General features: G+C 41.1%; 4 protein-coding genes across 10 annotated transcripts in view; 2 read left to right on the top strand and 2 right to left on the bottom strand.

Annotated features, from left to right (window-relative positions):
* mcoln1b (mucolipin TRP cation channel 1b) overlaps nucleotides 1-8,780 on the bottom strand; it is a 13,182-nt gene extending 4,402 nt beyond the window's left edge. Inside the window, exons 1-11 of the mRNA XM_006805061.3 lie at nucleotides 8,574-8,780; nucleotides 6,793-7,040; nucleotides 6,464-6,625; nucleotides 4,953-5,109; nucleotides 4,457-4,538; nucleotides 4,252-4,348; nucleotides 4,042-4,141; nucleotides 3,839-3,945; nucleotides 862-1,011; nucleotides 622-723; nucleotides 387-509 (exon numbers count right to left, since the gene is read on the bottom strand). Of these exons, the coding sequence (XP_006805124.1) occupies nucleotides 387-509; nucleotides 622-723; nucleotides 862-1,011; nucleotides 3,839-3,945; nucleotides 4,042-4,141; nucleotides 4,252-4,348; nucleotides 4,457-4,538; nucleotides 4,953-5,109; nucleotides 6,464-6,625; nucleotides 6,793-7,040; nucleotides 8,574-8,616 (1,371 nt within the window). The 5' untranslated portion in view covers nucleotides 8,617-8,780. The remainder of the gene's footprint in view (nucleotides 1-386; nucleotides 510-621; nucleotides 724-861; nucleotides 1,012-3,838; nucleotides 3,946-4,041; nucleotides 4,142-4,251; nucleotides 4,349-4,456; nucleotides 4,539-4,952; nucleotides 5,110-6,463; nucleotides 6,626-6,792; nucleotides 7,041-8,573) is intronic.
* A 1,888-nt stretch (nucleotides 8,781-10,668) lies between these two features.
* LOC102796611 (trafficking protein particle complex subunit 5-like) lies at nucleotides 10,669-22,545 on the bottom strand. 2 transcript variants are annotated; one of them, XM_006805056.3, is made up of 3 exons: nucleotides 22,279-22,545; nucleotides 12,778-13,050; nucleotides 10,669-12,705 (listed from the first exon to the last, which is right to left on the bottom strand). In XM_006805056.3, the coding sequence occupies exons 2-3, from the start codon at nucleotides 13,045-13,047 to the stop codon at nucleotides 12,409-12,411; spliced, it is 567 nt and encodes a 188-aa protein (XP_006805119.1). In that variant the 5' UTR covers nucleotides 13,048-13,050; nucleotides 22,279-22,545; the 3' UTR covers nucleotides 10,669-12,408. The 2 variants fall into 2 exon arrangements, with proteins under 2 accessions (XP_006805119.1, XP_006805118.1); XM_006805055.2 differs by lacking the exon at nucleotides 22,279-22,545 and adding an exon at nucleotides 13,801-13,926.
* Nucleotides 14,905-18,978, top strand: pglyrp6 (peptidoglycan recognition protein 6). Its single transcript, XM_006805057.3, has 5 exons — nucleotides 14,905-14,986; nucleotides 15,942-16,769; nucleotides 16,911-17,121; nucleotides 17,197-17,491; nucleotides 18,693-18,978. Exons 1-5 carry the CDS (start codon nucleotides 14,920-14,922, stop codon nucleotides 18,705-18,707), a joined length of 1,416 nt encoding a protein of 471 aa, XP_006805120.2. The 5' UTR covers nucleotides 14,905-14,919; the 3' UTR covers nucleotides 18,708-18,978.
* On the top strand, nucleotides 22,330-52,060 carry wizb (WIZ zinc finger b). 6 transcript variants are annotated; one of them, XM_087839572.1, is made up of 18 exons: nucleotides 22,330-22,571; nucleotides 23,105-23,288; nucleotides 23,458-23,659; nucleotides 23,916-23,991; nucleotides 29,715-29,863; nucleotides 29,963-31,576; nucleotides 31,766-32,203; nucleotides 33,724-34,134; nucleotides 36,079-36,228; nucleotides 36,820-37,356; nucleotides 37,437-37,892; nucleotides 37,984-38,487; nucleotides 40,260-40,835; nucleotides 40,937-41,148; nucleotides 49,262-49,559; nucleotides 49,904-50,069; nucleotides 50,515-50,886; nucleotides 50,973-52,060. In XM_087839572.1, exons 2-18 carry the CDS (start codon nucleotides 23,181-23,183, stop codon nucleotides 50,980-50,982), a joined length of 6,279 nt encoding a protein of 2,092 aa, XP_087695698.1. In that variant the 5' UTR covers nucleotides 22,330-22,571; nucleotides 23,105-23,180; the 3' UTR covers nucleotides 50,983-52,060. The 6 variants fall into 6 exon arrangements, with proteins under 6 accessions (XP_087695698.1, XP_006805122.2, XP_006805121.2 ...); XM_006805059.3 differs by having other exon boundaries at nucleotides 23,102-23,288; nucleotides 49,319-49,559; XM_006805058.3 differs by having other exon boundaries at nucleotides 23,102-23,288.
* The last annotated feature ends 18,877 nt before the right edge of the window (nucleotides 52,061-70,937 follow it).

Here is a 70,937-nt window from a genome sequence, read left to right as displayed (position 1 = left end):
GGTGCACCTTATGGTCTGAAAAATACGGTAATGTACGGTATTTTTGATGCACATATTAGCATATTTATTTTTTTATTGAGTCATTTAATTATTTCATTTTATTCATTTTGTTTTTCATTTCAGGAAAGCTGGCCCTCCATATATTTCCACAAGAATTGATTACATTATTTTTGCTTGCATGCAAAAAGCAATATCCTAACAAAATGCTGCCTGATTCATATTTAATAACTATCAATTTTCTCCTCCCATTAATTATACATAGCTAAAAAATGACATGCTGGGAGGCAGTTTATCATAATTAGGATGCTCTGACATGCAATTCTGCTCTGAGTGACTCACGCCTGCTCACTCCTGCTTAGAGACACAGCTGTGTGTGCGTGCATTACCTTTGCATGGTAGGGCCCCAGCACTATCCAGCCACAGAAGCAATATCCCAAATAAATGGCGGCCGCACAGCAGCAGAAGCGGATGACATTGGGAAAAGCAGCTCTTAGAGTCACAATCAGGATCTGTGGGAGAAAGAGACAAAATTAACTAACTGTAAATGCATTTTAAAATATTATATTAAAAAAACTGTGTTAAATAATATTTTCCGTATTTGTGTGTGTGTGCTTGACATACATTGTATTTCTGAAAGAAGCTGAGGTAGCGGATGACTCCCACCCACACCAGCAGAGTGGATGTTCCCAGCAAGATCCCACAAAGATCATATGATGACAGATTCTGCATCACAAGGAAGACATCATTACTTATCATAACTTGCTGAAAACTGGGAATTTTACATCTTAGTAGGTGAATAAAAAAAGAAGAAGCTTCTTTTACAGTGTGCACAAAGCTGCACACCCTCTCATATCATGTTACCTTGGACTCTATCCCAATTTTGATGAAGCTTCCGATGATGGTGAACGTGTCACTGACGATGAGCAGAATGTACCAGCCGTTGATGAACTCCATCCTGTCTCCCCAGCTCACGCTGCGGCCCAGTTTGTGTTTGAAAAACTGCACGTACTCCTGGGTAAGGAGATGGGAGATGATCAATGGGGCTTTAAATGTGATACACACAACTGGAAAACTGGGAGACCGTGAAAGGCATTTAACTACTTCTCTTTGCCTGTGTGACTGTTATCATTATGAAATTATATGTGTTGAATATATGGCATCAGGGGGCAACAGTGTTTGTATTGCAGGATGTAATTTTTGCTGTGATCTCATTAGCGCCACGGCCTCCAGGCAAGCGCTTAGAAAAATGACAATCCAGCAGAGCAAGCAGTGCAGACCAGTCTCATCTTTCACGGTGGCAAGCAAAAATCGGAACTTCTGTAATCACATTTCACGCATGATGACTAACTTGATACACTGCACCCTTGACAAATGTAATGATAAAGATTTGAAAGCTCATTTGCGGCTCGATATTTTTTTTTCTGAGGTTTTCATTTTGCACGATTTGCTGTTCAGAACAATTTATCTCATCCTGGGTCTCTTTGCAGCACTTCAGTTCATCCACTGAAACTTTTTTGCTTCTACCTTTAAGCCAACTTTCTTCTGATTGGCTGCCTTGAAAAACAGAAGATCTTAACAGCAGGTGGGCGGGGCTTATGTGCTCACAGGTAGTGCTGTGTACCTGAGATGGCCATATTAAGGACATCTGCTCTTGGCAATATTTTTTATGTGTCCTCATTTGGTTGTTAATATGACACCATAAGAAACTACAGTTCACCAAATGACACTTGAGGCTGGCTGTAAAAGGGGTTCACTTCCACAGACACTGTGAAAGATGTATTTCACCCACTGGTTTTAGACTCCGATTTGAGGCTTTAATGTAACCAATGCGATTGTATTTGGATGAGAGGGTGAAGTGCTAAGTTATCCATAAAGTGTACGAGTGCAATGCAGACTCTTAATTAGTACCTCAACAAAAGTTGCAGCTTCAAGTGGTCAGTCCACTTGGGGTCCCATTTTGAAAGACATCAGAGGAGAAGTGAAACTTTCTAGAGCCTCCTTTTGGTCTCTGTAGCATATTTTCCTCCTAAATTTGGAAATATCTCACCTTGAGTCACCCCTCTTTTTTTTGGTTTATATTTTGTGAGTAAAATAGGTGAAAACCTTTATTGAAACATGTGCAAACATACATGGAAATAGAGTAGATAAGCCAATGGTATGACCATGTATGACCAGGTATGCTACACTAGCAGTGTGTTTGGGATCTTTGTCATACTGAACAATGAAGCTGTTGCCAATCAGATGCTTTAACAATGGCGGATCAAAATATGATGATGATGTTACTTTTCTATGTTCGTAATTTCATCGGTTTTTGACGAGATATCCAACATCACTGGCTGACATGCAACCCAAACCCGGGCAGAGCCTCCACCATGCTTTACAGTTGTAGAGACTCATTGTTGTACCTCTCTCCTGACCTCCTTTGTACATACTGATGAGCATTTGAACCAAAATTTTCAAATTTGGATAAAGGACCTGATGCATCTCTCAGGTACTGTGGAAGGTCTGTGCTGGAATTTTTTCATACTTCTTAACCTCCTAGGACCTGGCGTCCACATATGCGGATATCACATTTTGGGTTGTCTAGACCAAAGTATTAAATTTTGCTCTTCAAGGGCCTGATATCCACTTACGAGTACACTATACTGCCACTGTTCTATCGAAATCTAAAGCAAATGTCCTCTTATGTGGATCTCATTTTTCTCAGAAACATAAATCAGGTAAAAAACAAAAACAAAAAAACCCAGGTAATTCTTTGTTTTTACATTCATCAGGTTCCAATCAGCCCAAAGAGCAAAGAGAAACTGAAAATACATGCCATGAAAGAGTTCAGGTTTTAGGAGGTTAAGACACGATTTTCAGATACTGTTGAGCTGCTGTAGACAGGTTTTTAGGCCTGATACTTCCCTTTTTGTCTTCCACTTGTCCAGTTTCCTCAGTTTTTTAAGTGACTGCACAGCATGCCAAGATAGGGAACGTTTTCCACTAATAGTTCTCCGGGAATCACCTTGTTGATATAAAAATATAGTTTTGTGTTCGTCACAAAACTGTGATATTTTTCATAGACTCAGCTAAAGAAGTTGGAACAAACTGGTTTTTGGTGTGCAGAGACAACACCTGCTGATCCCTTGAGTTAGGTGACTTTTTCATAGGTCAGTATTTCTTAACAAAGAAAAAAAATACTCTTAAAATGGTCAGGTACAAGGACTGAACTAAAAAATAGTGAAAAATCAGCGAATGTCCAGAGAAGAAAGAAATTCTTGAGAACTATCGCTCAAAACTACTAGTCTGTCTCCTTGAAAGCAAAATATAAATAAAAATAGACTTTTGCTGTAAGAGACAAGACTCACTACTGTAAATTGTATTAAGACTTAATATATGCATTATTAAAAAAGCTAGACAGTCTGGCAGGCAGGTGGAGCTATCTTTTGACCAGGCTTCACTTCCTTTTTTTGTGTTCATGGTGTTCGTGCATTACTGTGCGGTTACATACACAAACAGCCTGTCCTTATCTGAGCTCCACTTTTGTAGGCCATTGAACACTATTTAACAGGTATTTGTGTCTGTGCAAAGGTCCCATGCACTCTATGGATGCATCTTGGTATCCAAGCTAGCTAAGGTTGACTGATAACTTATCACTCTGTTCTCCTGTCCAAGTAAGGTTATATGTTCTCACGCCCAAAAGAGGCAAACATTGGGACGGCCAAAATGCCAAACCCATGGCTTCAAAAAGGCAATGTCAGTCGTGCTATGTGCAATATCCATTTCAAAATATCCATTTCATAGGCTAACATCACAAAAACAAAAAAATACAGAAATTATTGACCAGTTTTCTTACATGCTGCAGGAGGATGCCTCTGAGGATGGAGCGTCCACACAGCAGCAAGGACAGCACGCAGACGATGGCCACCAGCACATCAAAGAACTCCTGCGCGTAATTCTCGGCTGACAAAAGAGGACAGAAATAAAAGGGATCAAAGGCAATTAAAATAAATGAAGCGGCAGGTAAATAAATATCACCCCTAACCACCAGTCACTCACCACGTCCAGTCACATTAGGGTCTTTACACTCCTTAATGGAGGCACGGTTCTGAAGACTGATCGTAACTTTACCGCTGTGCGCCCTGTTATCCATCACAATCTGACGACAAAAGCACGAACCATGTAACAATTAGCATGTAAAAAAACAACATTTTTAGTTTTTCTATTCTGTGGGATGTTGACTGAATTTGAGATCATAGAGGAGCTCACTGTGATAGCAAAGGTGTAGCAGTCTGGGATTTCATTATTTATAATGGTCTGAATGTTGATGGCCTTCAGCTGGAAGTCAATGGTGACATTGATCAGCCTGGGGAGGAAAGAGACATGCTGAGGATTCAATGTGCAGAATTCACATTGCAAAGAAAAGTAATACCTCTTTAATACCAAAACACACAAACATAACAGAGTCGCTAACTTGTAAAACAGGAGAGTGAAATTCTTGTAGTCACTGTTTCCTGGAGCAGCGCTGTACGTCAGTGGGTCCAGTCCAATGCAATCTGGAAAAAGAAAAATCAGAAATAGCAAAAGAGGAACTAAGTCATACATGATTTTTTCCATATCACATGAATGCCACACCACGGTTTATTTTTACCACTACATTTATCATGCATTAGCCATAGCCATCTGCCAAATCAGCAGATGTGCGCAAATAACCCCTTTCCCAGGACCGGACACGGTATTTTGCTACTAAAGTGGAAAAAAAAAAAGGTCTGTGTTTTTCATTACAGGACTCAAATCTTTAAAAGTAGGGCACAGTTGCAGGGCACTGGAGCAATAACACAGTGACTCACTGACACTATTGGTTCCTTAAGGGAAATACTGGGACTTGAAGAATGTGCAGACAGACGTGCAACAAACAAGTAGACTTTAAAACATAAAGAAAAACAAAATCAAAAGAAGGATTATCCTACCTGTGACAACATGTGGGTCGATGTCAAACGTGTCATTGACGGGGTCAATGGTGCCCCTCCTAAAGTACCTCTGACAGAGGGAGAGCGCGCTTCCGTTAACGCCGACGCCCGGCACATAAGCGTACCGTCCCAGTGAGATCTGAGGTAGAGCCAAGTACTGAAGAGGGAAAGAGAAGCCGAGAGGTGGAATTAAGCTCAAGAAAACATCTGTCTTCTTTATGCGATGTTAAACTTTTCACGTTCAGAAAGTAACAATGAAGCTCTCACAAAAAAGAACGCTGTTCAGTCAGGATGGCAACACGACAGCGGCATCTCTTTCCAGAAATATGTCTCAATTACTAGAGGTGGGAATCACCAGACACCCCAAGATTTGATATAATTACGATAAAAAATTATTGCATTTTTATCACATTTATTAACTTTGTGTTATGTGCTTGGTATGGAATAAGATATGTTACGATTTATCACCAAGTTGAACTTTGTCAATATCTTTTTTTACACAATACAATTTGAGAGTACACGCACTGTCACTAAAACCTGCATTAATGTTGCCATAAGATTCAATCTGCAATTGCATGCAAAGTGTTTCTGGTAATACACCAAATAACTGTGATAAATTCTCAGAAATCGCATCTGTTGCTGTCTACATAAACAGAAATTCACATTTAACAGAAATGTATATTTAACTGCGCTCAGTAATGTTCCTGTTCTACAGGAATATAACCACAATACAACCAGCTGCCAACCAGTTGAGTCAAGCCCACTTGAGTTGTTTTCATTGACAAAGAGTCATTCAGACTGATGGCAACATGTTGGCAACATTTCTGCTTTTAGAAATTAGACAGCAGTTATTTGCAAACCTTCAATGATCTCTCTGAGAGTGACTGCAGACAGTCCAAGTAAGACTGAAACTGTTTGCAGAAAGGTTGCCTCCTGCTGGGCGACCTGTGCAATCAGTTGCAGAATGTGAAAAAAATCTATACAATCACCAGGCAGCCGCTGCTTTTTTTATGGATGCAAGGAGGTTGCTTTCCTATTTGTGGTCATGTGACTGAGCCATTAGCTTGCTCTAAATCAGGAGGTAGCTTTAACAAGCTGAGTGTGTTCAGTGTTGGATGGTTTTTCAGTTGAGCAGTCTGTGTTTCTGCGCTTATTCACACACTCAATTCTAAGCTAAGCTAGTAAACATTGTAAACAATACAACTGCTAAAGATAATAGCTCAGCTAGCTTTGCAGTAGTCCTGTTTTCCCCTCAAGCCTATGATTGACCTTTGTCTTGTTGGGTTTTTGTGTGGAGTGGAAATCTGCAGTCAGTGTTACAACAGTGTATTAGGGTCCATTGTAAGTAATAATACCATGAAAAAACACTTATTAATATCAAGCATATCTAATGTATGCATGGCTTAAAAAATCATTCCTCTGAACCTTGATCTAATGTAAACTGAAATCACATATTAATGCATATTAAACAAAATTCTGGTCATAATAATAAATGGTTATTAGCAGGCTACCTGCTCTATGGTAAAGTTGATGTGGCTGTTCATCTCCATCTGTGTGTGGACAGCGTGGGGATTCTTGTCCTTGTAGCCCTTCAGGAAAAGGTGCTTGAATGCCGCTGTGTTTTCCTCTTGAAACGTCACAACCATCTGGTTACTCAGTCCAAACATCACCAACTAATAGACAGAGCCAGAGAGCACAGGCACAAGACAAATGAGCTGAAACACTCGGGCAAATGCAGAGAAGCAGTCGCTGCACAGTTAGAATAAAACACAGGACATGATTGGGTATTTGCATTCTGAACCTACAGAGTATTCATGTTAAAGCAAAGGGCTGTATCCACCTGCACAGTCACAATGATGATTTTCAGCAGCTGCAGGCCAAGTTTGAAAGGCTTGCGCCCCTTTGCATGATACTTGTCACAAGGGCTCATGAAGAAATACTTGAGTTTCCTCCTCAGGGCCTCCTCCTCTCCTTCTTCCTCCTGCTGGAGGAGCTTGGAGCCCACCAGGGTAGGAGGGGGGGAGCTGCCACTTCCAAGAAGATCCTGGGAGCCATAGCCTGATACGGAGGAGAGCAGCTTGTCCTTCTCTGTTAATAAAATCAGTCATTTTGGAAAGAAGCTCAGCATTAAAGAGGTACTCAAGACATTATACATTGCTGGGTTACTAACAAGTGACAATATACATTAACCCCTTTCATCCTGAAAAAGCGGTTGGAGAGTGTCTTTAATTCTGTTACTCAGTAGTGTTAGCTGGTCTACCTGCCTGTATGTGGTGCAATTTCACAGCTTAGTATAATCAAGCTAACGCTGGCGGATAACTTTCATGTTTAAATGTGTAAATGCTCAAAAATGATCCAAGCATGATCCAAGATTACCACTTGTAGCTCCTGAAAAACAAACATCCAGTATCTTAATGATTAGAGTATTACATAAAATCATTAAATAAAAAAGAGTTTACAACAGATAAAAGTCCAGGTTCTGAAAAGCATGTTTATTTATACGCTGAATCCTTCTTTGGTTCTTCATAATGAATTACTGTGGCATGGAGGCGATCAGCTTTTGACACTGCTGACGTGTCACTGCAGCTCAGGTTGCTTTGATAGTTGCCTTCAGCTCGTCTGTGTTTGGGGTCAACGTTTCTCATCTCCGTCTGTGTGGCCTTCAGATCAGGTCAATTGGTTAGCTAATTAAGCACGTGTCTAAATGCCATTTGGTAGTAGTTTTGGACCCACTGGCACCCTGCTAGAAAAGGAAATTGGCATCTCCATAAAGCTTGGCAGTCAGAAGCATGAAGTGCTCCACTCCAGCAGGAACGTGACACTCGCAGCTCCGTTCTCTGCCAAGTCCTTGAATTGACTTTTCTCAAGGTTGCAGTCACCCCTGTTGCTTGTGGACATTTTATTTTCCTTCCTCAAATTTTATCAACATGCATTCTGTGAACAGCAAAATAGCTGTCTGTGGCTCATCCTGCTGGCATAGAGGGAAGCCTGTCAAGTCAGCAGTCTTCCCCTGATTGCAACTGCATGTTCTCAACTAGACTGAGAGACAGGCAGTATTTATACTGTATCTGAATGGTAATTCCCCCAAAGTCGAAATAAGATAAAAATAATTCGAATTATCCTGCTGGGTCTCTTAATCGAATTTTATAAATTGCTTGACTGTAGAAAATTTTTTATGTGATTATCATCAAAACAAATATGGCTGAACTGCCCATGCTATTCGATGACGTCATCTTGGGCTCGCTAACTGTGATGATTTTAAGGACCACCGGTTGTAGATGTCAAAGCGGAAACCTTTAAAGCGTTTATTTTCAAGACAATAAAAAAAAAATAAAATAAAATAAAACTTTAAATGTCCAAAATCGGCGGAATGATCCTTTGAGCCTCGAGTCACCTGTGAATAAAAACACGGAGCGGACGTGTTTCTTTCATTGTTCGATATCACACCTTAGCAAATTTTCACAGATGGACCCGCCTCTTTAAAAATAAATAAATAAACAAATACATGAAAAATAAAATAACGTAATATGATGCTAGCAAATAAATGCGTACCAATCCGTGGTACAAAGAGTGATACAGGTGAAGAGAGATACTAAAAGAGAGGACTGAATGTTGCCAAACCTGTGGCGCTGTCTTGGATGCAGGTGTAACTAGAAGATGCCATGGAGATGCGTTCACGTTCGCACAGGAGCAGCGGAAGGGTACATCACACTCATAAAAAGCGAGTAGAGAGCAGACGCGGGTTCATATTATTTGTTTACATCGTAAAATAAAAGACGATTGCTGTCGCAGTCTGCGGATGACACATAGGTAAACACATCGCCGCTTCCTTATGACCACGTGACTTCATCATGTGACTAATGCCTAGCCTGTAAGCTATTGCTGCTGGGAAGACTAAATTCAGGGCAAATGTTGAGTTAATGTTCCGGTTATTACTCATTTTTTGTTTTGTTTTATGTTTTATGACAGTTTTATTAATTAAGACTTAAGATAAAATAATTATTGTTTATTGAAGAGAACTTACGTTTGCGCAAGTAGTTAATAAGTTAAGTCATGGTGAAGGGAAAGAGGTTTTTCGCTTTTTGAGAAATACTGGTCTCATAAAGAGGATCTGAGGATTCAGGAGTGAAGCAAGATTAAAAGCCAGGAGATGACATTTTTGGATGCAAGCTGCCGTTAAACATGAAAGAAGAAGAAGAAGAAGGCCTCAGAGGTTGTCTAAGAGCATATTGGGAGCAACAACACCATGAAGCCCAAAGAAGACACCAGACAGGTCAGGGATAACGTTATTGAGAAATTCAAAGCAGGCTTAGGCTACAAAAAGATTTCCCAAGCCTTGATCATCCCACGGAGCACTATTCAAGAAATGATTCATTCAGAAATGAAAGGAGCATGGCACAACTGAAAACCTACCAAGACAATGCCGTCCACCTAAACTCACAGGCCGAACAAGGAGAGCGCTGATCAGAAATGCAGCCAAGGGGCTTATGGTAACTCTGGACGAGCTGCAGAGATGTACAGCTCAGGTGGGGGAATCTGTCCATAGGACAACTATTAGTCGTGCACTGCACAAAGTTGGCCTTTATGGAAGAGTGGCAAGAAGAAAGCCATTGTTAACAGAAAACCATAAGACGTCCCATTTGCAATTTGCCACAAGCCATGTGGGGGACACAGCAAACATGTAGGTGCTCTGGTCAGATGAGACCAAAATGGAACGTTTTGGCCAAAATACAAAACGCTATGTGTGGCGGAAAACTAACACTGCACATCTCTCTGAACACACCATCCCCACTGTCAAATATGGTGGTGGCAGCATCATGCTCTGGGGGTGCTTCTCTTCAGCAGGGACAGGGAAGCTGGTCAGAGTTGATGGGAAGCTGGATGGAGCCAAATACAGGGCAATCTTGGAAGAAAACCTCTTGGAGTCTGCAAAAGACTTGAGATTGGGGCAGAGGTTCACCTTCCAGCAGGACGACAACCCTAAACATAAAGCCAGGGCAACAATGGTTTAAAACAAAACATATCCATGTGTTAGAATGGCCCAGTCAAAGTCCAGATCTAAATCCAATCGAGAATCTGTGGCAAGATCTGAAAACTGCTGTTCACAAACGCTGTCCATCTAATCTGACTGAGCTGGAGCTGTTTTGCAAAGAAGAATGGGCAAAGATTTCAGTCTCTACATGTGCAAAGCTGGTAGAGACAGACCCTAAAAGACTGGCAGCTGTAATTGCAGCAAAAGGTGGTTCTACAAAGTGCTGACTCAGGCGGCTGAATAATTACGCACACCCCACTTTGCAGTTATTTATTTGTAAAAAATGTTTGGAATCATGTATGATTTTTGTTCCACTTCTCACGTGTACACCACTTTGTATTGGTCTTTCACGTGGAATCCCAATAAAATTGATTCATGTTTGTGGCTGTTATGTGACAAAATGTGGAAAAGTTCAAGGGGACCGAATACTTTTGCAAGCCACTGTATAGAGATATCACTCATGTCTGTATATGAAGCAATCAGCAGACTGTTAGCTTATTTTAGCATACAGGCTGAAACAAAAGGGGGATGCTAGCTCTATTCACACAACCACAACTTCTGATTTCTGCATTCAAAATGTCTTTGTTATATTGGGTAACACCAGAACCAAACTAGATCAAACAACCACAATTTCCTCTTCTTGTATATTGTTCACATGTTGAAATAAAGTTACCAATCAATCAATTCTTACTTATACTTCTCATATTTTTATTAAGGTACACAAATGCATGAATTGTAAACCTATACTCGTAGCTTTCCTCAGTAGCATTTAATGCCGCATGGCTTATTTGGAACACAATTTCCCATGAGTCTCTGTCCATTTCAGGTTAATTATGGCTTATGTCAGATACAACAGGGGGACAAAAGAAGGCTGTGTGGTTGTAGGAGTCATGCCTTAGCCTGCTTTCTGATGGGCTCTGGGAACACAGATGTGCTCCCAGGCTGAAACTACAGAGTTGTAAAATGGTCATTCAGCTAACTCATCATCTGCAGAGGAATGGTTTATTTTAAGAGATTCATTCGGGTTTCAGAGCCCATCATAGCACAGAAACAGCTTTAGTGAAGGTTACAAATAATCTTCTTACGGCCTCTAACAGTGGCCTCATCTCTGTGCTTGTCCTGATAGACCTCAGTGCAGCGTTTGATACTGTTGAACACAATATTTTACTAGAGATTAGAACACACTGTAGATATTAAAGGTTCTGCGCTGCAGTGGGTTGAATCATATCTATCGTGAAGATTTGAATTAGTTCATGTAAATGGGGAGCTTTCTTCACACTAACATTAACTAGTGCTGTGATTTGTTATTTAAAAAAAATGAAATAAACTCAATGTTAGTTATTGCTATATACATTACAGTCAGACCTGGAAATGACCACATTTATTTCCCTCAGTGTAACAAATATGTCCTCTGGACATAATATAAATTATAATATTCAGCGCATGTTTTAAATATGTCTGTGTTAGGATAAGCTAAGCAGCTTTTGTTTGCTTAAAAGCAGCCATGTCATCAAAAACAACCACAACCTTCCAGTTTTTATTTGTAACATGTAAACGTCTTTGTGTTACATAATGACTCGATGACAAGACACTAAATACAAAAATGTATTTTAAATAACACTAAACTACTTCCTCTTTTCCACAGATGCTGTTTAAAGAAAAACAACTCAGCTTAGCACTGCAAAATTTCTGGGCCCAAGAAATGTATAGATTTGTAAGATGTAGCCTGGTGGTTGCGTTGTTAGCACAGAATTACTAGCCCCAGATTATGAATGCATTTAAAAACAAAACAAAACAAAAGCTGAGGCTGAGCTGGAATGAAATAGAAAACAAACCATGGACTCATACATCCACTTGATCCCACTTATCCAGCTCAGGGTTGCAGGGAAAACCTTGGACCTGTCTCCTTAAAATTTTTTGTCCCTAAAAACAAGTCATGTGGTGATTCATTGTTGGTTATGATTTAATATTATCATAACCAGGGGTACTCTACTTTGTTGGCCTCCTGAAGCCAGCTTGTAGACTAAAACAATAATAATCAAATATTTTAAAAATGGTGTAAAAGGGCTGTCAAATAGAGCCCCAATGTTTTGTTTAATTTTTTTACATTCTGGTGACCATTGTGGCATGAAAGTTTATGCAGTATGTTTAAACTTTTGTCTGTTGCAAATATGTGACAAAAGAAAAACTACAAAATAAAACCACATCAGGAGGCAAAACGAGAAGGAGATGATCCACAAAACCATCTAGGTGCATATTTTCTGCTTATGAGGCTCAGTACAGCACAGTGATCCATTTATAATGTCACCCTGTCTCATCAGTTACCACAAGGAGACACTTCAGATACAAACACCAGCATGGGCCTCCGTGATTTCTCCTCATCCTGTACAGATTTACATAACAACTCCCCCCCTCCGATCTTTCTTATCTGCCATCCAAAGCCTTGTCCCTGGCTATAACTGACTCGTTAAACTTTATCATCAGCGTGGTGCCTTTGTGCCAGTGGGCAGTGACCTTTGCGGGAAAGCCACTGTGTGTGAGGATGGCCTCCACGATGCCCGCGGTGAAGGCGGCGCAGTTCAAGCTGCTGTTCTCCTTGGGCACGGAGATGTACGCATTAATAAGCGGCTCTTTCTCTATGATGTAGTACGTCTTGTCGTCATCGTTGGCCTGCTCCAGCTTGTCAGCTTCCTTTCCAAACAAGGACTTCCACACATTAACCTAAAAGCAAGATGACTGTTAAGAGTTTGAAAATAAAAAAGGTTACTCGTGCGTATGATTAAATTTGCTCACCTTGACAAAGAGGAGCATGTTCAACACTTTGGTCTCCCTCTTCCCGTTCTTCTCCCTCAGCACCAACACATCCAGCATGCTGGCTCCCACGCTCTGGCCCATGTCTGCCAGGCGTGTCTGCAGCTCCGACACGGAGTACACGCGGCTCTGACAGTACTGTACCATCTCGGAGAACAGGAGCGCAAAGGCGCTCAGACTGACTTCAGTCTTGGGTCGGGTCAGAGGGCGTTCAAGGATGTTGGATTTCCCTCGAGTGAAACGGGTGTCCATTTTCTGTTGGGGAGTAATGGCAGTCAGTGGTTTACATGTCCTGATGCAGACTTTTGTTTTGGCAAGATTATGGAGCGCACTTTCATGACAGCTAGTGGAGAACCGGCAAAGGTTCAATACGTTTGTGTTGAATCTATGTAGACCATGAGACATCGCTTGCACACGTTGCTAGCATTTATATTTGAGCGTAGTGTGCTATCGCTCTTCTGTCATTTGATTACTTTTTGGTTGCACGTCACCAGCTTCCAGTATATCCTCTTTCATAGCCTGGTGTGCTTTCCCTCAAGTAGTGAAACAAGTTTATTGTGTCAAATCTTAGAGACTAGCCTTTCATGCGAATACAACTTGCGATGTTCAGTAAAGGCAATATACATAAGTGAAACGCAGGGGTGCTAATTTAGCTTTTATATACTGATATGCTAAACATTTACAAAAAGGAGGCACTAATAACATGGGAATAAATGTGTGGCCGCAGACTCACAGACCTCTCATTATAAAATGTAATTCCAAGTATGACTTCACCACACAGACACACGTTACAAGCTTTTTGCAAACACAATGGACCTGCTGAGTTTCTACAGACACGAAAGCTGGCTGTTAGCCATCGCGCTACAACTGTTAGCCGGCACTTCCGATAAAGATTATCCTACACATACAACAGCAGGAATGAAAAGCTACGCTTTTACACAGAGAGTATAATATTCTGTAGCAGGTTTACTCGTTTTCAGAGACGTCTGTGTAACATAAACGCACCTTGTCAGAGCTAAATCAGCTGATGGTCAGTTCTTCTTCCTCCTCTCCGTCTTCTTCCTTCCTTGATAGCTCAACATTACCAACAGTTAAGTTGCATACCGCCATCTAGTGGCCGGACTCTTTAGTGCAACAACACACTGCACCCTGCTTTCCTTACTTTTTACCTATATTTTTTTTTAACAAGCCATCTTCATCTGGCATTAACGACCATAACCATTTTGACGTCTCCCTTTCCCCCCGAAAACATGACCTAATTTTTCACATCTATTATTATTATCATTATTATTCATAATAATATTACTATTAGCACAGTTAATTTTAAATAATTACCCTGGTCTTACTGACTCCACCATGTCCTTCTCGTTCCTGCTTTTAGAAGATCTTTTTTATTTACATTACTGACCTTTATTATCCACATCCCAGACTTTCTGCACTGGACTTTACACTTGGACCTCCACTTCCTGTTCTTGTAATCATGGCACAGTTGCAAAAACCAGTCTGAGACTTTCTGCAGTGCGTGCACATGTACTGTGACATGATTTCCAGCAATGATCGTGTCACCATATAAACCTCAGTGAACATGAAGATCTTTGTTGTGCATTTCTGCAGCTGCTGCTGAGAACACACGTGATTCATATTTTTTGGGGGGGACTTCCACAGTTTTGCAGCCCAGCGCTGTGTGTTTTCTCCACACTAACATGAACATGTGTATTGCCTCACAGTGGACTCCCAGTGATTTGTACTGTAGTGAACAGTCTTCTGCAGGCTGCTGTTATTTCCAGAAGCTGCGGCACGCAAAACGAGATGACTGAGATTTATTACAGAACTTGAGAAATTCTCGAAAATGTCCAAGTGGATCACTGTGAGGTACATGGAAAGACCTTGACCGCTGAGGACAAACCACTTCATGCTGCTTATATTACAGGTGCCAGTTTCCCACATTGCTCAGATGGCCACACCAACAGATTAAACTGAGGCCTATCTACTCTGTGTATTTGTGTGTGTGTGTGTGTGTACAACTGTTATATAACCACTCCCTTTACTGCATGTGATAAATAAGAGAGAGCCATTAAGGCAGACACATTTGAAGTGCGGAGCTGAAGGTGTTCACATCTCAAGATGGACAGAGTCTGCTGGAAGCTGAGCCTGGTCTTTCTGGTGCTGTTGGTCAGCACGTGTGTGGAGGGTAGGGTTGCTTCACTGTTTTCACCTGTTTTATGAGCTCGATTGTATGCATGTATTCAGATCAAGAAACTGTATTTGCTTTCATTTTCTTTCTTTCTTTCTTTCCCTTGTTGACTAATTCCTCGCTCTACTTGCGTGTCTACCGGTCCAAACTTCTTTCAGTTTAAGGACTTGATTCTAATCTTATGCAAATAGAAAACATACATTTCCAAGGAGGCAATCAGCTTTTATCATTTTGATAAGAAAATCTTTTTTCATTCTTGCCAAAATAAAGATTTCAGCTGCCCAAGAGGCTGGGGCCTCCTTTGTCATGTTTGCTGTTTTTACCGTGGTTCATTTGTTTTTTGGAGGGTGACAGGTCTGGGGCGCGTGCAGGCCAGTTTAGTTGCACCGGGATGGTTTTTCCTACCATGCTGCTGTAACACATGCAGGATGTGGTTTGACATGTTCTTGCTGAAGTAAGAAAAATCTGCCTTAAAAACCAACCAGCCAACCAATCAAAAAAAGAAAAGAAAAAAAAAAGTATTTTTGGAAATGGCTTTGTGTAAGACTTTTCTTCTGACTCTTCTTTTTCACATCTGAGACCAAGAAATGGGCAAAATTGTTCTCAGCCTGATAGGGGGAGAAATGTCAGCTGTAGCTTGGCCTAAAGTCATTTCTGATTATGCTGAAAAAAGATTTCTGTGGCTTTTTCCTCCAACTGTTGGTTTCATTTAATCATCGAGACGACTGCTGGAACAGTTGGCTGGCCACTTTACTTCCCACTTGTTGAGCATAATAAAAACACTGCAGGCAATATTTGCCTTTCTTCAGTCAAAGTCTTTTAGTGCCGCTGTTCTCCTCGCCACGTCTCCTTTGGTTAAATCAGTTTGTGTTTAAACTTACAAACAAAGGAAGGTTTGTATGGGGGAGAAATGATGGGCTTTAGTTTGAATGACAATTTTTCTTCTCTTCAGCTTCATTTTCATATCGGATGGAAGACTTCATCAGTGCAGTAAAGCAGGTAGAAGATGAGGACCCTGGGTCAGAGCCGCTAGCTGTGTTGAAGAGGCTGCGGCGGGCAGCTGAGGTCAATGACCCGTTTATTCAGTACTTCCTTTTCAGTGATCTCTCTGGAGTGCCTGAACTGGCTGCTAACCTTTCAGATTACATTAGAAAAGCTGTGCATCACAGGGTGACAGAAGACGCCAAAGAGGAAGGGGTGGTCCTAACTCCTGATGGTACCACTGTTGCCCTCAGACCGCTCCTCCTGGGCATCGAGGCCGGTTTACTCGCCAAGACTCGAGGACGCGTTCGAGGTCTCTACCAACTTGCTCTGGCCAGAGATCTGGGCCTTTCCCGCAGGCAGAGTCCAACTGTGACGCGGCGTCTGGGACCCGACGGCTGCTGGGACGACCCAAGCTCTCCTCAAGTGTTCACCCTCTCGGACAGCCCCTCCCTGCTCACCACCGCTCAAGTCAACGGAGGCATGGACGGCGTCGTGCTGGGGTTGGAGGTTTCTGACAAATCCAGACGTCCTCTCAAGCTCAGCAGTCTGCTGGCAGAGTACTACTGCCACCAGCTGGAGGGTAAAGGACTGGACACCGCCCCACGCCTCATCAGCCGACGCCGCAGGGAGAACTTCAGACAGTTGGTTGTCCCGCTGCTGCTGGCCAGACAGGTGGTGAAATCTGTACAGCTGCAGCAGAGTCTGACAGGACTGTCAAATATGGAGAGGAAGGAGAAGAAGGTGCTGATGAGAGAGGTGAAGGAGGGGATGAAGGAGTTTGTCCATATGTACATGGGTGAGCATAAAACCAAAAACACAGACCAAGTGAAAGGTTTTAGAACAGCAGTGTGATCTATGACCATTACATAAGAAAGTTAAGAAGGTCCATCAAAATACGAGCATAACGTCACATGTAACAAACTCTGATCTGTTTCAGATTGCCCACCCATCGTTCCTCGGTGTATGTGGGGTGCAAAGCCGTACATAGGAACACCCACCAACCTCTCGCTGCCTCTCTCCTTCATGTTCATCCACCACACTAGCACGCCCAGCCAGCCCTGTCTGACCTTTGAGCAGTGCTCTGCAGACATGCGCTCCATGCAGCGGTTTCATCAGGAGGACAGAGGCTGGGATGACATCGGATATAGGTACGTGGACGTTTTCACACGTGACATCTTCGCCACCAGCTCACACCGTCTAAGAGTCTCTGTCCTCTCCAAAAGCTTCGTTGCGGGCTCCGACGGGAACATCTACGAGGGCCGAGGATGGTACTGGCAAGGAGCCCACACCCTCGGCTACAACTCTGTCGGCTACGGCGTTTCCTTCATTGGAGACTACAGCAGCATTCTGCCCTCTCAGCACGCCATGGAGCTGGTGAGAGACCAGCTGGCAAGCTGCGCTATCGATGGCGGGCGACTCATACCCACCTTTACCCTGAGGGGTCACAGACAGATGGTGAACACTGCTTGCCCAGGAGATGCTCTGTACAGTGAGATCAAGACCTGGAAACATTTTGGGGTATGTAGGAATTTTGAAATGTGTGTGTGTGTGGTGTTGTTCACCACAATGTGCCAACTAATTGAAAATGTTTAGACAGATCCTTACATCACTACTAAAAAAACTTTGATGGTAATCTAGTCTTTCTTCTAGGGTTACTAAGGGGTTGTTGTATATATATCAGCTAATGAAATGTGTTATCAGGCATTAGATGGGTTGCTATGCAGCTTGTTTAACTCAGTGATTGTCCTCAGATAATGCCTTCAGTGCATTATCAGTTAAAATGCCTATTTCCCCACATGTATATTAAAACTATTCCTGATGTGATACCCCAAATTGTTGCCATTGCGGGTCATTAACGTGACTCATCACTGCGCAGCACTTTTTCTTTAATCTGAAGTTGATCAAATCTCTCTGGCCTTATTCACCTTCAGAAGTAGACGAGTTCTCCCAGAACGTTCCACAAAAATAATCCACTAGTGCTTCCTACTCCTCTGCCTTCCCATCAATGACACATCCACTGCAGAACTGTCTTTCTGTAGGTGGCATGACCCAGAGTTATGGAAAAAGTCTGAGGTGTACAAGGTGAACAGGAACGGAGAAAGTGTAGTCCCCAGAGGAGCTCCCGCACTGCACATCGCCAAATCAGGCAGAGCCCTATCTAATTTCACAAACTGCAGTCAGTAGCAGTGGCTGAATCATGTTAAATGCACTTGAGAAATCAAAGAAGGTGACCCTCACCATGCAGCAATTTCTGTCTAGATGGGAGGACACTCTCTGCAGCATGTAGGTAATAAAACTGATGCTGTGAAGCTCAGGGTAAGGATTTTAAATCGCAGCATTAAAATAATTGCGCAGGTTTTTGAATCCACAACTTTTCCTGATGTAGCTCCTAGTCAGGGAGGTGAGAAACCCCCTCCCACCTGGTTACTCAAAGAGAAGGAACCTTCAGAAGTTCTTTGTGAAGACGGTGCAATCTGAGTGAAGGTCGACTGTTTCATTTTATTCATCGAGCCTTTATGGCAGAGCATAGGGTGGCAGCATCATGCTATGTGGGTGATTTGAGGCTGTAGGAACAGGTCAGAATTGATGAAAGCATGAATGTGGTGAAATACAGAGTCTTTAAAGACCTGTTGCAGCCCTACTTTTATTTCTGCAAATGCTCCACTCTTTTTGGCCTTCTTATATGACTTACTTTCTTTTCTTTTGTTCTTTTTCTTAGGAGGTCCAGAAATAAAGAGGCTGGGATAGACCAAACCATCGCACAATAAATATTAGACTTATATTTATGGGCTGCTTTGTTGACATTTCTTTTTCACTCTGTGGCATGCGTTGCATTAAGTAAGTACCTTTTTTTGGGATTCCATCAGCGGAGCGATTAATATGACGATGAAGTACATCCAATGCAAACTGCTGGCTTTTAAAAAAATTCTTCCTGAAACAGAGACTGTTGTTAAGAAAGATTTTTCTTCAGTTAGTTTTTGATATTCTTCTAAGCGACTTCAGCAGAAGTCATGTATTACAGCTGATTTGCATAAGTGTTCTCTGGCTGCTGACATTGCTTGAAATTTCTGACCGCTTCTCCATGTGAAATTCCTTCTGTTGCAACATGTTTGAGGCTTTTCTTGCATGTACTGCCCAATCCGAATCCCCCACAAGATTTCAGTGGGATTCAGATCTTGGCTATTTCACAACCCTCCATTTCTTCTTTTTGAGCCATTCCACGGTGGATTCACCAGTGTCCTAAAGATCCCTGTTCTGCCTAAACTTCCATTTCTGGTTTAACTTTCAGACTTTTCACATAATTGAATCAATGACCAGAAGCTGCTCTCCTCTTTGCCTGTATGTTACATGAGCGCATGCAAAGCCTCTACCAACTTGCTCTGGCCAGAAATCTGAGCCTTTCCCTCAGGCTAGTTTTGGCATACAAAGCCATTCTCTCCGTCTTTGCATGCTTTCCATGCAGACAGAATTTTAGAAACATGGACTTTGACACCAACATGTGCAAGAGGAAGTCCTCTGATGACATTTTGGGGTTGTTGTGAAGACTCCTTTTTGTTTCTTTTTCCCCAGGCAAGCCAGTTTTTTTTCTTTTTTAACAGTGAAATTAGTCATTTGAAATAATGTGGTGATATCTGAATAAAATGCCTCATTAAACTCACATTAAAGTCAAATGCTTTGCTGAAGGTCTCTTCAGAGCTTGATGTGGCAACAGCAAACACTTCACCAGTAAAGAGGACGGCAGACCGGCGATGTCAACAGTTTATCTAAGAAGTCTGCAATAACAGGACCCTGGGCTGGAATACCTGAATGTGGATCTGACTAATGATGGTATTTTAAAAAATATAATACTTACTGGAATCATGGAAATACTTCAGGTTGTTTGATGTTTCTTTCTTTTGACTGTCACTTTTGTCACTGTTTCTGTTTCTAAAACGATCAAGACTTTGCTTTTTCAACTATACAGTGAAGCATTGATTTCCATGAGATGGAGTGTGTCACATGACTGTATACTTGTGGGTTTTATTTTGGCAATAATGATATACTATGTGTTATAGAAACTGTGTTAAAGAAACAAAACTTTACTTTCATAAAAAAAATCTGAATACTTTACTCAGCTTATATACTTTCATAGTACTTTACCTTAGTACTTCACTTTTCAGTTGTTTCATTATACATTCGCAGATGATACACTGACTTTACTAAATTTCAATTATTTGATACTTTAAGGTACTACATTTCTTATTATACATTACAATAACCATTATTACTAAAGGGTAAACTGACATTAATAACAACATAAATATTAGGGCTTACTTACTGGTAACAGTTGTTTTGTAGAAAATTATTGTCATATGCTATGTATAAGTAGGCAGGGGTACTGGGACCGCCATACATTACAACACTGGGGACTGCAGTTTGTGTCCTGTTTAGTCACAAAAGCAGTTGTGTTCAGATTGGAATTTGTCCATTGAATCAAAACACAATGAATTTACAGTAAGGTCAGTCTCACTGATCAGTAATATACAAAACAGATAATAACTTGTTAAATAACTTGTTAAATTAATAACTAATTTGTAATCATTAACCAAACACAGAACACAGTGTATGAAGTGTTATGTGTACAGATGTCATTGTCTCATATCATCTATGATGCAACACGCAACACAGTTTATAACTCACATATAAACCTGTAACAAAGATACTACTAATAATAGCATAACTAACGACTGGCAGACCAGAATATAATTATTCATTACAAAATGACAAAATAAGCAGTGACACCGTTCTGCACAGTAAAGTGTAATTAACTAAAAATGTATTAGCAGTTGTTATTACAGTGTTATATATCACTGAGGAGATTCCCAAACTGCTTATAAGTGTACAAGGTACTTAAAAAACACCTTCACCAAGTGATGTACATATTAATTAATCAGAAAAATGTATTTTTTGAAAGTATGCCTTTGCTTTGATGTTTAACTACAGCAGTTTTGCTTATTTTAACAAATGAAATCATGCACACAGTGCTGAAAACACTGAGCTCACGTATCGACAGCTTGATTCCAAATTGCCCTTTTCTGTTGGTCTTACTCAAATATCTTTCTAAATCACAGTTTTGCAAACTCAAATTGCATCATTTAGCACGCGCTGTTCACCTAGGAACACTGGGCTTCAAAATGCAGATTTCCAATTACTCATTCTGCATTTATGCAAAGTCAATTGGAAGAACATTTCAGTATGTGTCAGAATACAAAAGGGATCTTAAGTGACTTATCCAGGTGTTAGGCAAGAAGATGGAGCAGCAGGAACACAGACAGTGACAGGCAATTTGCTTTTTTATTTTGTGTGTGTGTGTGTGTGTGTGTGTGTGTAACATGGCCTCAAGAAGCCTATACTGACCACTTCTGACGGTAGTGTTTTAAATCCATCAGCAAGATGTCAGTTTTCATAGCTGTGTGTATTGTTTTTGTGGAAGGAAACAATTTGACGGAACGTGTTTTTGCAAGAGATGCAAAGTAACTTATCCAAGTGACCTTCGTTCATTTCGTGCAGAGAATTTGGAGAAACTGACCCACAGTTTCTGAAAAGTTACATATTGTAGCCTTATTTTGAAAATGTTCAAACAATACAAGAACAAAAAGAAACAAAAAAACATAATGATCATAATCATAATAAATAACATGTTCACAAAGGAGCAGGAAGAAGCATTAGCTTATTTAATGCCCCTTTTCCACTATTTAGTAACTCATAATCATCACTTTCCCCCTTCTGTTTGCCCCCTATCCTGTCATAAATCCTGCCTTACAATTTTTTTTACATGTATATGCAACGAGATATGGATATTTACAGATAGGTGTGACCAACAGGGGGCGCAGGTTGACCACATATAACAATCGGAAAGGCGTATATTGATTTTGTTTAGCATTTGGGGGAATTTGATACACAAAGTAACCGACAAACATTGTTCAGGTGTTACTATCACAGTGTTATTACACATTATGATACGCAAATATGTCATTCACAACAGCGTCACTATGGAGAGCCACATACGTGTTGACAAATGTACGCAGATACCGCATAACCTTTATTTATAGTATACCTATTTACACAAAATAAAACGCATTTAAAGAAATATTATTACTGTGGCGTGCTTACGCTGCTCACGCGTGCATTTCCCTCCGAGAAAAAAACAGAGTCACCGTGATTTAATCGCTGTGAATAAAGTGTCCGCCACATAAATACGCACAGAATTAGAGAAATGAGCCTGCGATCGAAGCACTCGTAAAAGTTTGACATAGTAAACTTGCCTCCGGTGGGTTACTCGAAACTCTTCTCGTCACCCTCCCCGCTGACGTTTACGTACGCAGCCGTGGCGTGCCTGCAAGCCAAATAACATGGAGTCCTCTGCCTGGCATCTCCAAGGGATCCCTGCAAAACACCCGAGCGCCGATTAAAAAGAGCAAGTTCCTCCATGGGAGCAGTCAAAGCTTCTTGCCAGCATCGTCGCGGTGCGTAAAGCTTCAGCTCCGTCCTCAAAGTATGACGAACGGTGCTTAAAGAGGCAGCCTTTCCCTGCGATCCGCAAACCAGGCCGATTTCAGTGAGTATTTGCACTAAAAAAAAAAACCTAAAAAAACTGCAGTTTATGGGCGTCTGGATTTCAAAGGCAACGTGCACGGATGTGTTGCTGTTCCAAATCACCTGACAGCGACTGGATCGATAAGAGCCACGTCCTCTGAAGCGACAGAGGCCAACCCGTGGGACACCTTGATGTGCCCGGGCATTTTCCTGTCTTTTTTTTCTAGAGGGGCAGCAGTGAGGACAAGGGCCTGAATATAAAGGCCACTTATTTATGTAACCATTCGAGCGCTCCGTTTCATTCTTTAAAACCAGACATATTGTGAAAATAGGTCAGACAGTCCGAAAGCTGCAGCTGCCAAATTTTTTTTAAAGAGAAAATACACAAGACAGCTGAACCACGACAGATTCTCCAGATTAAATGAGGTTTTATCTGCTGATACATGGTGTGTTTTATGCTGGTTTAAAAATCCTTCTCCGTGCAATTAGCTCCAGGAAAGTTTTCCATCACGGAAAAACTTCAGTGCGAGTTCATGTGTGAATGTTTTCCAGAAGGAGAGGAGGCTGCACGATGTAGGCAGGCTGTTTACTAGTGGGACTCCATACTGTTCTCTGGGGGGTGGGGGGGACCATGGAGCCAGAAGGGGAACCCCTAACCCCAGGGACCAGCTATGGGCCCGCACCCATCGACTCAGCACAAAACCCCGTCACCCCAACTTTCCTCAACAGCACCTTAGAGGTAAGGCATCAATATATATATATGTATATATATATATATATATATATATATATATATATATATATATATATATATATATATATATATAATTTTTTTTATGTGGTCATAAGTACTGCCATTTTCACCCCCATCAACAATAAATTCTTTGTTTATTGTTACTACTTTCTAGTCTTCATGTTCTCCAAATCTGAGAGATGGCCTGATATCTGCCAAATGCTTGTGGGGCCTCACTGGGGAGGAGCGCTCCAAGCAGAGTGAGGGCCCCCAGTCCAGTGCAGACCAAGGGAGGAGCGCACAGAGGAGATTCAAATCCTCAGCCTTTCCTTCCTCCTTAAGCTGGGACTCTGACTCTGAGAAGGAAACACTAGATGGTAACACACCTGTTGCATGCATGTAAAGACAACGTTAGCAGTGCATTCTGCTGGAAAGCTAAACTAGTACTGAGCCTATGTGCCTATCATTGTTGTCCCCTTATTGTTTTAAATGTTTTTCCAGTGTGCTGTAGTCAGAAGTCTTTCAGTTTGCTCTCTCTGTAATCTCAGCACTTTCTTTAACTGTGGATTTTACCTGTGAAGCTGTGAAGTGATGTTTCTGTGGTTGTTTGTTTTGTGCGCTGTCGTGCGTCAGAGGAGGAGCTACAGAACTTTTCTAACCCTCACGGTCTGGCTGCTCACAGTCCAGGATCTCCTTCTTCTGGACTAAGGTGAGGAGGAGGTGGTGTAGGACGAAGGGTGATGAAATTTGACTTTAATGAATACCCACATAGAAAAGAAATATAATATTTTAAAAAGTCCCATTAATTTCAAGAGATATATATTTAGTCATGAAAGGTGCTCCTTTAACATTTTTTATTTACAGCACAATGTTTACATGAGTCATATTTAGCTTTTAATAAATATCTTAGGAATTTACAGAGAAAAGGGGCAACTTTCATGAATAAGTAGTTATCCTTTAAAGAACTATAATATATCACTCATGAATAGTCAATATATGATTTTTTCTTTTCTATAAGGGTATGCAGTAAAGACTTAAGCAATACTGAGGTCATAAGGCAAAGTGGGCCTGGATACCAGTTACTTACGTTAACTCGTTGCTTACTCAGTGCTGAGTGGGAACATTTGAAAGAAACACTGGTTCAACATTAGCAACACTCTTTAGCTGTGGCTCAAAGCTATCGAGAGCAGCTGTTAGCTTAGCATAAAAGCACAAACGTTTAAAAGCCAAGCTCAGTTTATGGCTAACTTTAGTCTGTATAAAGATGAAGGTGCTTTTGTGTTTTATTGCATTATTTGTACTGAGTGCAATATGAGTTATTCAGATGGCTGCACCTCCCTGAGCCTCTGCAGGACATTTCTTCCGGTTAAAAGGGAGTTTTTCCTTCCAAAGTTTGTCCTTCACAAGTGTTTGCTCAGTGGCGCTTATCTGTTTGTTGGTGTTTTCTTTATTATTATTATAGGGTTTTAACTTTACAATATTAGGTGCCTTGAAGTAACTGTTGTTGCGATTTGGAGCTATATAAAAAAAACTGAACTGAATTTATTTGAATTTGAACTGATGCTATAAGCTAACTACCAGTGTTGCCAACTTAGCGACTTTGTTGCTATATTTAGTGAGTTTTCAGACCCCCTTAGCGACTTTTTTTCCTTAAAAAGCGACTAGCGACAAATCTGGTGACTTTTTCTAGTGTTATTGGAGATTTATTTATGACGACTTTTTGACGTGAAAACGCGTATCGCTCTTACACTCAACAAGCAGCGGGTGCTGCCGTGGGCACCTCGCCCGTGCTAAAGCGCTCACAGGCGGAGGATAGTCCTCCCCCAGCTGCTATCAGGGCAGAAGATGTTCACACCTATGCGTCCAAACTGCAAATGAATCGCGCATGAGCGAAGCCGCTGCTCCCGCACTGACTGTAACGCAGTCGGTTCTTATTTTACTGTTATGCTGTTTGGTGGATCACAAGGTTTAAAACTACTTATAAACACACACACACAGAAAGTAACTCCACCAGAGTGCCAATTTCGAGTCACTTTTGCCAGTCCAAGCCAAAGGATCAGGATTGGAATTGTGACATTAAAAAATAATAATTGCTAAAATAAATTTAATTTGTAATTCTAAATAAATTCTAAATGCATTTAGGGCATTTTTTACTCACTTTATGTCTCTTCCACGATGTTATTTCTCAGCTTGCAACGGACAGATGTGGGCAATCCACATTTCTTAATAAGACAAGTGCTCAAACTTGTCAACATTCTTAAATTACAGCAATATAGTTTAGAGTTTAGTACTTGACGTAGCAAGAAAATATATACTGTAAAAGTTAGCATACCTTCTCAAACAGGCACCATAAAGCATTTGAAAAACATAGGTCTCGGTTTCCACCTTTGAGAAAAAAAGAAACAATGATGGAAACTGAAGGCCTACAACAGTCTTATGTTAAAATGGGCCTTTCCTTCCATGTACCCCTTATAAGAGAAGTTAGTTACTTATATATAGTTGGGTCCATAATCTTTAAGTGCAGAGCTTTAATTCAAGTTGTTTAACAACAATTTTGAATGGACTTTCTAGAAATTACTGTTATTTTTTAAATTTTTTTTCCCATTTTCAGAGCCACAGAAGCAGTTGGACATACTTACACTTAAATAAATATTAGACACGTAACCAATTTTCTATGTAAAGATATTTCTAAATGTGCTATTGACATGAAATTCTCATCAGATGTCAGTAACAACTCATTCAGTCCACACATGCAAAGAAATCAAACCATAGATGTCCATAAATTAAGTGATGTTTAATAATGAGAAATGACATAGGGAAAAATATCGAAGAAGGGAGGTTCAAAAGGGCATGGGAAGTCATAGCAACTGAAATCTATCAGTAATCAGAAAGCAATCCTGCCACTTAGTGCAAATGAATATCAGCTGGTTCAGTCTCAAATGATGGCCTATAAAAGATGGCTCATTATCAAGGTGTCACATTAGAAACATATTATAATGAGTAAAACCACTGAGCTCTCTCAAGACCTTTGCAACCTTATTGTTGCCATATGCAAGACTCCATTGCTGAAGAAAACTCATAATGAAGTTCAGCAAACTTTAGACCCGCTTTAGACAAGCTTGTGAAAAACTGGGAGAATGTAGACTGGTTAGATGAGGTCAAAGTTGAGCTGTTTGGAGGCCAAAAGGCACTGCATACCAACAGTAAAGCTTGGAGGTGGGAACATCAGTGTGGGGCTGTTTTTTAGCATACAGCACTGGCATGCTTCATATAATTGAAGGAAAGATGAATGGAGACATGTCCAGGGACATTCTTGATAAAAAAAAATCTGCTGCCACCTACCAGGATGATGATGATGATGATGATGATGAAATGATGCAAAACACACAGCATAGGATACTCCGAGTTGCTTTCAGAGAAAGAAAATAAAGCTGCTACAAACTCAAGACTTTAGAGTCTTTATATTTGCAGATTCTCTAGATTCTCAACTAATACTAGATGTGATCCTTTGCAGTAGGTGACTAGACCACATAGACATATCCACATGTGTTTCCTTGAGATGCTTGCTAGGCCTTTACTGCAGACTCCTTTAGGTAATACTTGTTTGTGGGTGTCTGCATTCAGCTTTGTATTAAATAACTGAAAACTGTTCTCCTGCATTGAGATTAGGTAACTGGACATTTAAGAATATCATTATTCCTTTGTCTTGAGAAACTCTTGAGTTTCAATTACCCTGAGTAATTATCCATTAACACAGTAAAGTGCAGTTCCATTAGTTTTGCAGGATTTATTTAAATCTGAGTATAGGCCTGTACACTAAACATATTTATTTTTTCTAATCTATATTTCTAATCTTTTTTATTTTTCATTTTAACCTTGTTGTAAACCCACTGTGTTTCCGTTCATGAAGGCGTCTCTTGATTGTAGACTTTGACAATGATACGTCTATCTTTTTGAGTGTTCTTAACTTGGAAAGGAATTCTGCAATCATGCAATTTAGCTTTCTTCTGTGGCCAGTCAAGCCTTTTGGCGATGTGAAGTTGGCCAGTGCAATCATTCATTTTAAGCATGTTCCAAATTGTTTACTTGCCCACTCCTTTCTTCTAACTTTCTGATATGTTTATTTTGATCTTTCAGCCAAACGATGGCCCGCCTCACTTGCAACATCTCTTTGGGCTTCATTTTCAGAGTTCTAGTGAACGGATACTAAATGCAAGTTGAATACTTGGAATTGGCTCTAGATAGATCTACTTATTTTGTCAAGGAATAACAAAGGAACAGGCCTCACCTGGCCATGAATGGTCCAATTACTTTTGCACCTGACTGTAAATCCTAAACAGTCAATGCAATTTTTTTTAAACCTCTCGAGTTAAAGTTGGAAGTTTGCACTTTAGTAACTTTTTGATTGTTTGATTTAAAATCCACTGTGGTGATGTAAAGAGGCAAAATTAAACCTAATTAGACCTTACTGTATGTTATGAACTTGCATGTTCAACTTTTACATTTAGCTCACAGGAATCTATCAAAGAATCATCTTACCTGATTCTTTGAAAGATAACATATTAGTGTATTTCCTAAAGTGCTGAACACACTACTGTCTTTACTAAAACGTATTCCAGTTATAGTTATATAATGGACATAATGTGTTGACTCTCAGCTTTCATTTGTGTGCATCCACAGTCAAATTCAATGAAGAGTTTCAGCTCCTTAATGCAGGCCATCGTCTTTTTAAAGGGGACCAAAAGTAATGGGACATTTGACTCAAAGGCTATTTCACGGACAGATGTGGGCAATTCTTTCTTTATGTCATTATAAATTAAGCAGATAAAAGGCCTGGAGTTCATTTGAGGTGTGTTGGTTGCATTTTGGAAGATATTTCCATGAACAGACAACATTCGGTTAAAGGAGCTGCCCATGTAGGTGAAACACGCCATCCTTAAGCTGGGAAAACAGAAAACACCCATCCAAGAAATTGCTATAATATTAGGAGTGGCAAAATCTACAGTTTGTTACATCCTGAGAAAGAAAGAAAGCACTGGTAAACTCAGCAATGCAAAATGACCTGGACGTCCATGGACGATAACAGTGGTGGATGATCGCAGAAGCATTTCCATGGTGATGAGAAACCCCTTCACAACAGCCAACCGAGTGAACAACACTCTCCAGGAGTTAGGCGTATCGATATCCAAGTCTACCATAAAGAGAAGACTGCATGGAAGTAAATACAGAGGGTTTACTGCAAGGTGCAAGACCTCAAGAACAGAAAGGCTAGATTGGACTTTGCTAAAAAAAAAAAAAAAAACATCTAAAAAAAACCCAGCACAGTTCTGGAAAAACATTCTTTGGCAGATGAAACCAAGACCAACCTCTACAAGAATGATGTCAAGAAAAGGCGTGGAACAGCTCATGATCCAAAGGACAACGCATCATCTGTAAAGCACAGGGGAGGCAGTGTGATGGTTTGGGCGTGCATGGCTGCCAGTGGCACTGAGACACTAGTGTTTATTAATAATGTGACACAGGGCAGAAGCAGCTGAATGAACTCTGAAGTGCTCAGAGACATACGGTCTGCTCAAATCTAGCTAAATACAGTTGCGCAGGATTTCGTAATAGAGACGGACAATGACCCAAAACATACAGCCAAAGCACCCCAGGAGTTTATTAAACCAAAGAAGTGGATTATTCTTGAATGGCCAAGCAAGTGATCTTAACCCAATTGAGCATGCATTTCACTTGTTGAAGACTTTGCAGAGAAAGGCCCTCAAACAAACAAACAGCAACTGAAAGTAAAGGCCTGGCAAAAAAAAAAAGGAATTAAAAGGAAGAAACCCAGCATCTGGTGATGTCCAAGAGTTTAAGACTTCAGACTGTTATTGCCAGCAAAGGGTTTTCAACCAGGTATTAGAAATGAACATTTTATTTTCAGTTATTTAATTATAATGAAATAACTATGATAATAATAATAATATTTATTTTTGTCCAATTACTTTTGATCCCCTGAAATGAAGGGGTTGTGTTAAGAATGCTTGTAGTTCCTCACGTCTTTATGCAGTCTTTTCTTTTAACCCACTAAATTAAAGCTGAAAGTCTGCACTTCAGCTGCATCTGAGTTATTTCATTTAAAATCATTGTGGTAATATGCAGAACCAAAATTAGAAAAAACTTGTCTCTTACCAAATTTTTATGGACCTAACTGTAGTTTAAAACATTCCCAGCATTTCCATGTTTATAATTACACATCCCTTAGTTAGCTAAAACCCACAAAATTCCCTGAAAAGATGGGGGACTCGACCTCAGTGGTGGCAATGGGCCTGAGAATAAGAAATATGAGGCCACACATGATTTCTGATTTTTTCCTGAATACAGGCAGATACTTTTTTAAAATTTATTATGAATATGATGTAATAATTTTTTTTTTCTGATGACATCCAGACTTGATAGTGAAGATGACGAAGTACCTGATAAAATGCAGCACTTCCATAGTAAGACTGGCATGTCTACACCCGCTGAGGGGCACAGTGATAACAATGAGAGCACAAAGACAGAGGAGCCAAATACATCCCAGCCTGGCCAAACAGAATGTAAGTACCATACTGAATAAACTTAGTCTGCCTGCACACTCGATAGCTTTGTTTTTAAAATCTTCTCTTTCACTGAGAATTCTCCTGCTTTCTTTGCAGTAGCAGACAGCAAATTCTGGAATGTATCTGAGGGAGCTGAGCCATTCCTGTCTAAAGTAAAACCAAAGGAAGGTTGCCAAATGGAGGAGGAGGAGGTGGTGCTGGACAACGGGGAGGGAGAAAAAAAGCCCAAGGGAAAGGAAACCAAGGAGCCTGAGAGAGATGTGTACACCTTCCCCGGAGACTCAGACCAAGAGAGTCCCCCTCCTGCCCCCTGGGCTCATTGCACATTCATTCAGCGGTGCAGAAAAAAGAGGGTCTTGCTCAGGCCCTTCTCAGGACTTGGCACCTTAAAGCGTACGTTGCCTGAGACTGCCAAATTGGCAAGATCTAGTCCTCAAAAATCTGAAACAGTACAGCTAAATCGAGGTGGAGGGGTTTATGACTTTGAGGAGGTCAGCTTTGGAGAGGGAGGGGTGGAACCCATAAAGTTCAGAGACAGAGGTGGGAGAAGAGACAAAGAAGGAGAAGAAAGTGGAGTGGAGACAGATAAAGAGATTTTCACGTGTGTCGAGTGTAGCATTTATTTTAAAAAGCAGGTCCATCTGCAAGAACACATGATTGAGCACAATCAGAGTGGCGCAGGGGGTGTCAGGCGGTTTGGAAAGGGCAGCCGCTTTCGGTGCACTGAGTGTGGATGGAACCTGCCAAATCGACTTGCACTTGCTGACCACCATAGAAGGCACGAAGAGTCACGACTGAAGATCCTGGAAGAAATTGAGAAACTGAATGAAAATGGGAAAGCAAAAGAATTTCAGACACTGGACAGCAAGGTGTTGAAAAATAGAAGCATAGACCCGACAGTTATAGAAAATACCGGCCCAGGCTCAGTACTGAGCAAGGTGGTAGACCCAGACACGGTCAAATCTCCACCTCTATCGCCAGTGTCAACACTGGATACAGACCCAGGAGTCCTTGACCTAAAAACATCCCCGCCAAATTCAGTTCGAACCCCAACTCAGACCCGAGCTCTCTCTGCCTACCGTCGCCGCTTTATCTGTACCAAGTGTAACTTCAGCACAAGAACATCCCAGGCACTAGCTAATCACTCCAAGACCCACACCAGGAAAAAGCCCACTCTCCAGTCAGATTCTTCTTCCTCTGGCTCACCACTGAGTTTGGCATCTACTTCCCTGACCTGTGGTCACTGTGGCTTCCTGACCTCAAGTGAATCCATACTGATGGAACACCGGGCACTCGTTCATCCAGGAGAGATCGACGAGTCTGGACAGCGTTTAAAGGCTAGTATGGGAGCAAGAATTTTTAAACCCAACCTAGACCCTGAGTTCGTCTCTGAATCCGGATCTCAGCATGATGCAACTCAAGGCAAAAGCCAGCGAGCAGTTACTGCTTCTGATGACAGCAGAACACCAGACGGCACTACAGCTCGGCCTGTGAGACAGGTGGTCTGTAACAGGAGATTCAGCACAAGAGGCAAACCTTGGACTGATCTGGCCAAGCTTGACACCACTGGGGATGGTGAAAAGCTGCCTGAGAGTGAAGAGGAAGAGCAGGACCAAGATCAGAAGTCAGAGTTTAAGACAGAGCTGTGTCGGGAAGAGGAAAGCTCATCAGTGGAAGTCAGGCCTCAGACTAGAGCACAATCCAACATGGGTGAGACTAAATAAGAACTCAATTGTTAATTTCAGAGTTATAATTTACCCTTGATTGATAGAAATGACAGAAAATTAGCTAATTATTATTATTTTTTTATTCAGATTTCTTGATGCGCATCCACTGCCTACTGTTTGAGTTAGATTTTGTGATAATTTTAATCAAAAGTTCATTTTCTTTCCTTGATAGATGATGGCTCATCGCTGCAGAGTGCTCCATTACCGCTCCCCACCAAGAAGAGCGAAAAGGACGATGACAAGAAGGAAGCGGAAAAAGACGGGAAGGTTTTCTTTCTGAGGAGGAGCACCAGGGTCGCTGCCGCTCCTGTAGAAATTGACAGCGACGACGACGAAGACATTGACGAGGAACGTGTGCGACGTTTCCTGTCAGAGGGCGTCCTGGATGAAGACAAAGACGAGATTGATGAGGACACAGAGGCGCTGAAGAGCGTGGAGAGGAAATGCCCCTACTGCCCCGATCGATTTCATAATGGAATTGGGCTTGCCAATCACGTGAGAGGCCACCTGAACCGTGTGGGCGTCAGTTACAACGTGCGTCACTTCATATCCCCGGAGGAAGTCAACGCGATTGAGAAGAAGTTTTCTTATCAGAAGAAGAAAAAAAAAGGTCAGCACCCTGTCGCATGTGTTTCTTAGACTATGTAGATGTCTTTGCAGATTTGGAACCCCGTCTTTTTATTGTGTTTGGAGTAAAACATCTTTACAAGAAGACTCTGATATAGGCTATCATATCTCACATCATATTTTTATACAAGTTTTTACATTTTTTTCATATTTTTCTCCGTGTTTAATTTTTTGTTGATGTGATGAACACTTTGAGAAATGTATATTGAATTTCTATAATATAACGCAGTGGTTTGTAACCTACCGGTTAGTTCTTTGGCTTAAACTATGTCCACATATTTATGGCTATTTTTGTAGCTGATGTTTGCAGATGTTCATGTAGCTAATCTGATAAATTTACATGTCAGCCACTCGTAACCTTGCTTCAACTGTTCACCTCAAAACTGAGAGAAGTTAAAACTTAGAGGGCCAAGTTTTCATAACCCTAACCCAACTCTAACCCTGTATGAACATTTTTTGTGTGTTAGTTTTCTTTGTTCTGGGATTGCCAAGACTGGGAAGAACAATTCAATAATTGGGTAGTGTTAGGGTCATCATCACCAATGATGACTTAAACCTTCGAAAGTTAACCTGCATGTCTCTTCCTGTGTTTTCTTTGTTTACGGTTTTTGGTTTAGTTCAAGTTAGAATTCAAGTTTATTTATAAAGCACTTTTAAAACAACATCTGTTGACCAAAGTACTGTACAATAAAAATAGTCAAGGCAAAAGACATAAAATAGGATAAAGGTAGAAGGGAATAGAATTATAGAATGATAATAAATAAAAACAATAGTAACAGGCTCATACTGATTTAAAAATGGGTCTTTAGATGGGTTTTAAAAGTATCCAGTGTTGTGGAGGTCCTGATATGCAGAGGCAAAGTGTTCCACAATTTAGGCGCAGTCACCACAAATGCCTGGTCTCCTCTGTGTTTTAATCTGGACCTTGGGACAACTAGGAACATTTGGTCCGCAGACTTCAAAGATCTTGCAGGTGTATACCAGGTTAGTAGATCAGAATTACATTTTAATAAATGCAATCCGACTTTCACTTTTTATAGAGACTCTTTACCTTCATATTCTGCTTATTAACAAGCAGAAAGCAGACGCCAGAAAGTTTAATCTTTGAACTGCATATTCATATGCAGATATCTGTTCCTACAGATAAGTCCAACAACAACCCAACAGTTGGTGGAGGCATGAGAGATTTCACTTGAGACCACCCAGATAGGGGTGCTAAAGGAAAGTTCAGTACACTAATGAATAAAATTCATCTCTTGAGAGCCATGATTATTCAAAGTTTCATGGCAGTTATTTTTGGGGTTGGCTTGACCAAAGTGGTAACTCAGCAAATGACCAACAGACCAACACACCAGCATTGTGGTGTGTGGGGTTTTAAAAGGAAAAGTTGTTCCATCAATTTGTGGGGGTCAAAATAAAACAAACAAACAAAAGGTTGGGAACCATTGGCATGACATGCCTTACTTTACATTCAATCATTTGCATTGCTTCTTTCCCCTGTAGTTGCCAACTTTGACCCGGACACTTTCAGTGTGATGCACTGCGAGTTCTGTAGTGCTGGCTTCGATACCCGGGCTGGCCTGTCGAGCCACGCTCGGGCTCACCTCCGTGACTTCGGCATCACTAACTGGGATGTTACCATCTCCCCGATCCACATCTTGAGGGAGCTGTTCTCCAGCAGGCCTGACCTCGTAATCCCCACGGCTCCACCTCGGAGTTCTGGCTCTCCAGTGGAGGAAGACGAGGACGATGATGAAGACGAGAGAGACCTAGAGGATGAAGGGGAGGGAATTGTTAAAGTAAAGCTGGAGGAGGAGACAAGCGAAAGGACCCTGAGTGCTGCTGTTTCTGATGTGCTGCCTTCAGCATCTCCCCAATCCTGGAAGAAGCGGGACGGAGCAGAAGAGTGTAAAGGTGAGTTTCTATTATTGGTCCATCTTTAAAAATGGGAATGTGATAAACAGACCTTACTTATTGGTTGTGTGATTAATCTGCTGGCTGCTGATGGCTCTGATGGGTCGCTACCTTGTCCACGTTTGAAGTTTGAGCTTGGCTCTCTGTTGCCTCATAAAACCAAGATAGAAGGAGATAATGATAAAGCAGTTAGAAATGTGTTTTGAAGTTACTGCCTGTCCTCGGTGGGAAGTACTGGAGTCAGGTGGCTGCTGAGAAAAATCAGCCTTTGCGCGAGTGTGTGTGTGTGTGTGTGTGTGTGAGGGAGAGAGCTGGAAAGAGTGAGAGAATCCCTGATGCCCATGGTTGATGTGGCACTCGGTGCATTTATCCCAACCTCCGCCTCCACTCGATTGGTCACGCCTTAGCTTAGCGGTGCATATGGGGGCAAAATGGCTGCTTCCACCTCCCCGCAGACCCAAACAATAGCGGAAAAACTGTCTGGCTTCAGCTGCCGGGAGTCCGATGCACTGCGGTTGCGGACCGGTGAGTACCGCGCGCCGTAATTCCCGTGCACCGCGTGCCCTCGGATCGCGCGGCGGCTTCTTCGCACTGCACGTCTGGCGCCGCATCTTCTGTCACAATGTAGCCAGATTAACAGCCATTAAAAAGAAAGAAAGAGAGAAAGAAAGAAAAACTCTTTATCACGTTGGAGACCGCGTAAAGAAAATGAGTGTCGCGTGCAGGTAGCCTGTGACACGCATGTCAGAAGCTCATAAAGCGGGTCATTGTTATTGTTTCGGGTTTCCTGATTTTGCACGCGGGGATAGATTGTGTGCATTTTGGCTGTTGTGATACTATTGTTGCAGTTTGTTTTTTTCTTTTCAATACATATATATGTGAGTGTGTGTCTGTGTGCTTTTCCCCCTCTATTATACACGTATCGAATGACGTCCAGTATTTCCAATGCTGCAGGATCTCTAAAATTACCTACAGTTGCCCAATCCTCGCCATTTTACTTTGCTTTGATTTTTGATAGAGGACACGCTGTGCCTTCAAGTGCATGCTTTTGTGCATGTCTCTTTTTTTCTCCCCCTACAATAAACTGACCGCGAGAATAGTCGGGAAACGTGGTAACTTTGTTGACCCAAAGTAGCAGCAGTTAGTAACCGGTAATCTTATTGCAACTTATCCGGATCAACCAAGTATAATGGAAGTATCACTTTTACTTGGAAGTGTCGGGTTGCTCACTCTCTCTCCGCCCGAACGGGCACAAAGTTAGCGTTTGCCACTTTGCCTCCGATCTTAGAAATTAGCCCTGTGATTATTTGGCGTTGTCTTTAGCATAATAAACGGTGTTATAACGCTGCGTTCCGGGGTGTCACATCGCTGCTCTTTTACAGTCAAGAGATGAACTGACAAGCGCAGAGCCGCCCACCAGACAAAAAGCATTGTCTGTCTCCACGTCTCTTTTGATTTACCGATTTGTCGCAGAAAATGGCACTTTTGTCCCAGGAATGTCTGACTGCGGGGAACCAAGACTGTCGCGTTTGTTTCATACTGTAGTGCAGTTATTACTTTTTTTGTTTTGTTCTTTGGCTTTTTTTTTTTTTTTTTGACAGGGATTCATTACTTGAATTGTTTTTATGCATATTTCCCCCACAGAATGCATTACAACGCGCTGCTGTAACAAGGAGGGAGAAAATAACAGGGCATTGAGCTCACAGGACTGAGCTGATTTTTCAGCTCACAGCCTGATTCTTTTCTTCTTTTATCCACATATACATGCATTTAATGCGTGCATCTGCGTTTGATGCAGTTTATTTATTTATTTCCCCCAATGTATAATTAGCTTTGAGATGCATCCCTCAGACTGCTATTTAATGTGATTTGTCATGACATTCATCACTTAGCCTAATTACTGTGGATTTTCTGCACTTAACACGGATACGGTTGTGTTTTTAGGCGATGACGAGGGGGGAGCAGAGGAAGAAGATGAGGAGGAGCTGCAGCAGCTATCAGCCCTGGACGGTTTGAGCTCAAGCCCCGGGAAAACGGGGCTGCGCGGCGTGAACACGGACAGCCGCTCTCCTGGGGAGGATGCAGACACCGCGGGTGAGGCAGGAATGTGGGAATGCTGACCTCAGAGTGTTTACAGGGGATTGGATTTGCTACAGCCAAGCCTCATCATAGCTGTCAGTGGGAAAACTGTAGTGGTAACAGAGATGCTACAAGAGAGGGGGTTATCACAAGGGAAATCCTGAGAGGAAGACAAATCTTTTAGGGGGTAATTAGAGCACCCCTAGTACTGTGTAACGCGTATTCTGGGATATCTGTGGTCTCTAGAATAACCCGAGCTGGTTTTAAAACTGGGGTGGCTGTCGCTCAGGAAGTAGAGCAGGCTGTCTGCTAATCTGAAGGTTGGTGGTTCAATCCCTGACTGCTCCAGTCTGCATGCCAAAGTATCCTTGGGGAATATACTGAACCCTAGGACCTGGTTCATCAGAGTGTGAATGTTAGATTATGATGAATGTGTGTGTGAATAAGGCTCGTAGTATAGATGCTTTGTATGCAGAGTAGAAAAACACTATGTAAGTGCTCAAGCTGCCTAAAAACAGATGTCATCTGTAGCGGTTTGAAACATTTATAACATTTGTAAGACACAGCTTATTACCCAGTCTTATGCTGTCTTTCACACTTGTGCAGACAACAACTTGAAGTGTGAGGTGTGCGAAGCTCAGTTTGAGACCAAGCGCGGCCTCTCCATCCACGCCCGCTCTCACTTGCGCCAGCTGGGCATCACCGTTTCAGACGGCAGCGGGACCTCCATTGAGCTCCTCCGCCGGATTGCCAAGGAGCGCAAAATAAGCTCGTCTCTTCAGGAGCCACTCGTAGCTGAGAGCCCCTCCCCGTCCGTTGCCCCAAAAGATGAGGACATGGACTTAGACGAGAAACCCATCCCTCTGTCCCTCTTGGCCAAAGCAGCGAAAGCAGTGCCGCTCTCGTCCTCCTCCACACCTTCTCCGGGCGCCTCTCCGGCTCCGGCTCACTCCGGCTCTCCTTCCTCGGTAGTGAAGAAAGCCCCCATTTCCTCTCTACTACCTGTGTCTTCCCCCTTGCGCTCTCCTGAGCACAAGGCAGGGGGCATGAAAAACTTGACCTCTAACCTCTCCGGCTCAGCAACCATTGCAACAGCCAAACCCCTCTGGGCGCCAGAGGAGAATGATGCTCCTCTTAACCTCAGTAAGTGTCGCTGTCCTAGCTGATGACTGTTTTATCTTTTCATTGCTTCATGTTTAGTCATTTCTTTCTTCTGTTCATAGCACTGGAGGTTGACCCCAACAAAGACATTGTTTGTCAGCTGTGCGGCGCCTGGTTTGAAACCCGGAAAGGCTTATCCAGCCATGCTCGAGCTCACCTGCGGCACTTTGGGGTGGAGTACTCGGAATCCAAGGGGTCTCCCATCAGCCTCCTGAACCGGCTCATCGACACGGATGACTTTAAGCACAAAGCCAGTGCATTGCAGCTCGACAACCACACAGAGCCACGGAGCCTCGCCCCCACTACGCTCTCCTCCTCAAAGCCATCCTTGCTGACACTCTCCTCCTCTTCCTCTTCATCACTCCTCTACAAGGTGACCACGACCGGGAGTGGATCAACATCCAAAGCTACCTCTTCCTCTGCCTCATCTATACTTGGCCCACCTGCCAAGCGTCTCAAGTCCTCTTCCATGCAGGTCTTCCGCCTCAGTAGTGGGGAACTTATGGCCCTTCCACACAGTGAGTGTTGTAGTATCCATGAAATTAGACGATTTATAGAAGCATAATGCTTTCTCTGTTTAACGCAAGGTCAAACTTTCTCGTCCCTAAGGTGAACCTCCAAAGGAGATAGGCTGTGAATTCTGTGGGGAATATTTTGAGAATCGCAAAGGGCTGTCTAGCCACGCTCGCTCTCACCTGCGTCAGATGGGCATTACCGAGTGGTCCGTCAACGGCTCTCCGATTGACACCCTGAGGGAGATCATCACGAGACGGGGCCTGCCTTGCGCCCTCCCGCTGAAACCTCTCAAAACCCCACCGCCATCTTCTCCAGGACCGCCTCGTTCCCCCCTTTCGGTGTCCTCTTCTCCTTCAGCTACTCTCCTCAGTCGCCTGCCCTTCGCCTTCGCCCGCCCCTCCAGTCCTCAGCCCGCCGTGTCCAAGTCGAGCTCGGCTCCACCAACGCCTTCTAGCGGGCTGATTCTCAAGCTGAAGCCTGAGCCAGTGCAGGTAGAGGTCACCACGCCTGGAGCTGTCGGGAGATCTGGAGGGTTTTCAGCGGAGTCTCTCAACTCTAGCTGGAGGAGCTCTGACAGTGCGTTTCCTCTCAACTTAGGTATTTGAATCCTGTTTTGTCTTCAGTGCTTATTTAACAATTGTTAAGGAATAATTTATAGATAGGGGAAATCCCTTTCAAATGTACTGGCATGTCTAGTTTGTATTCATTAATCATTTATTATTGTTTGCTTCACCGACTGAATTAACCTCAGTTTAGTCAGGAGCATTTTTTAAGACAATCAGCGGCTACTTGGTGCAAGCCAAGCAACATCTCTGTAAATAACAGCATAAAACCACAAAATGTTTTTTCTGATTTTAGTTCTTTGTACAAATTATTAAAAAAAAAAACATTTTAAAAGTAGGGAAATTATGATTAACTTTTGGACTAAGGCATGCAGGCTGTTTTCCCCCTTTTTGAGAATATTTGGTAAGTTTTACAAAGCATAGACTGTATATAAAAGATGGTCTTAGCTACTGCGCTACAACCCATTATTTGGCAATGTCCTTTTTTGAAGCCTCAACTTCAGCATCTTTGTGTGATGGCAAATATGTGTGATGGCACTGGTTGCTCATGGGCTAACCACTTTTCAGTCAAATTTTATAGCAAATCTTGATTTGCTGTGGTCCCTCGTTTATCGCAGGAGTTACGTTCTAAAAATAACCCGCGATAAGTGAAATCCGCGATGTAGCCAACTTTATTTTTTACAATTATTATAGATGTTTTCTCAGACAGGCATGAACATTTCCACACTTTTCTCTCTTGTTTAAACAATCTCGAAGTTCAAACCTTCGTAAAAAAATAAGTCCAGTATTATAGAATGAAACCAAAGATCAAACCCTGCTTTCAGGTCCAGAACATGGGAATAGAGCAGCTGCGAGAGAATTCAACATTAATGAATCAATGGTATGGAAGTAGAGGAAATAAGAAGAATGAGTTGTAAAGTTTGACTTATCTGACTGTTTGGTTTCGCTTAATGCGCCTCATAATGCAATGTGCCTTATGGTCCAAAAAATACGGTAACTTCTACCTTCCTTTAGCATGTCCAGAAGTCCAACTTTTTGTGCGATGGTTAGCATCTTCCTCTGCCTTTTGGATGCTACCGCAGGTGCCTTTGACGGTGCAAAACGTTTCGTCGACATTGTTGTGTTTGTTGGGGAGAAAACGTACAAACATACAGTACAGCACTTCAGAGTCACACTGCTAGCGATGGAAGATTTATGTAAATTTAACTGAACGCATTCGGTACTGTACAGGAGACACGGTACGGAGGAGATTGACTGACAGTGGTCTACAGCCAATCAGGACGCAGAACAAAATGCGCTGTAAAAAAAAGAAAAGAAAAAGCATGCAAAATTGCACAAAGTAAATCCGCAAAAGCAGCGAGGCTGCGAAAAGTGAACTGCGTTATAGTGAGGGACCACTGTATTGTCCTTTTAGACGATGGTTTACAAAATTAACATCATGTTTTAGTCACTAAAACTGCACTACTAGTCACTTTTGCCCATAAACGCATCAGGAAAGTGTTTGCTGAGGTCATAGTTAAAGTGAGCCGTGGGTCATGCCCATAGGCTTCCATATAACCTTATGTCCCCCTACTGGTCATTAGAAAAATTACAAGTTTAAGACATCTGCAGTTACTTCCACCTTTTACATACAGTCTGTCTTACAGATTAGAGTAGGACAAGTCTTCTCGTGTATCTCATGTAATGCTAAACAAACAATGCATGTAAATGTAGTGTATTCCTGGTAAAAATAACTGTATTTGGTAGTCGTGTGTGATCCACTGTATGTGATAACAGAGTGCACATTTTCACCTGGTATCTCTTTAGCCATGGCCCATGAGGTGGAGCCTACGAGGGATATCCGTTGCGAGTTCTGCGGGGAATATTTTGAGAATCGCAAAGGCCTTTCTAGCCACGCCCGCTCCCACCTGCGACAGATGGGCATCACAGAGTGGTCCGTCAATGGTTCGCCCATCGACACCCTGAGGGAGGTTATGCACAAGAGAGGGGTGGGTGGCTCCTCGCAGTCAGACCAAGGAGTGAAGAAAGAGTCCAGCCACGGAGCGAACAGTCCCTCCTGGGAGAGCACAGGGGGCGCCAGCGGCTCCGAGGGTTTGGGCGCTTCGGGTTACCAGTCCTCCAAATTCCGTAAATCTCCTCTCAGCTTGCTGCAGTCAGGGTCAAGGCTCCATAAGCAGGGTTTGGGGTCTGTGGGCCCATCTGCTACCCCATCTGCAGGGAAGTTTTTCAGGATGTCCCCACTGGGGAAAAGGCCTCTGTCTGAGGAGGCCCAGTCAGTGGAGACTGCGCACTCATCTCCACATCAGCTTAAGACTTTCTCATCCCTTCCACATGATTTCTCCTTCAAAAGAAAACCTTCCCCAGACAAGCATGCACACCAGGGTAAGATGCAGTTTTTCTCCACTTGCCCTGAACTTCATCTGATACCAATCATTATCCGCTAAGAAAAGGTCTTCTCTTTACTCCTTCCCTGTATTTTTCAGATCCCAGTTGTGAGCTGTGCGGCTTCTTCTTTGAGAACCGTAAGGCTTTAGCCAGCCACGCGCGAGCCCACCTGAGGCAGTTTGGCGTGACCGAGTGGTGTGTAAATGGATCCCCTATCGAGACGCTTAGCGCTTGGATGCGTAGCAGGCCGCAGAAGGTGTTGGAGATGCACCGCAGCTACATGCAGGGTAACCGCACCACCCTAAAGAAGGTGAGGAGTGGCAGTCAGTCTTTGGTAACGCATTTCAGCCGAATAACTCAGATCAGTGCAGCAAGCCGAGCCGCTTGGTCTTATTTTAGGCCTGTGATACTTCAAAGCCCGTTGTGACTGCTGTGAACATTTGATTTTAAAACAAAAAAACTGGGAGTTGTAAGCGGAGGAGCCCGCGCCTCAGACAAAAGTGTCACAGCTATGCAGCGAGAGATCATAACCCACTGTGCTACTTTCCTGACACGCTCACTTTCCTCTCAGTGTCTTTGAATAGGCGTCATGCTCGGAGATCTAACGAGCCCCAGCTGGTGGCACGACAGACATTTTGTGTCACGGAAAGCCTCAGACGTGTAGTCTCGCAGCTTTGAGCCTTACTGTAGATCCTGTGTCTTTTACACCAAGCAAAAATCACTGTGGGGACAGATGCCAGAACAACTCAGCTATTGACTTGATAGTTGCCATAGTAACCAGGGTGCCTGGCAGCTTATGTTTCATCTTCAGATAAATTATGGCGTGCTGTTGATAGAAGAAAATGTATGTTTTTTTCCCCTTTTTTTCCCTCCCCGCCTGAATTAGTTTCTGGTGCATTTGCGTCACTGTCACACCTTTTCCCTGAGTGGTGATGTGACACACATACAAAATAGATTACCTTTTAAATGTCCTTGTAATCATATTATTTTTTCATACAGACGTAGTCAAACTAACCTCGCTGTAGGATTTGATTGGCCTAAGTTATGACTGATGTCATGGTTAAAAAGGGTGTAATAATATAAATACCATTAATATTATTAGTGAGCTAATAAACCTGGGCAACTGTTTGACCTTTTCAGTGGAAAGGACGTGTCGCTTTTATTTCCTATTGCTTAATATGTTTGACATAAAGAACAGTTTATTATACCGTGACATCTTTGAATCAGGGGGAGATTTTATCCACTTATAAAAATCCACAGGGAAAAACACCCCATTAATGTTAGCTTGAAGCTAATAGTGACTAGCAAAAACGTATATAAAGTCTTTATATACTACATTAAGTTTACAGTCATAAATGGGTTCAATGCTTTAACAACACAAAGAATACAAAAAATCAAAACGGTAAAAGAAAATGGAAAATAGATGCAGTGATGTATTGAAACATGCAAACATTCATGAGGCAAAATCAGAATTTGTACAATTCTAACAAGCATCAGTGTAAATATTTAAGTAATATTTAGGCAGCTTTCTTGTCAAGTAGTCTTCAGGAATAGTTCTCCAGGCTTCTTGAAGGACATTCAAAGCTCTTCTTTGGATGTTTCTGCCCTTCCTTCTGTTCTCTGTCAAAACAATCCCACACTCCTTCAGTAATGTTGAGGTCCGGGCTCTGGGGACTGATGGTGTTCTGTTTTGGATTTTCCAGGTATACTTAGTATGACTGTGGCATAGCTAAATGAAGCCTCCACTACTTCTTTCATATATATTAATGTTAATTTGAACAAAAAAAAAGATTCATCAGTCTTATCAGACTGATTTTTGTTCAGATTCTTGTGTAATTTGGCATAACATCAGCTTTTTTCCGTTTCCCTTCCTTAAGAATGGCTTCTTGACAGCCACCCTTCCACTGAGAGCATTTCTGATGAGCCGTCAGTGAACAGTAGATGGATCAATTAAAAGTCCAGATGCATCTCTCAAGTCGTGTGTCATCCCTTTGCTGGATTTTTCTGTTTCACAAGACTTTGAGATACTCTTCATCTGCTCTACTTTTAAAAAAATGACTCATTGCACACCACGACAAGACCACTTTACAAAATTGCAAGAAGGTCTGGCTCCTTAGAAACAAAACATAAAGAAATGAGTGGTGGCTCAAGACACACATCACTGTAGGTAGACATTAAATGCATGAACCACAGCACTCAGACTTTCCTTCAAGTCTTAAAGTGGAGTAAATATGGCTGTTTGTAAGCAGGTATAGACTTCATATCGGAAAGGTATGGCCTGTGTCTTATTTGTCTGTTTCATCTTTTGTTCCGTCTCTCAGTTTGTGATCATTGCCGCTGGCTGTAATGGGGGTCACTGCCCCCGATGCTTCTCTTAACACTGGCACCAGAAATTCAGTATTTGTCTGGTTCTACACTTTACTGGTATGATATGTTGGAATGATTCTAACCAGTATCACAGGAAAAAAACGCAAAACAGTATTGGTGTCATCAACCCAGTGAGCCTGGACTGCCTTGGATGAAGAAATACTGCATTAGCACACGTTTTGAACGCCCACATTCGGACAACTTTTGTGATGATAGCTCTTTTTTATAGACATGTAGACCAACACATTCTGACCAGTCAGTAAGGCCAATATAACTTATATAAGTAAGTTTGCTGATCCAGGCACTATTTGGGATAATTGATCTAATTGGAGCTGTTTTGGCAAAATGTTTTGCCACTAGTCAGTCGGCAGTATTGCCCTTTGGGCGATAAAGAGGCCTTTCTAACACTTTCTGTAGCGAGCTAAACCTGTCTGTCCTTGATTGAGAGATCAGTCGCTCATCCTTGGAGATCTTTTCGGCTCGGTTGCGTACACAGCATGACAGGTTTCCAATGATTTAAGTCAGGGGACCATAAGAGCCCCATCAAAGCCTTCAGTGTTTCTTCAAGTACATCATCGTGGATTTTAAGGTCTGCTTGGGCCAACTGTGCTGTTGCAGAAGTCGCCTCTTTAGTTTCAGTGTCTCAGCTGTGTGACATTTAAAGCTGGAGATTTGTTGATATTTGGGGGAATGATTCTTAGATTTTCTTCATAGTATATGTGCTGTTTTCTTAGGTAAATTTTGGGTAGACTACTCTTCTAAAAGAGGAAGTCTGACATCATTAAAATGTATTTTCTGAGGTTGTATTTATTTACAAAAACTTTGTATCTGTACACGATAGCAAACAGTGTGTATTCTTTGAGACTAGATGACACAAGGGAAGAGTGGATCTGCACATATCCAGCTTTATTGTCTGTTTTACTGTAAATGGGAGCATACTTCCCAACAAGAACAGTGAGGTATATGAATCAGAACCTGAAACTAGCAATTTAGGCGGTAAACTCATTAGAAAAGCGTTTAATGAGCTTATAGATCAAGGGTCATTTTCTCAATAGACTTTTATACATTCTGACTTACAATCATTATGCAGCCGCACATTCCACAGCGCCTATTCAAAATGCAGGTTTAAGGTACTTTCCCATTTGCTTGACTTTTCAGACCCAGAGGCCGTGTCTCTTCAGTATATTTAGCTAAAAGCTAGTTGGCTAGTTAGTTTCACTGGGGTCATGTGCCAGAGCATATCTTGGCTAGTACCTGCCACACAAACACATAGACACAATCGCAGCACATACTTAGCACATTAAATGGAATCACATTATTATTTGTTTTAATTATATTTACCTATAAATATTTAAAGGTAAGTGCACTGGAGTAAGTTTTTTAGCCAGGTTTTTACAGGAAACAAACAAATTAGTATACTCTAAGTAAATTTAAGTACTGCGGAAATAGTTTTAGGTAATACATGAGTAATTTAAAGTATTGCATAACTTAAGGTATTTTATAGGAAAGAAGACAAATGTAAGTAGTTTTAATAACTGCAGAATGTCTTGGTAGGTTTGCAGAAAAACATAATATTTCGCCATCTTGCATCGATTGCTGTGCTTTTCAACATCCGGGTGTTATTATGGAGAGTCCTGGCATTGCCTAACTTCCAGGTATTTTACAGGAAAAGAGACACTCCTTTTCTTTAAAAGCTATGTTCTAACAGTGGTTTAATTCACCCATAACAGGACCCTGACCCCGAAACACACAGCTTATGTACGATGTAAGTTTGGGAAATATTCCTCCAAAAGTTGATTCTGTTCATCTGGATGTAGCGTTTTGTGGGAGAAACGTTTCGTCACTCATCCAAGTGACTTCTTCAGTCTCAGCTGACTGCAGGTTTGCCCAATCTTATAAACGGTACATTTGCATAATGACTGAAACCAGCCCACTGAAGGAACAATGGGCTGGGAGGTCAGTTCCTTAATCATAATTATGCAAATTCTCATGACCATTGATCAACAACCACTGATCAAAGCCCACTGATCAATGGCCACGAGTACCATTCACAGAGAGTTGGGGAATGGCTGCAATCACAGCATTGTAAGATGGCGAAAGATGCACCCTTAGGCCCCCTCTTCAATTCAGAGATGGTCTTTCCCTTTTCACGTAAATGGCCTCCTTGACTCCGCGCTCAAATCAGCGTTCCACCCTGTCCAAGATGTGAACTTCCTCATCATTGAAAGAGTGTCCACTGGCCTGTCGGTGTAAATAGACTGCAGAGTCCTGGCCTGACGAGGTAGCTCTTCTGTGTTGTGCCATCTGCTTCGCCAAAGGTTGTTTGGTTTCCCCAATATATAAATCCTGGCAATCCTCCTGGCACTTAACAGCGTACACTATGTTACTCTGTTTGTGTCGGGGGACCAATTTTTGCTGCAGCGTGTTTTGGGGTGTAAAAGCCACAGAGACCCGGTGTTTAGAAACAATGCGTCTCAGCTGCTCTGATACTCCTGACACATATGGGATCACTACAGGTTTTCGCTTGGGCAGTGGTTGTCCTTCTCTCCTGGATCGGCTGGAGGTTTCTTTTGGCGCCTTCCCAGCTTTGACAAAAGTCCAGCTGGGATAACCACATTTACTCAGGGCCTTTTTGATGTGCTGTTCTTCTGCCTCCCTGGCCGCTGTGTGTGTGGGGATGGTGTTCGCTCTGTGTTGTAGCGCCCTGATGACACCCAGTTTGTGCTCCAGTGGATGATGAGAGTCGAACCTTAGATACTGATACGTATGTGTAGGTTTATGGTACACGTCAGCTTTGATCAGTGGGTTTTGGTCAGTGGTTGTTGATCAATGGTCATGAAAATTTGCATAATTAAGATTAAGGAACTGACCTCCCAGCCCATTGTTCCTTCAGCGGGCTGGTTTTAGTCATTATGCAAATGTACTGTTTGGGGAAACCTGCAGTCAGCTGAGACTGAAGAAGTCACTTGAATGAGTGACGAAACGTTTCCCCCACAAAACGCTACGTCCAGATGAACAGAATCAAATTTTGGAGATCTCCTTACCTGGATGATTGAGCATGCATCAAGATGGGGAAATATTGTTTCTCCAAAATTGCAATAAATTTGCACACCACGTTAAATTACTTATGCAGTACTTAAATGTAATTACATTACATTACAATTTGTTTTCTTTTCTGTAAAATACCTTAGGTTATGCTATGCTTAAAATCACTCGTGCTACCTATAATTGGATACGTACTACTGAAATGTACATACTGGTATGATTATTTAATTTCTTCCTGTAAAAACCTGACTTGTTACCACCTTATTCTGCCGTTCCTGCCTTTAAGGAATTTGTAGGTAAATATTGTACTTTCAAATAAAATACACTGAAATAAAATTTTATTGCAGGGGAATTACACCCTTAGTCACGCGCTGTGTTATAAAGTGTTAACCTTTTTGCTGGTCTCCAAAACAACAATGGCTAGGGTTGTGGTTTTCACTGATGGTTGAAACTCCATCAGTGAGTTTTAAGTGTTGCCAATATCTGCAGTTATCCATGTTAATAGAGCGAGTCTGATGCTCAGCTCAGCTATAGGTTCCCGTTATTTGATGCATAGGTGTCAGTAGAAGCCCAAATTAGGTCCCCATATGTCTGCAGATCTTTTGCCTTCCCTATTAATCACATTTTTTCATCCATTTGCTTTGTAAAGCTCATTGGAGGGTCTGTTAATTTCTAAGTGCTTTTATTGTAATCAGACTTCTAATTAGTATTTTATACATGACGGGTGTGAGAGAATGGTCAGCAGGGACAGCTGGATATATAGTGTGTAATACTAATAATTAAAATAAGTAGAGAGAATCTTTTCTGTTACAGCTGCCTAATTCATTAACACAGCTAGATTGGTTGTAGTTAGATGCACTGTCCAGACTGTAATTATTGTAATTTTGTGCATGATTACACATTTTTTGCATAAGTGCTGAAAGAATTAGGTGGGAGCTAAAACCCTTTTAACATGTAGTGCTCAGATTTTAAGGGCTTAAACATTCTGTACAAGGCTACGTTCACACTGCAGGTCTTAATGCTCAGTTCCGATTTTTTGTCTGCTTGTTCACACTACAAATAAAATGCGACAGCAAACGCGCTCTAGTGTGAACGCTCAAAGTGGCCTGCATGCACAAAAGAAGATGTCACACACAACGCGCTCTGTTTAGACCCAGAGCAAACAATATTGTTTGACTGATGGCCCTTAATAAAAAGACTTCGGACTTTACGTTTCCCAATTTTTGCTTTAAGTTATTTTGTTATTTACATAATAATGTAAATAACCTAATAATTATCATTATTGCTGTTCTTAGAGGAGCGGTGCTTCAAAGGATAGTTGCAGATTTCTGTCAGAATCTGCAGATTATACAGTACAAATAAAATGTTCACGTTTCTCCAACGCTGTCTTCCCAACAGTTTCACTGACATCTACACTGGATGGCCAGGAAGCGTTCGCGATGTCTTCTCCGGAGCTGATAATTGGCGTCTGTCTTGTGTCAGTGACGTAAAAGACGGATTTAATGCGACATGACCATTCAAACAGCAGTCGCTTTCTAAAACATCGGATATGTATCGGATTCAGTACCACATACAAAAGTGACCCACATCGGATTTGCAAATATCGGATTTGTGCCGTTCACACTGTCATACCATGATCGGATATGGGTCGCATAGGGTCAAAAAATCGGATTTGATGCGCTTTCGCCTGCAGTGTGAACGTAGCCAAAAAGTCTTGAGCCACCCCCTCATTTCTATATATCTTGCTTCCAAGGAGTCTAGTAGTTCTCCAGGCTTTCTGAAGGTCTTTGAACATTTTTTTGTTGACCAGCTCGAGGGATGAACCAGTGTTGTGTCTACAGATAATGGACAACTTAGCAAAAACCAACTAGCCTGTTGCAAAAACAAAATTTCCCCCATTATTTAACTGAATCTATTAAAAATGTCAAAGATTACACAGTTTGAGAGACATAAAATAGTATTTTTGTACCAACAAGGTGAACCCCCCAAATAATTAGGCTAAAAGGGTGTGTTCTTAAATTGATTAAACTGGACAACTGGAGGACAAATGTAGTGGGCCTTAAAAAACAACCTAAAGCTGAAGTCCTTAAGAAATCCAACAAAGACCTGACACTGAGAGGTGGATCAGCCAGTGGTTCTGGGAATCTTGTTAGAATTGATGTAATTATAAATGCAGAAAAGTACAAATAGAGTTTGAACCACCCTACAATACTGTAAAGTGGAAAGTGTCAGAACTGGACAAAATCGAGCACAGGACTTGTCAGATTATGAAGAGACAAAGTCAGTATTAATCTAAATGTCACCTCATACCTCTCAGACACAGGTGATCATCTTTTAACTAACTTTGTGTTGATTAACAGCTGCTGAGAACAATTTGTGTCCAGGTACTTATGAACCCCACTAATATGGGTGCTGTGTACTTGAAAGGGGCTAATTACAACACAGTTGTCCTTATAGCAATATAAACCTAATCTACTGAAAAAAGATACACAGATGATGATGATATAAACCCACTTAAATTAAAGAAAGTGAAGATACAACAACAAAAATTATAGTAGTTTAAATACTGTCTCTGCACTAAATAGGAGGCTAATGCTAGTTCCTGGCTAGCTTAAATTAACAAGTCAGTCCCAGCACCGGGCCAGGAAATTGTTGGCAGATATCCTCCCCAAAATGAGTTCAAAAAAAGTCACATAACTTTTTAATTAGTAAGTAATGAGCTTTAGAGGAACTGGTGGTAGATTTTGTTACCTTTGGATAGAGCCAGCCTAGCTAACCGTTTTTCTACTTTTTTGCTTGAAACTAAGCTAACTCTAGCTTCCAAGTTACAAATTTACTCTGTTCATATGCCTTATTGGTATATAGGAAGAAATTCAAAGTCTTATCTGGGTTCTTATTTACTTTTGTTAATGTGCCAGTGTTTCTGTTTACATGGTAACAAGTATACCAGGACTCGCCAGTCTTTTTGTAATTTACTACTGATAAGATCACTCATTTTTTCCATGTTCCAGAAGAGCAGCTCACTGCTCACTGCGGATTCTGATCATATCCTCCCCATCTCATCGCAGAAGGCTTCCTCTTCCTCCTCCTCTCAGTGGTCTTCTTCTTTGGCTGTCAGCCTGGTGCGTCCACTGAGCCACGAGGTCAGCCAGGGCTCTTCCAAGACTGCAGAGGAAGAAATTGGTACCAACTTCCAGGGTGCTCCCATCAGGGCTGGTCGCAGCAGTCCCAGTCTCTCGCGGCTCGGCAGCGGCCACCCGCTTCAAGCACAGGTGGCGCGCAGTGAGCTCAATGTCCGCCTGCCTAGAGGTACGTGAGGATAGAGCATATGTCTTGGCTCTCAATCACATAGGTGCATACATATACAATGTATTATATATTCTCAAAAAATCAGTTGTTAATACTGGCATTAACAAGCCCTTGACAGGCGAAATTACCCTAATTTTTCCCTTTTTTCAGTCAATGTTTAACTATTTTACATTATATTGTTAAGGAAATATTACAATGTTATACATATTTTAGATTTAGGCAGAAAACTGAACCCCTTTTGACTTTAAATGACTGAATTGCCTCTAAGCTATACTGACATTGAAGCATTTTGGTGTAGCTCTACTTTGCACCAACCTCGTTTGTTACCTCCTCCTCTTGCTCAGGTTTTGAGCGTCGGCCGTTGAAGCACCCATCTTGCCCGGACGGAACAGAGAGGGATAGCGGCCCTCCTAAGCCCCCGCGCACAGGCACCGTCCCCGCCCTGGTGCCCAAACCACCCTCCTACCCGCTGGTCAAAGTGGTGGGCAAGTTCTACACCCTGAAGTGCCGGTATATGAAACTTGTGTCTTGGGATATAGCTTTCCAGGACCCAGGAAAAACTGTTCAGGGCTCTTAGCATTAGAAATTTGGAGACTGTAGCATTAATAGGACTGTCTGCCTATGTTTTAAATAGTCTGTTAATCCCCCAAGCAGCAATCCCTGTTCCCACGCCCTGTCGAGCAGTACTCCACTTTTAGTTGCTAATGCACTATATTGAGAAGAGCGAACCATTTGGGATTTTCAGGGAACATAAATGAGCGCTTAAGTTCTGATATAGCTGCAGCACAAGTGGCAGAATGGGCCGCCCCTGAGAGACAGAGAATCTGGCTTAGCGGCATCGGATTGTGTTTTATCTCTTTGTGTTAGAGCATAAGTAGTTGCATTCATTTTACTGCCTATCGGTAACGCCGTAAGTGATAATTTCCAGCCTAAAAAGTGTGTTTTTGTTCATCAGATTCTGTGAGGTCGAGTTCCACGGTCCGCTGTCGGTGCAGGAGGACTGGATCAGACACCTCCAGCAGCACATTCTCAAGATGAACTACAACAAGCCCGCTGCTGCCAAAGCAACAGCCACCGAACCACCTGCCCTAGCTGACGATCCTGTGCCGCTCCAGGCCTCTGTCCCAGCCTCCACCTCTACCTCCAGAACCACCTCTACCGCACCGGCTCTCACTTCCACCTCAAACAGCAACACGACTCCCAAGAGCCGCTCCCCCTCGCCCACGGCCGAGTGCGCTCCTGCCATCACTGCCACAGAGATAGTTCAAGTCTCAGAGGAGCAGCCAACTCTAACTCCAACTCCTATTCCTCTCCCCACCCAGACAGCGTAAGCTCACATTCATCACCTGTACTCATTTTATTTCTTCCAGTTTCTACTTGTTCACCCGTTTCTGTCCTTTGGCCTTCACAAAGTGGTGTTTAGGAGGAGCATTCTCCCTCCCAAAGAGCCCTCTGAGCCCCAAGCACCTTTTGAAGCAGCTTTCTAGACTGTTACTAAGTCCCGTTGCCATGAGAACGAAGCTCCACTGGCTTATCTGCACACCAGGGATGGGTGATTACGGGAAATGTCCAAGGTTATAAGGAGAGATGGACTAATGTTTGTGTTTGCCTTGTTTATATTGAATGTTCAGATGTGGATCATTACTGTACCTCTCTCATTCACTGGGCGATTTAGGGTTTAATATAACCCTTTATTAAACTTTAACACCTTGTCTACTACAACCGTCCCTCCAATCTTCTACTTATGAACAGCGCATTAAAAGACCTGTGAGATTTTGACCATTGCTTACCAGGATGTTGGTAGCTTTGACTTCTCACCCAAAGGTCCTGACTGAGATTAAGCGACAGTTCTAATCATGCTAGTCTTGCGGTTCAGACTTTAAACATGTGATAACACTTAGTGTTAATAAAGGCACTTTTAATGTGGACACTCAGCACTTAATGATACAATTTGAATAGGTTAATATGATATAGGGATGCACCGATATATGGGCCTAACACTGATATTGGTTGATATTGGCCTCGTTGAACAATATCTGCTCATTGGCAAATAAGATGGGATTTACAGGAATCGGTGGCCTGTTGTGATTAAAGGGACACAGCATGGGAAAACCAGACTAAAGTCACAAAATTTTTAAATTAAAAATTCAAACTGTGCCTGATCTTTGAAATATTGTGGTTTGAAATGACCACAGGTAAAAGATGGAAAACATTGCCAGCATCACCTAGGAGGCAAATTTTTCTGGTTGACTGGCTCAGCTGTGGGGTTTTCCCCCAAGTGCAATTTATTTTCAGTTTATCCATCAGAAAATGTTCAATAAACTAAATTTTTAGGCATAGTTTGAATAAATATTCCAGACAGTAAAGTTAAGGTAACAAATATTGGAAATATTGAAAAGTCAATTAATAAATATTTCTTTGTTCTCCTAGAACGGGGGTCTGCAACCATTACTGTCAAGAGAGACAGCTTTGAGCAATTTTTGTTCAAACCTATTTGAGGATTTTAAATTTAATGTTGACTAAAATCTAGTTTAGTAGGAGGCAGTGCTCCTTTTTTCCCCCTTCAGCTACAATCAACCATCTGATCTACAAACAATCACATTGATATCCGCTAATAAATACAAAATTTAAACTTGAGCTCACTGATATCAGCCAGTTGAGCCTGCTATTTCCTGATAGATTTATAATATATCTATATTGTCCTTTATAACAACCAGTAAATTAAAATTAAACTAAAGATGAGGTGGGAGAAACACCCTTCATGTTATGAATGTTATGAGTGTTGCACAGTTTGGCCACCAGAGGGCACTCTGCAACTTCACTGTTGGCTACAATGTATAGAATGCCACAAAAACAACAACCAGCTGATGCGATGAGTCAGGCAGGGCAAAGAAATAATTGCACATTCTAACAAATGTTAGACAAATCTGCATATGTTTCGTGCGTCTGAAAGCACAAAAATATTTGAGTTTTTAAAGCACCAAATATCAGTACCGGTGTCAGTCTTAAAAATCCTGTATTGTTCATGCGTCAAATTTAAAAAAACGTGTCATAGGAAGTGAGCAAAAGAACCACAGGTTTGCGACCCCTGTCCAAGAACAACAAAAACATCAACAAAATTAGATAAAATGTTACCTGTAAGGTCCCGGAGTCAGTGCATCCCTAATGCGGATTGACAAAGACACATTCCGACTGACTGAAGGAACAAAAAGTGGAAGCACACCCAAAAAGGGAAACTCTTTACTCTATGAAGTAATACTCTCCCCAAAATACATGTTTCGCTTGAATGTAGCTTAAAGCACCTGTCAAAACCTTAAACGCACACATTCAAACTCAAATCAAACACAGGCCCTGTACTACAAATCAGGTAACAGTTTTATCTTTCACGATGTTACCACTCCACAGCCTGCTGTTTTCAACAGACAGGGCTGCAGTTGCTTTTTAATCTTGGAGACGTGAGGCCACAGTGTTCAAGGTTACACATCTCCATTCACAGTGTTGCCATTTTCTACCTGCCTTTTTCAATGTAACCCAAATTATTTATTTATTATGTTGCTTCTGAATGTGGTAAGCTAGGTCATTTAAAAGCTAGAGTATAACTTAGGAATGTTTTTGAAAATAGGCCGGCGGTGCGCTTTTATGCCAGCGCGTTCGTTTGTATGTCGGTGTACATACAGAGCAAATGTGCATTTGTTTCCCCATTTTAAAAGAGAAAGAGAGAGAGACAGACGTAAACGCGCTCGATACAGAGACACCTCATTAAGGTCAAAACGAACTAAATGTGGGAGCCTGTCTGGACTTACATGCATCCATCGTCTTGTTAGGATGTGCCAAAGAGCCTGTTTACTTCCCTGTCTTGCCTCTGTAAAAGCTGTTTACATTGGACCTGATGGTGGAGGAAACTCTGCACAGCTACCGGGTTTCCCCAGGGCCCCCCACGCAGAACAATGGACTGAACCAATGGTGGATCCCCCAGTTTTAAAGACTCGGGCTGCTGAAGCGGCTTCTCGTTTCCATGGGGGTTAGATTTTTCCAATTAAACGTGAACACAAGCCAAACTTGATTACAAAGCAGGGCTCTGGAGAACCGTCAGCCCTCAGTCCAAATGCAGAAACGCAGTCAACTTCGGCCTCCTGAGGATCGGAGGTCTGTAGTCTCTCTCATATCAACCTTGAACCGAAGCAGTAACTCAAAGGGTCCATGTAGGCGGGCAACCTTTTAGAGTTTGTTCCAGTGTTGCCCATGCTTGAAACATGACTGTTTGATCCAAACAATACCCTTAACCCTTTTATGGAGTATAGATGCATACTATATACAGTAACTACATGTACTTAAGAAACTGTTGATGCTAGTAGAGCCGTCTGCAGTTCTATTAGCGAGGTAGTTTAAAAATTAAGTGATCTTAATTCCTCTATTGTGATTTGATTTCAACATTTGATGCTATGTATTTTTTATTGCTCTGTGCATTTCTGTATTTGCAGTCCTGCAAGGTGAATCTTAGAGTATTTTTTATTTTATCTGTTAGTCTCCCCAAGCTGAAACTTTTGGTGCTGGCGAGTGCGTTGTAGGTCGGGAGCTGGTTGAGTGACTGAACGCGAGGAAGACCTTTTAATATGATTGTCACGTCCTGGTATCAAAAGGACTCTAATAAGCGGGCCTTAAAGGGGACCATTTTGCAAGGTGAGATATAATTCTTCCTGTCTGCATTCACAGAGTAATAGACACTGTTGCCTCCTGCAGGTTTGTGGCTGCACTGCTGCGTGAGGTGTGAATTGGAGACCGGTGCATTATTAGTTCCCTTTTAAGATCACCCGATTAAGCCTCAGCTGGTGTAACTGGCTGTTTTGTGTGTGCGCATGTGTGTGTGCGTGTGTGTGAGTGTGCGTGTGTGTGAATGTTAATAAAAAAAGATAGATGACGATGTTAACTGAGAAGAAAAAGATGCAGTCAAGAAAAGAACTGTACTGTACACGAAGGGTTAAGTTTTAAGTAAATCAACTCCAGAACAAACAATAAATGTGATTTCAGTTTCAGACACCGAATCTTTGTCTTTATTGTTACGTTGTTGCGTCACACGGCGGTGATGTTTGACGGCTGTGTCCAAAGCCTTTGGTTAATTGTTTTATCAAACCGCTAGGGGGAGCTAGAATACAAACTCCAGTTTGCATTCATTTGAAGCAGGTTTGGCATGCACCCCAGCTGTAGGTGGCAGGAGGGAATACTAGTTAGCAGTGTTTAAATGATCTCTGTCTAAATCACAGAGCGTAAATAATAAAACAGCAAAGTTACTTGAGAATGGTGATCAGGATCAAAATGCCACGGCTACAGCAGGCGTCGATACACAGCCTTCAATTTTCATTCTTACCCCTGGAAAAGAACTAAAACTGAACACTGAGCTGCTCTGGGGGTTTTGATCATGACAGCTTACAGAAGGGAAATTGAGCAAAGTGAAAAGGGGAAGCGGACACATTTGTGCATGCTCTAATTTCTTCATCATACATGGGACCGATGTTAAGAAAAAAGCTATAACACAATATAATGAAAACTATCCACTTCTTCAGATTAATGTCAACACATGACATACGACGTGTCCTCAAAAAAAAAAAAAAAACTAAACCAAAATGCAAAAGCAGCGTGTAAAAAGCTCCTGATCCAGCTGCCTGTACAATCAGCTTTAGCAGTGAGAATTTGAAGTAGTTGTTTTCTGTATCACTTTATGAGTCTCTCACATCACAGTGAAGGAATTTTCTTTACGGGTTTGCAGGAATTCATTTATTGATAGCTGTCTTAAGATCCCACTCAGGTCGACTTTGACTGGACCATTGCAGCACTAAGCTTCTTTTCTTTTTCAGCCACTTTATTATAGATTTGCCGCTGTGCTCAGGATCAGTTTCCTGTTCCATGACTTTGTTTCTGCCCAGTTTTAGCTGTTATTTGACTCCAGATTACTTTGGTGTACCGAGAAGTTCATGCTGGACTCGTTGACTGCAAGATGCCGAGGTCCTGTGGGTGCAAAACAAACCCAAATCATCACCCCTTCACACCCTTTGTGTTTGTTCAGATGCTGCTTTGCCAACCTAAACCATGTTCTTTTTAGGAAGAAGAGACTTTCTACTGGTATCCCTTCCAGACAAGCCATCCTTTTTCAGTGTTTTTCTTTTCTTTTTACTCTCATGAACTTTTAACATGCAAACTAAGGCCCGCAGAGTCTGAGATGTAGGTCTTGGGTTATTTGCAGATTCTCTAGGCATTGCATGGTATGACCTCAGGGAGAATTCACAGGGATGTGCTTTTCAGGGAAGATTGGAAAGTGTCCCAAATCTTTTCCACTTGTAAATTATCTTCCTTACTATTGAATGATTGACTTGAAATTATTTGGAAATGGGCTCAGAACCCTTTCCAGACTGACGAGCAGCTACAATTGCTTTTCTAAGGTCGCTGCCGAGGTGATTAAATGATCAACTGCTAATGATCAATTGATCAAGTGCATCTGACCGGCAGCTCTGACTGCTGACTGCTCTTAATTCCCGTGGAAGCAGTAAAGGTGCATTTAGTTTGTCACACACTGCTTCTGCATTATGGTTTCGTTTTTATTAAATAAACGATGACCAGAGATGGGCAGTAACGCGTTACTTGTAACGTGTTACTAATGGGCTGAAAGATCTCTCGCTTTATCACCTATTCAGGTTGTAAATTGTGTTTTAAAAAAGTAACTAAGTAACTAATTACTTTTGAAAATAAGTAATCAGTAAAGTAACGGAATTTTTTTGGGGGGAAGTAATTAGTTCCTGATTACTTTTTTCAAATAACTTGACCAACACTGACGATGACGCAGTGTAATATGTCGTGTTGTTGTTCACCGAGGTTGCACTTAACTCATTTTAGACCAGTTAAGGACCAGATTGTTTTTATGTCCTGATACTTACAATCTAAGAACTGATAGAGGTGGCACTCTGACTGTGTGCTGTGTGAAAAGGTTTACCTGCACTCAGCTTCACAGTTCCCGTAGCTCTGCGGAGCACTTAATAGCACTTTAGCATCTTTTATCCAGTAGCAACAAAAACAATGTAGCAACGAGCTGTTGAACAAACCAGAGCACTCAGCAGCTAAAGGAGAGTGAATATTGGACTTTTCTTTCCCAAGTGATAAACATGCCTCTAAATGAACGCCAAGCATCCGTCTCCCAAATACATAGCCACATCAGAGAGCTTTGCAGATCGGGTTTTCCATGTACATGGTGAGTTGATCTAGGAGTCTAAATACAGCCCTGTTTATGCTTGTTTATTTTTGACATAGCAGCTAACATTTATTTCTTTCACTCTTTTTTTAAAAACCCTGTTTTGGGTCTTCACCAGTGTGAGAGAAACAGTTTATCCTTTCAGCTACACCAAACTCTAGCTGCTGACTCAGTCAGTCTGTGGTTTGATGCTGAAAAAGTAGCAGTAAATAGAGCAATTTTACAGATAATAGCTTCCTGCAGCAGGTAAAACAAGACAACGAGAACAGTGAGAGTGACTCAATAGAGACTCTAAAAATCTATACTGGAGTTGATGGGAAGTAGAGAACTGAGTAACAATTCTTCCTGTGTTTGTCAGTAGAAGCAATGCTTTTCAAATACAAGTGAAAATGCAATCCAAGCTTAAGACAAAACTGTTGCTTGAAGACGTGTCTGTCACTCAAGTTCATTTACCTCTTCACTGAGAGAAAAGGGTCACTGTTCATGAATACAGTTACCCTGAGTCCTGTTATTCTGTGATGAAACATTTCTATCTTGATGGAAATGATCTCCTCCAGGATGACCGTGTCTCCATTCAGAGGGTCACTGCGTGTTTTGAGGAGTATGAAAATGATGTGAATCATCTGGTATCCACCCCGGTGAAGACTGAGGAAGAGTTTTGTCACCCATCTATACACAACCTGTCCAAACACCCCCTCCCCCCAAAAAAATGACGAATCCTTCACAGGATACTTTTTCAGATGCCTGGATCATTAGGAGAATGCTGCGTATTTATACTCCTACAACATGTGCTCAGCAGCTAGCTGCTGATTAATTCTGCTGTTGCTTGAGATATTGGGTCCTGTGTTTGTTAAAATCCCTGTGAAGACATCCATTGTGTGCTGATCAAGTCAGAAAGTGGAAAAATACAACGTGTGAGATCATTCTGGAGTACTCATCATTAATTAACATCATTGATTTCACTTCAAGACATGAATGTGGCTAACAAACATCGATCCAGGAAGCACAAAACATTTAGTCCGTGTCTGTCCTGCAGGGTCATTTGTCTCCTTTTGGAGCTTATTGGCAAACATTCGTAGCCCTTGAAAATGTACAAAAAATGTACAAGAAAGGTATACATTTTTTTTTAAAATTTGGTGATCGTTTTGGTTGTACAACAGCTGGTGGCATGACGTTTTGAGGGAATCTTTTTAGCAAAATGTTTGTTTTTTACTCTTACATGTTATCCATACTCTGATGATGTATTTGGCAACCTTTGTGTTCAAAAATGTACACGCATAAAATCTGTCATAAAATCCTCATACAAGAATATTTTTTTCTGCTTTTTTTTCATAAACCACTTAATCAACTCAAGCTCAAAATGATCAAAAATTATATCATTTTCACAATTTTAACTCTTTAAATGCCAGTATCTCTCCAGGTACTGCTTCCTCTCACAGTCCACGTCCCTTTATTTTCCAATGAAACCACTTTTTTAATCTCTTTGCCTTTGCAGTTTAAAACTATGTATTCTGTAAGTCAGTATTTCATTTCGAAGAAAACTAGTGATATCTGACATTTCTACTGTTTTCCAACAGATTGAAACCTTGCTCACATTGCAGGCCAATGCATGAAATGCTTGTATTTTTTGTATTTTTCTGTGTGTGTGTGTGTGAGTGAGTGAGACAGAGAGTGTGTGAATCTGTAAACATTTTGATAGTTGAAAAAGTCATCTTGTAGGGATGAGTTTGAAGAGGTGCTTCTGCCTCTGCTGTCCTCAAAAACAAACATTCAAAAAATACAGAGATGAGCCACAGTGCACCCATGTTGTTCCCTCTATCTGCAGCCGAGCAGATTATTTAAAACACATGTTAACCTTTATAGGTTACCCATAGTGTCCGTAATTGGTAAATGATGTTTTTTTATTTCTTTTTCTTTTTTTAAAAAGAAGTCCAGATGTGACAATTTTATTCTGGAACTTGAAAGCAGCTTAAATTAGTGGCTGTCAAGCAGGTCTCAAAACCTCACGTGGCCATGCAACATGATCTGTGCGTATCAGGCGGTTCGTCCACACGTATAGGTTTTGTGAGCGAGCGAGAAGTTAGAGAAGTGACATGTAGTTTTAGACATTTGTATGCACAGAAAGGTAAAATGATCAGTCTCGTGAGTTAAATAATAAATTGTGCATAAATGGTGAGTATTTATTCAAGTTTGGGTGTACGCATTTGTAAAATACTTTTAAAAGTGCTCAGATTGCTTCGTATTTGTGTGTCATTCAATCACTCTTGGAGCCTCTGATGGTCACATATACAGAATATATATATATATATGTATATATATATATATATATATATATATATATATACAGAATAGTTTCATACTGCAAAGTAGAGATTAAAAAAATGTTTCTTGGAAGTGAAAGGGGCGTTTTCGGCCATGAAGGTGTCGAGAGTATCTGATACTACACAAACAAAATTCCAATCAAATCAGTTTTGTTGCTGATCTTTGATATGTCCAAGACTCTAATCACCACCAGTGCTCCATCTCTGTAATATTTATTATATGGGAAAGAATTCGTTCTTTGTAGTTTTTTTTTAATAATTCAAAATTCAATGTTTAAACTGTCATTTAAAGAGTTAAAATTGTGAAAATGATATAATTTTTGATCATTTTGATAAGGGCTTGAGTTGATTAAGTGGTTTATGAAAAAAAAGCAGAAAAAATGTATGAGGATTTTATGAGATTTTATGAGATTTTATGCGTGTTCATTTTTGTCCACAAAGGTTGCCAAATGCATCAACAGAGTATGGATAAGATGTAAGAGTAAAAGGAGGAGGGCGTAGGGACTACGAATGTTTGCCAATAAGCTCCAGGAGGAGACAAATGACCCTGCAGGACAGACATGGACTAAATGTTTTGTGCTTCCTGGATCGATGTTTGTTAGCCACGTTCATGTCTTGAAGTGAAATCAATGATGTTAATTAATGATGAGTACTCCAGAATGATCTCACACGTGTTGTATTTTTCCACTTTCTGACTTGATCAGCACACAATGGATGTCTTCACGGGGATTTTAACAAACACAGGACCCAATATCTCAAGCAACAGCAGAATAAATCAGCAGCTAGCTGCTGAGCAGATGTTGTAGGAGTATAAATACGCAGCGTTCTCCTAATGATCCAGGCATCTGAAAAAGTATCCTGTGAAGGATTCGTCGTTTTTTTGGGGAGGGGGTGTTTGAACAGGTTGTGTATAGATGGGTGACAAAACTCTTCCTCAGGCTTCACCGGGGTAGATACCAGATGATTCACATCATTTTCATACTCCTCAAAACACGCAGTGACCCTCTGAATGGAGACACGGTCATCCTGGAGGAGATCATTTCCATCAAGATAGAAATGTTTCATCACAGAATAACAGGACTCAGAGTAATAATAATAATAATAATAATAATAATAATAATACATTTTATTTGAGGGCGCCTTTCAGAAACCCAGGGTCACCTTACAAAAAACAAAATTAATAAAAGGAACACTAGTCATAAAATACATAAAATAAGTTACAATTACAAAACAGAGCTTGACAACAGATAAAATCAGCATTAAAGCGAATAAGCCAGTTTAAACAGATGTGTTTTGAGCTGTGTCTTAAATACGGAAAGGGAGTCAATATTTCTTAGTGCAGGAGGAAGAGAGTTCCAGAGCCGAGGAGCAGAGCGACTGAAAGCTCTGTTCCCCATAGTAATAAGGTGTGAGGATGGAACAGTAAGATGAATAGCAGATGATGATCTGAGAACTGTATTCATGAACAGTGACCCTTTTCTCTCAGTGAAGAGGTAAATGAACTTGAGTGACAGACATTAATGAACCCTTTTTTTGACCGGACACCCAGGACATCTTCTCTTGGATCCACGTCTTCAAGAAAAAGCAATTATTCTGATCAGTGATGAGGTTGATGAGTTTGCTCTCACTTGCATTACATGAAGAGATAAGCAGTAAACTCAAATCTCTTTTATTATTCATTTATTTATTGTTTTAAACTTATGTAACACAAGTGTACCGCATTTATACACACACACTTTGTCAAAGCAGGTTTGTATAGATTTTACAGCGTGGGCAGATGATTCCGGTGACTGAAAATATCCTGGGACCAGAAGTGATTTTTTCCCTCTGTTTTATTTGGAAAAGCTGCTCCCACATCCATCCAAGAGGACCAAAGTGTCCTGCGGTGTTCCTGTGTGTGGATCAAATTGTTTTTATTCTCTTCAGTGATGGGAAATTCACTGTGAGATGAGACGACTCCAGGAGGCCACACAGCAGGTTGCGGTTGCAAACTGTCTAAGGTAATTTGATAGAGTTTGAATAACGAAATCCAAAGGTCTCTGATGAATTTATGTGTTTCTCACCTCTCCTCCAAACTGCACTTAACCTTTCTGCGGTTTGGATTCAGGAACTGCCAAACTGGTCCCAGCCCCTTTGGACTCCTTTTATGGTCTGCTTCCTGGGGGATTGTGCCAAGTATGTTGGGAAGAAGGGGGCGTATTGCCTGATATTTGGAGAATGTTTTGATTTTAAGCAGCGTGAGAGCAGGGTCATTCTCCATATAATAAATATACCCGCCCACTGTTAAATTACAGTTGGCTTTTGAGTTTTTGATTAAAGGGCGCTATAAATACATTTGCAGTTAACTGCTTTTCCTGGAAGGCCAGGAAAAATTGATAGCTTTGATATATTGTTGACTTCTACCTATCTAACTGATGGAAGTAATTACTCTGATTAAGTCGTGATTACTGGTTATGATTACTTTTCCTGCCTGCATGTTCCCAGAATTTTCTTTCTCTCTTCAGCTTCTCTCTCTTAATCGACACAATTAAGTAAGTTCCAGCAGTTGATCTCAGTGCTAGTCTACATCAGCTGATGACTGCTTTCACATCAATACAGTAACTGCTGACCCTGCAAGCTGCTTAGCAACCCACCTCCATCAGCATCAGTTCAGACTGTGGTGAAGAATAAAGGTGGTCACACCAAATATTGACTTTCAAGGTTGTTAGCATTGTTTTTGTGGCTTATATGCTGTATTTCCATGAATGCTTGCACATTTCAGAGAATCACTGATCCTATTTCACATTTTCCTAGCACAAAAACAAAATGAGAAATGGCTCGTGATTCTTGCCCAGCGCTGTATGTTTTCATAAAAAGCTTTCACAGCCTGACATTTGCATCAACTTTTCCCAGAGTTGTCCAGAGTAAATTCCATCAGAGAAAAGAAAGGATCAAGTCCTTTAAGAACAAATATTGGTAACAGTTTTATTTATGTTTGAATAAAAAAAGAGGCTCAATTGACAGTAATTGCGTGTTGGATTGGATCTACAAAGAGAAATATTTCACCATGACTAGTGCAGATGCAAATGTTACTCTCTGACTGCCTGCCAGTACACAAACACCTTGCGCACATGAGACGCTGCGGTCTGAATCCAAATAAAAAACAAGACTGCCATGTAAGAAAAGTTACACAACACCAAATAAACTCTGGCGCTTTGTCACCGAGGCACAGATGGTAATTGTTACAGATGACTTCTCTATATTGTAAATAACTCCCTTTGGATTCAGTTCATTAAGAGCACACATCATAATTTCAGCCGTGATGTGTCAAAAAACGAATGTGAAAATCCGTTTCTGTTGAAAAAGCATTTATCTTTCGGTATCTGACTGTACTGTAAACATTTAGAAATAGCACCAAGCTAACGCATAAACAACTCGATCCCTGAGCAGCAGCGCAAATCTTTTCTGGAGCGAAATCTCTGCGGCCTTAATTCAGCGGGGTCATCGCAGTTGACTGCGGTCATTTTGTTATAGAAAAAAAAGAAAGAAAGAAACTCGAACCAAAACAGGGGTTTAGATGAAAGCAGCAGAGGTCCTTGAAGTTTTTATCAGAAGATGCTCTGTTGGTAAAACCAAAGTGATGATCTTTTGATGAACTCCAGCTTTGTGCCCTTGGCAAGAGTCGCCACATTTAACAAGTTGCTGCAGCTGTTCTAATTCCTTTATTGCACATCAGACAGGAAACAGGGATTATCATTCTTTTTACTTTGGATGTGCAAAGTCAGTATTAGATATCTGACTTCTAAAAAGCTAAAAATCAAGCAAATTTCTTTATGATTGGGTCATGGACCTGAATGTACAGGAAATTTGGAGTTTGGATTTTGAGAAAGAGAACCATTGCCCCTTTGAGAGTGCAAAAAGCCCTTTAGTGCTGCAGCGCTTAATCATCCATTAAACCTGTGCTACATGCAGACAGTGGAGCCATTCTGAAAGGGAAAAATACTTTACATGTGCTGCAGAATACAGGAAAACGAAAGTCAACATATAAGTGGGGCTTTCAAGTCTTATTGCATGAACTTTAAAAATAAATGCAAGATTTATGCTGAGAAGCTGATGCTATGAGGCCCACCAGTGAAGAGGCTCTTTTAATTTTAGCACCTACCAAGTTATTGGTAGATGGAAGAAACTGATGCAGCTGTTGTGAGCAGTGGTTCAGTGTGACTCAGAGGAAGATAAACAGTCATCGCACTCATCTTCCTGATTAGAAAGCTATACCTTGAAGAGGTCAGACCGGAAAAGCTCTTAAAACAGACAGTTTGCATGGAAACCAGCACTCAGAACTCATCAGAGTTTTATGATTATTACTGAAGGAAATAGCAGTTCCAGTTTGACTTGGAAATGACGAAGGAAACTCAGTAATTAAGAAGAAAGGAATGAAAATTCTGTTAACAAAGGAAATCTGGGAAAGGAAAGATATGCCAAACTCTAACAATACAAAGAGATGTAAACAAAGGAAGAGAGAGAAGAAATGCATCGGTACTTCGAGTGAAAATTAGCCATTTGTTTTCACTGGGGAAAATAAAGTGTTGCGTTCAAGAATGCTCTGAATAAATCTCATTGCATAACTGTGAATAAAGCAGGGAAAGCCTACGTCATGACAACAAAGGAGCTACGAGTCATGGAGAATGCGCTGTTTATGAAAATGCCAACTAAACAGCACTGAAAAAGATGTTGGCATCGTAAAACAGGAAAAAAGAAGATTGGTTTCCACTTTGAACGGTCTGCTGTGAGCGTAAGGGACAGTTTCAGTTTTGATTTTTCATGTTTTTAATTAGTTTGTTATTTAGCACCAAAGAGGTCAACAGAGAGGATCCAGAAGTAGAAACTGTCTTCATATTTTACACAGGGATTTTGATTATGAGCCATAATGTTGGAATCATGCAAAGCAGCCTGGAATGCCGCATTGTTTCATATCAATGATTAGAATATATTTTACTACACACACGCAGCACTTGATGGCTTAATTCAAGACTTAAAACTCTTTATTTAAGTACTTTTTGAAATGTCAGTGATGAGAATGAGTTCAACAGAACCAGAACCATGAGTGGCTGCAGTTCACTGGTACAATGAATTGAATTGTTATCCAAAATTTCAGCTCTGGCATTATAACTTCTGACCAGAGATGGGCACTGTAATCCGATTATGTTTTTCAAGTGACGAGTAAAGTATGGGATTACTATTGCAAAAAAGTAATTAGATTACTGTTACTTTCCCATAAGCACGCTGTGTTACTGTGTACTAAACCGGGATTTTGTTTGTGAGAGTGTCTCTGATGACATAAGCATGTGCGACGTCCGTGGCAGCAACACACGTGTGTAGATCAACAATGGATAATATGGAGTACAGCGAGTACGAGCATGCAGCGTCTGAAGCTTGGAAGTACTGACATTACTTTGAGTTTGATTCTGTACAAAGTGACAAAAACATGAGCGTCCGCTGTACACTCTGTGGGAAGAAAACTTTTTTTCTACAGCAAAAAATTTAACTTCAAATCTGAGCAAGCATCGAGCACACTGCCATGGGGCTGGAAAATTCACAGAGAAACCCCCGAATCCCCCACTGACACAACCACTGCTGCACCGGGCAAACCTCCGCCTGCTCCACTCCTGCTGAACAGTTAAAAATAGATTTAAGAGCAACAGGACTTAATGCCACTGACTCTTTGATTTTATTTATTTTTTGCTGCGTTTTACTTGCATCTATTTGAAAAGTGAGTGTAAACACATTTCTTCCAGTCAAAGACAGCTGTATATAATTTCATTTTTGCTTGATGTGCAAGTTTTAAAAAGACACTTTTTCATTTGATTTAATTTCATATGATTATACAGAAAAAATAGAATTGGGCTGAAAGGTCTATTGCTTTATAACATATTCAGGTCATATATCATGTTTTTAGAAAGCAACTAAGTAATAAAGTAACATGATTACTTTCTTGGATAAGTAATCAGTAATTATTATGATATTAACTAAATACTATTTTCAAGTAACTTGACCAACACTGCTAATAAGGCAACGGCCAAAATACTGTTTATGCTTCAAAATGCAGAGTCCAAAACCACAGCTGCACAATACTGACAAATGCATTTGTCTGCCCGACTTCACACACATATGAACCTGAATGACAGCCAATCTTAATGAATAGGCCTTGATGTAATGTTGCCCCACCCTTTGCACCCATGGCAGCTTAAACCTTTCTTTCCATAAGGTTCAGGAGTGTGTTTATGGAAATTGTTGACCATTAGTGAAGTCGGACACTGATGCGGAACAAGAAGGCCTGGCTCACAGTCTCTGCTCACCTCCAAAGGTGTCCTGTCAGGTTGAGGTCAGGAGGTCAAATTCTTACACACCAAACTTGCTTCACAGACCTCGCTTTGTGCACTGCTGTGCAGTCATGTTGTAATAGGATGGGGCCGTTCCCAAACTGTTCCCACAAAGTTGGGAGGATGAAATTGTCTAAAATTTCCCGGTGTGCTGGAACATGAAGAGTTTCTTTCACTCGCACTAAGGGGTTGAGCACAAATACCAAAGCAAGAGGAGCTCAACCTTAAACATAGCAGCAGTCATATTAATTCATTTTTTTTTCCAATTTAATTTTAATTATAGAGCGCCAAATCACAACAACAGTCACCTCACCTTTATATTGTAAGGTAGACCCTACAATAATACATAGAGAGAAAAAACCAAATAATCGTATCATATATTAATCAATTATGATGGGGGGTATTTCTCTGCAGAATAATTATTTTTACTTCTACACTTTCCAATAATACAGTTTTATGTGTACTGAGGTGTTTTCATAGTGTTTTATTCCCTCTTTCCTAAGGATTTTTTTGAAAAATTCTTTCTCCACTTTTCATCGTCAGCTAACAGTAAATAATATTTGGTAGTAGTGTAGATATTGTTTTAATTAAAGAAGTAATAATATTTTAGAATTCGCCAGGCTGGACGTTTGCATAGAGCGGACAGGCAACACAAACCGTATGCTTTAATAGATCCAGTGTAAACAGTGGAGGAAGATGCCTGCTCGCCTTTCTGTGAATGTCATCCCACAGCACTGCTAAGTGGTTAAGAAAACAGATAAGTGATATCTGTGATATTGGTAATGATGTGAATGTTGAGCATGATTTACTGGGAATGTTAGCCAAAAAGAGAGAAGGCCATCAATAACATAAACCCATAACTATAAAACAACAGGTCGAAGCGTTTCATTTTTTCATGTGAAGTCACTTTATGTTTGTTCTTCTCAGCATAATCCAATTTTATCCTCATCACTTTTAAATCCTTTATTTGAAAAAGTAATTTAAAGTTCAAAAACACAATTACAACATGATTAAAACTGGATAAAGAATAATTCTCTGGATCAAACGAGGTCGAGACAACATAGTCAACCAAATGCTAAATACTTCAGCTGTGTCGTTGAATTTTTTAGTCCATTTTTGGTGTGAGAGAGAGAATCTTATCTTTAAACTGTTTTGTGCTCTCATGATTTCAAGGGGATTAAAAGTGAAGGCTAGTTTTAAGTAATTCAATAAATTAACTGTATAAGCATATTCTTTTGGCTCTTTTTGGGCTTCCAGCACCATGATGCTTCCAACTATTCTTCTTTGTTTAGTTTTGAGTTTAGTTTGGAGAAGCTAATGAAAAAAAAACTGAGGGTAAAAACAAGTTCCCATCTCTCTGTAGAGATTAGATCTTTGGATCCCTGAGGTGCCACTTGAAACGTCATAACCGGACTATTGTTAGCCTAGGAATTTACACAGGAACAGACCAAGATGTCCTGAACGTACACAAACTTTAGGAAAAGCAGGAAATGCTTTGGACAGACTGTCAAAAAGTTCAAAGTAAACAAACTGTAAAGTTGGTCAGACAATCACAAGTACTACTGACAACATTTCACCTCAAAGTTCCCAGCAGCTCTCTTTGGCTTGTGGGCATAAATCCACACTTGTTTAAAATACATGTCCCATTTGTTTAAAATTCATCAGTTTGATTTGTCAGCTGAAGCCTCATCCACTGATGAAAGTGTTAGATAATGGTGGAAGTAAAGTGCCGTCTGAGAGACCACTCTGAACCTGCAGTGAGCTCATGTCAGGGGTATTCATTGTCCACTGTGGTGATTTATGAGACATAATTCATAGTCGAGTGTTCGACGTGATACTGGCACCACTTTGGAACAGACTCTAATATCTCAGCAAGTCTTTACAACAGTGTCACAACGGACACTGATGAATTTCAGAGGACTTTGATGACTCAATGACTTCTCCTCCAGGCAAGTCAAAGGTCAAGCCTGACATTTGGATTTAAGCGAATTGTATTTGATGGATGGATGGATGGATGGATGGATGGATGGATGGATGGATGGATGGATGGATGGTTGGTAGGTAGGTAGATAGATTCTAGTTTTGTTCCAAAGCACCAAATAAAAGTGTCAAACTAGGTCATGGAGCAATAGAAGAAGGAGCCATGTTCTATGAATTACATCTTCTTTTTTAGATTTAGTGTTGTGTTCATTGTTCCCTTGTGGGAAATATAGTAGCTATCTACAATGGAAAAAAGGACACTGGGTAATTTACTGCTCGTAAACACTGGGTCGTGACATCCAAGTGGATGCTACTTGAACATGTAACAACTACCAAAACATTCCCGCAGCTACGTGCATCCCTTCACAGCAAAATTATTTTCTGAAGGTAGTGACCTCTTTCATCAAGATCACAGCACAAACCCTTTTCAGGAATGATGTGTGGGATTTAAAGAGTTCAAGTAGACTTGGCCTCCAAGTTCTCCAAAGCTAAATCTGATTGAGCATCTGCGCGACGCTGAAAGGTCAAGTTGAGCCTTGGCTGCTCCGTCTCACAGCTGTGAAGACTTAAAGGATATGCTGGCAAGATTTGATGTCTCATACCACAGGACACTGGCAGCTCTTGTTGAGTCCATGTCTCAGTGGCTCAGAGGTATTTTGGGTGCAAGAAGGGGACCTGAGTTTAAGCAGGTGGTTTTAATATTGAGACTGATCGCTGTGTGTGGTCAGGGAACTTCCAGTTTGGATCCAGGAAAACTTATTTTAATAACTTTGTTACATTTGCAGAACATATGCAGAGGTGGCAAAAGTACAGGCATTCTTTATTTAAGTAGAAGCAAAGTAAAAAAGTTTAAAAAAAAAACATACTCCAGTAAGATTTGCAGTCCTGAAGCAACTGCATTACTCAAGTAAAAGTGAGAAGTGCAGACTCTAATGTACTAAGTAAGAAAGAAAAAGTTGCTCATTGAAGATTAATTCTATCAAGCATTTTGATGCAAAGGTAACTGAACCCATTTATATATTAATGTAAAATATCAGTGCAGAATACAAATGTTATTCCAGTCTAAGTTCTAATTCTAATGAATGGACTCAGCTTGACTCTACCATGTAGGACACAAGCAGTGAAAGAGAAATAAAAAAAACAAAACTATTTTCTGTTTCCCACATTGTAGAGAGTGACTTTGTCTCTACACCTAAGCAGAAAAATGAGAACAGTAAGGGGTTAAAGTGAGGGAACCCTACACGACCCCTACAACTCACACTAATTTCTGAGCTCTTGTTATGTGATCAGCTGACCTGTGCTGCTGCTGCTCTTCTGGATTTACACGACTGAATTCAACGACATGCAAACAGATGTTTCATGAGCAGATTTTCATCCAAGTAATGAGCCTATTTTGAAAATACAAGGAACAGAAAGTACAAATATTTGTGTGAAGGGAGTACCTAGGACAGTAAAAACTGTCAGAAAAAGAAATACTTAGGTAACAAAGTATTTATTACTTCTTTACATGCCATCTCTGGCTATATGTACACTCTACATGGGAGATGCTATGTGTTTAATAATGAAGGAATAAATTTGCAAGGATTTATCATTAAAAGAAAAAAGGAAGGAGTTATTAAAACCTTTTCACATTACTCTCTAACTCCTCTACACTACACATATTAGTGAAAGTTGTTTGTAAGAGCAAGCTTATCTGGTATGATGATAACTCACAGAAACCCATTTACTTACTAATGCTGGCTCTCTTTCCACAAATGCTTAGATGGCAACTGATCTTACAGTAGTGAAAGCAGAGCCAGCAGCAGTTTTTCTAGCATGCTGATCAGTTTTCCATCGCAGAGCACAGGTTTATCCACAATGTGCACATTCTCATTGTGGATAAACCTGAAGGCTTTGCAGCTTGACAAGTTCAGGCCATTGTTTACAGGACATCAACACACTCATGATAAACAACAGAGCTGAACCTTAACGGCTGGTATAAATATAAGTGAGTGTGAGACAATGTTACAGTGGTGAGCATAGTGACCATTGCAGCAGGTATACTGGGGTCTAAAGGGAGATAAATCACTTTCACTCCCTTTGTTTTAATTGATGTCTGTTTTTTCCCCCCCGATTTCGCTGGTCAAGCACTACTTGCCTTGCTTGCCCAGCAGGAACTCCACCGCAGTGAAGGTCGCTAAAAGATTACAATAAAGTCTGACTGCTCATTTGCTTTTTGTCTGTATTTTTTCTTTTATATATACTTTTTCTGTCCCCAGCTTATTTTAACATTCTGGAAAATATATGTGCACTTTTAAGACTTTACAGACAGGATCAAGAGCCCTTATTATCAGTTCTAAAAAGAAGGGCTTCCTAGAAAATTTCTTGAAAGTAGCAGCTTTCAGGTTTTACGCTACCATAAAAAAAAAAATCTGTATTTTTAATAAATAAATAAGCCTAATCCCCAGCTTGTCCAGCTATTTAGACAGCTGTTTAGAGATGTTTTGTATACAAAGCATTTGATATTGCATCTGCAAACAAATCCAAAGGTTTCGAAGAGTTTACCAGCATACTGCATGAAGGTATTAAGCAGATAAACTTTAATGCAGGAAGAGGGAGGAAAGCTATTTTTAGTTTTTGGCCTATGCTACTGACTTGATCTCTCAGCATTTAATTCTATAAACTCACAGGATAGTTAGACACTTAGCAGCAGAAACAGCTTAACAGTCTGGCACCGATCTTCTTCATGACGCCTCCAGGGTATCATTCATCATCTGGGGATACGTGAGTGGGTTGGCTAGGACTTCAATATTTAACTAACAGCTATCTGTGTGGCCTTACTGAAGACTGATGAGCTCTCTAAGGCTAAAAACCTGCTTTCTGAATCTGATAATGTGCCCCTGACTCACAGTCCTATTAAGACAACCCTTACTGTCAATGCCCCTGTTCAGATGAACATAAAGCATATTCTGCTGCCTCAGTTACTGTCAGGCTGTACATATGTGTATATTATACTAGCTTCTGTTTGTGTTGGTGTTGTGGGCATTATTTATTCCGGTTTCTCAGCGTGACTATGGCTGCTGACTAAAGTATCATTTTTGTTCACAGCACTACTGCAAAATGTTTGTCTTTTCAGTCCCTCTGGAGTAGATATGTTTATAGTGGGTGATGTGCAGCTTTAAACAGACTTGACCGAGAAACAGTAAAACTGAGGTGTTTTGTTTTTTGTTGCAGGCTCCTAGGAGATTAATAACGGATATGAATTTCCTTGGAAACATTTGAACTACGTTTGACAAACTGTCATTTCACTGTGAACTTTGCTGAATTTCATTTATCAAGATCAACAGAGTAAACAGTTGAATGGCCTTTAACTTCCCATCTGACTATTATGAATTTTCCAAAGAAAATTGGATGGATGGATGGATGGATGGATGGATGGATGGATGGATGACTATGTACTCTCAGGAGTCCTCAAGTTAGCACTGAATGTAACTAAAATATT

The sequence above is a fragment of the Neolamprologus brichardi genome, chromosome 4, assembly GCF_056152115.1.
Source record: "Neolamprologus brichardi isolate AB-2024 chromosome 4, ASM5615211v1, whole genome shotgun sequence".
NCBI classification, from domain to species: domain Eukaryota; kingdom Metazoa; phylum Chordata; class Actinopteri; order Cichliformes; family Cichlidae; genus Neolamprologus; species Neolamprologus brichardi.
This window is presented reverse-complemented; position numbering and strand designations above follow the sequence as displayed.

Coding starts and splice junctions, on each gene's coding strand:
- LOC102796611 (XM_006805056.3), bottom strand. CDS start 13,047: ATGGACACCCGTTTCACTCGAGGGAAATCCAACATCCTTGAACGCCCT. Junction 12,706..12,777: donor ACATGCTCCTCTTTGTCAAG/GTGAGCAAATTT, acceptor TCTTGCTTTTAG/GTTAATGTGTGGAAGTCCTT.
- pglyrp6 (XM_006805057.3), top strand. CDS start 14,920: ATGGACAGAGTCTGCTGGAAGCTGAGCCTGGTCTTTCTGGTGCTGTTG. Junction 14,987..15,941: donor GGTCAGCACGTGTGTGGAGG/GTAGGGTTGCTT, acceptor TCTTCTCTTCAG/CTTCATTTTCATATCGGATG. Junction 17,122..17,196: donor TGGGATGACATCGGATATAG/GTACGTGGACGT, acceptor CCTCTCCAAAAG/CTTCGTTGCGGGCTCCGACG.
- wizb (XM_087839572.1), top strand. CDS start 23,181: ATGGAGCCAGAAGGGGAACCCCTAACCCCAGGGACCAGCTATGGGCCC. Junction 31,577..31,765: donor TAGAGCACAATCCAACATGG/GTGAGACTAAAT, acceptor TTTCCTTGATAG/ATGATGGCTCATCGCTGCAG. Junction 34,135..36,078: donor CGGAGCAGAAGAGTGTAAAG/GTGAGTTTCTAT, acceptor TTGTGTTTTTAG/GCGATGACGAGGGGGGAGCA.